The sequence below is a fragment of the Callorhinus ursinus genome, unplaced genomic scaffold (genome assembly GCF_003265705.2).
Source record: "Callorhinus ursinus isolate GAN/ISIS: 27379988/994484 unplaced genomic scaffold, GSC_fseal_2.0 scaffold3, whole genome shotgun sequence".
Taxonomy (NCBI): domain Eukaryota; kingdom Metazoa; phylum Chordata; class Mammalia; order Carnivora; family Otariidae; genus Callorhinus; species Callorhinus ursinus.
This window is the reverse complement of record NW_027397065.1, coordinates 63,596,178-63,667,062: the sequence shown is the minus strand read 5'-3', so window position 1 is coordinate 63,667,062 and position 70,885 is coordinate 63,596,178. Positions and strand designations below refer to the sequence as shown.

At 46.6% G+C, this 70,885-nt stretch overlaps 2 protein-coding genes and 1 long non-coding RNA gene across 9 annotated transcripts in view; 2 read left to right on the top strand and 1 right to left on the bottom strand.

Moving 5' to 3' along the window:
- WDR70 (WD repeat domain 70) overlaps positions 1-4,369 on the top strand; it is a 293,077-nt gene extending 288,708 nt beyond the window's left edge. For all 3 annotated transcript variants that reach the window (XM_025867371.2, XM_025867372.2, XM_073890980.1), the window contains one exon: positions 4,189-4,369. In XM_025867371.2, the coding sequence (XP_025723156.1) occupies positions 4,189-4,276 (88 nt within the window). In that variant the 3' untranslated portion in view covers positions 4,277-4,369. The remainder of the gene's footprint in view (positions 1-4,188) is intronic.
- Positions 4,370-17,033: 12,664 nt separating this feature from the next.
- Positions 17,034-31,600, top strand: LOC141372397 (uncharacterized). Of its 2 annotated transcripts, XR_012377602.1 has the most exons (4): positions 26,648-26,737; positions 28,636-29,018; positions 30,214-30,428; positions 30,601-31,600. It is a non-coding gene; the product is annotated as an uncharacterized lncRNA (long non-coding RNA). The 2 variants fall into 2 exon arrangements; XR_012377603.1 differs by lacking the exons at positions 26,648-26,737; positions 28,636-29,018 and adding an exon at positions 17,034-17,198.
- An 8,443-nt stretch (positions 31,601-40,043) lies between these two features.
- GDNF (glial cell derived neurotrophic factor) lies at positions 40,044-66,704 on the bottom strand. Of its 4 annotated transcripts, none has more exons than XM_025866659.2 (3): positions 66,555-66,704; positions 61,721-61,897; positions 40,044-43,190 (listed from the first exon to the last, which is right to left on the bottom strand). In XM_025866659.2, exons 2-3 carry the CDS (start codon positions 61,869-61,871, stop codon positions 42,706-42,708), a joined length of 636 nt encoding a protein of 211 aa, XP_025722444.1. In that variant the 5' UTR covers positions 61,872-61,897; positions 66,555-66,704; the 3' UTR covers positions 40,044-42,705. The 4 variants fall into 4 exon arrangements, with proteins under 4 accessions (XP_025722444.1, XP_073747077.1, XP_073747076.1 ...); XM_073890976.1 differs by having other exon boundaries at positions 61,799-61,897; XM_073890975.1 differs by lacking the exon at positions 66,555-66,704 and adding an exon at positions 62,082-62,827.
- Positions 66,705-70,885: the final 4,181 nt, after the last annotated feature.

Here is a 70,885-nt window from a genome sequence, read left to right as displayed (position 1 = left end):
TTGGCCAGAATTTCTTTCCTTTTTAAGGCAGAATAAGACTTCGTTGTACGTATCACCACATTTTATCTGTTCTTCTATCCACGATACTTAGGTTGCTTCTTCTACCTTCTGACTATTCTGAGTAATGTTGCATTGAACATGGGTGTACAAATATTTCTTTTAAGACCCCACTTTTGATTCTTTTGGGCATATTTCCTGAAGTGGAATTGCTAGGTCACATGGTAATTTTATTTTTAACTTTTTGAGGAACTACTGTGTTGTTTTCCATAGAGGCTGCACCATTTTACATTCCTACCATCACTGCTCAAGGGTTCAGTTTCTCCACATCCTTGTCAATACTTGTTATTTTGTTGGGTTTTGTTTGTTTGTTTTTGTTTGATAGTAGCCATCCTGGTGGGTGTGAGGTGTTATCTCATTGTGGTTTTGATCTGCATTTCCTTAATGCTTACCAATGTTGAACATCTTTTTATGTGCTTGTTAGTCTTTTGCTGTCTTCTTTGGAGAAATATCTATTGAAGCCCTTTGCCTTGTTTTTAACTGGTTGTTTGGGTTTTTTATTGTTTTTGTTGTTATTGTTGAGTTGTAGGAGTTCTTTATATATTCTAGGTATTAATCCCTTACAAAATAGATGATTAGCAAATATTTTCTCCCTTTTCATAGGTTGCCTTTTCAGTCTGTTGATTGTATCCACTGATACACAGGTTTTAAATTTGATGTAGTTTAGTTTACCTGGGTTTCTTTTGTGCTTATGCTTTTGGTGTCCTATCAAAGAAATCATTGCCATATCCAATGTCATAAAGCTTTTCCATGGTATTTTATAGTTTTTGCTCTAGGTTTAGGTCTTTGATCCATTTTGAGTTAATTTTTGCATATGGTATAAGGTAAGGGTCCAGTTTTATTTATTGCTTTTGGTACAATTTTGCCAGCACCATTTTTTGAAAGGAGCCTACTTCTTACACTCAGGTATTTCCTCGCTGGCCAATAAAATGAAAGACAAAGTGGTAAACAAGCACTGCTGGGAAAATTTGGACACTAGCTTCTCCTTGGGGGAAGGAGAGCCTGGCTGTTTGAAAGCTAAATGTCATGATTTCATGTTGCATATATATAAATATGGCTATTTTGCTGGCAACATTGTTATTAGTTCAAAAACTGAAATTTAAAATACTAAATTTTGTGGAGTTCCTCAAAAAGACCATTCTACCTTCCAAACAATCATATCCCCTAAGTTAAGATACCTGGAGAGGACAAAGGAAACTGTTGTGATCTGGTAATTCAGCCTGACGGTCTAAGTGATCCTGATGTAAAAGTTTACTCAGTGAATTTTTCTGAGTTTAGGGCTGGGGGAAAAGGTATCTCCTTTGAAAACTAATACATTTCCTTTGTCTTTGCCTTGGCTACTAGGAAATTGAGTGTTGTATTATTATGTGTACCCTTCTACTTACTCATTTTGATTTTCTTTATAAGTCCATTTTATTGAGGTATAATTTATGTATAATAAAATGCAAAATGCACCCATTTCAAGTCTTGACAAATGTATACACCTATGTAATCACTTCAGTCAAGATTATGGAACATTTCCATCCCCCCCAAAACATTCCCCATGCCTCCTCACAATCATTACTCCCTTTCTCCCCTCTGTGAAATACTTCCATTCATTCTGAGCCCTTCCAGTTAGCCACCAACTTGCAAAAAATACTTTTGGGAAGTAGGTAGAATATGACAGCAATTACTTAAATGAAATAGCCTTTTTAAGCTCTAGGTTCTGTTCTTCCTGTGATCTGTCATTTAATTTCTTTTTTTATATCCAAAAAAGTACCGTTAAAATTTCTTAGTACTTACGTCTCATTGCAACTAACATTAATGAACTGGTGTCTTTTTTTTTTTTTAATTTAATTTTATTATGTTATGTTAGTCACCATATAATACATCATTAGTTTTGTTTTTTGTTTTTGTTTTTGTTTTTGTTTTTTTTGATGTAGTGATCCACAGTTTGAGCTGGTGTCTTATGCATTGCCAGATATGGTAACAAGACCATGTTATTTTTTTCTCTTTAGAAATTAAACATCTAAGTCAAAGGATTTTTAAACCAAATTGTTCCCATATTGGTTTGTCCGTACCTCAGCGGTCCACGTATTTGCCAGAAGATGAAATATGTAATGAGCACCAGTTGCCCTACTGTTGCATGTTAGAGAGCTGGGGTCGGGGGAAGAGGGGCGGGGCTGCTTTCTAGTAACTCAGCAACTCATGACCTATGAAAATCTGCAGCTGTGTTTGGAAATGTTAGAGCTGTGACCTGTTTGTAGATGTCATAACAGTGTCTTGAAGTGACAAGAATTTCAACTGACTGGATTGTGTATGGGGACACCTTGGGCTGCAGGTAGGTGTGTGGGTCACTAGAGAGACAGGAGTTTTGACTAACCTATGCATGAGGAATTCCAGTACATGGCTTGCATCAGAGCACCATCAGGGTGAATATGGGTGGTTTATACTTCTTCCCAGGATAATAGAGAGACAGCAACAAGTAACATAAAGTTTTAACCCTGTTTTCACTTGTCAAAGAAAAGGAATGGTTGTTGTCATTATTTTAACATTCTGGAATTACCTTGATATAATGAATTGAATTCAAGATGAAGATGTGAGTTAAAATATATCTTTAGATATAGGGGTTTTAATATTTCCTTGTAATGTGTGCAGCCACTCTGGAAAACAGTAATGGAGGAGGTTCCTCAAAAAAGTTAAAAACAGAACTACCCTACAATCCAGCAATTGCACTACTAGGTATTTACCCAAAGGATACAAAAATACAGATTCGAAGGGACACATGCACCCTGATGCTCATAACAGCATTATCAATAATAGCCAAACTATGGAAAGAGCACAAATGTCCATCGACTGATGAATGGATAAAGATGTGGTGTGTATATATATATATATATATATATATATATATATATATATATATAATGGAATATTACTCAGCCATCAGAAAGAATGAAATCTTGCCATTTGCAATGACGTGGATGGAGCTAGAGAGTATTACGCTAAGTGACCTAAGTCAGTTAGAGAAAGACAGATACCATATGATTTCACTCATATGTGGAATTTAAGAAACAAAACAGATGAACCTATGAGAAAGGGGAAAAAAAGGAGAGGGCAAACCATAAGAGACTCTTAGTGATAGAGAACTATCGCTGAGGGTTAATGGAGGGGCGTAGGGGGATGGGCTCAATGGGGGATGGGCATTAAGGAGGGCACTTGTGATGAGCACTGGGTGTTATATGTAAGTGATGAATCACTGAATTCTCCTGAAACCAAAAAAATAAGAAAGCTTTCAAGAAATATTTCCTCGTAATGTGATAGAGCTGTTTTTAAAAGGGAATCAGCAGTAGCATAACCAAAAGGAGCATAAATTATAACCATTTCACATATTCTTGAAATTATTTTCTGTGTGAATGGTGTAAAAAGGAAAGTCATTGAACCAGGTATGTTTACAAAGCCCAGAACATCCTAACGCAAAGATTGCTTTTGAGGCACCGTGTGCCAATATTACAACAATGGTAGTCAGTGACGTATCCTAAAATGCTTGACATTTCCGTGCACTGAACTGGGTTTTGGGGTGGAGAGAATGTCCCATCTGTTTGCTCTGTTGTTTTATTTTTGCTGGCAGCGCTCAAGTTACTCTATACGTTATCTGTTATTTTAGACTCATTAAATAAGAAAGCGATTATCTCAAATTCTCCTGTTCCTGTGCATCATAATCACATGTATTTGGACTACTTTATTGTCTAGGAACAATGCAGAGAGCTGTGAATAAAGATCATGTGTGTTCTTGTGTGGTGACCATAACTTGAACTCCCAAACAGTCCCAGTTATCCTGAGTTTGAATAGAGGGTGGTTATGAATATGCAAGATTTTACCGAATTTGATGTATTTTCATTTTATTTAAGAAAAGGACAGCATACATAGTCTGCCACAGAAGGAAATCTGTAAGAGAATCTTTGGCTCTTTTGATGAACAAAATTAAATTTCTGTTATCCTTTTCTTTGCCAGAAGTTTAATGATTGATATTTAATAATTGAGATGTAGTTGATTCCCAGATGTGCTTCCACTTGATAAAAGTGGCAAAGTCTAATATCTAATAAACACTTGCTGACTAAATTTTTCCTCTTTTCATTAACTTTCTTTTAGGACTCAACCCAAAACCATGTTTGCCCAAGTTGAATCTGATGATGAGGAAGCAAAGAATGAGCCAGAATGGAAAAAGCGTAAAATTTGAAGACTCTCACATGAGAGCTGTTTGCATGAGGGGGAGTGATGTTGGACAGTTTTTTTTTTTTTTAATGAAATAAAAAATACATTTTTATGAACAGCTTTGTAGTTTGCATTATTGAACCTTTCAAAAGATTGGTAGCTACCCTTCACTAAAATTGTGCTTATATTTTCTTAACTACAACTATGAATCTGTATTATAAATAAATAAGAAACAGATTCTTAGCCTATTACCAAGTAGTTTAGGAACTTTATTCAACAATTATTGGTCTTGTACAGAGTCTTACAATGTTGAGGGAGGGAAATGTACATTGAAGTGGACATGTGTCTTGAGCAATTCTAGGAGTGTAATATGGAAATAGACATCAAAAGTTTCATATTTCTGTATAATTTCACAATAGTTGTTTACATGATTATAAATAATTAGTCTGAGTTCAGGCTAAAAGCATTGCCGTACTAGGAAAGAACATGTATCTGATTATCCTTAAAGAGCAGAATACAGTGTTTAGGATTTAGGAAGCAGGATTTGAAGTCAGACCCATGTGGGTTCAAACCTTGGCTCTGCTCTTTACTGTCTCGGTCACCTTGGGAGTTACTAAACTTCTGTCTTCTAGCCTCAGATGATGATAGCACCACCCTCATAGGTTTGTTACAGGATTAGATGAGATACTCCTTGCATAGCGTTTGGTGTAGTACCTGGCATGTGATAAATATACACCATTTCCTATTTTAAAATAGAGCTAATGATATCTACTTTGCCTGATTTTTATCACTGTTAAATTGGAAAAATATGGAAATGCTTTGTACCTATAATTAGAAGACATTAAAACATCATTCTAAAAGACCCTTGTGCTTTTGTGACTAGAAAACTAAAACAAAAGTTGGCAGTTTGCCCAAAGTAGTAATGAGTCAATAGAAATAAAATTCTGTGGACTGCTTTCACACAGACCTCGGGTAATAATACTGCATGTCAAATAGTCCCCACTAGAAAATTCAGGAATTTTTAATCCTCTTGCCTTTTTCCCTCCTGCTCTCATTTGTCCTGGTGAATTAAATAATTCTAAAAATGAATGATGACCCAAAATGTGTGTTGGAAAGTTGCAGTCCTCACATACCCACCCCCTCCCAAAAGATCTTTTTTACCAAGATCACAGGTACACAGCCTTCCTGCCCCTGCAGTTCTGGGGTGGGTGGCAGTGGGCATTCCTCTATAAATAAATCCTAAAATCCTTCATTCTTGTCATCTACTCTCTGTTCTTTTCCTCTTCCACCCCCATCTTCATTCTGTTCCCCTTCCCTCATTACCTATAAGCTAATAAGAACTAACTTTTGCTATGTGCCTACTTTCTGATGGCTTCTATTCTGAGTTCTTTACCTGCAATAGCTCATTTAATCTTCACAAAAGCCCCATGAGTAGGTAAAATTGCTATACCCATTTTACAGACAAAGGAGATTCAAGAAGTCAATCTATCTGAGATTATAGTTAGGGAGGGCTGTACGAAGACACCCAAGATTTCTAAGCATCAGTAATTAACAAACTGCCCCAAGTTTCCTATTCCTGTTGAAGTATACTTCATTCAAAATCAATTACAGACCAATATTTTGTTCCAAGTGCTTAGGACTCGTAAATTTACGGTTTCTTGGATAAAATTTACTGAAAGCATCTCTTACTTTTTTCCTGTCTTAACATAAACATTGCACCATATGGAAGTATTCGTCTTGCACAGCCAAAAGTTGTCGTGGAGGGTTGGAGGGAGGAATAAAAACTTGATCATAGTGGTCTTGGCAGAACCTGCTAGGATAGAAGGGAAGAGAAAGACAGATTTAGCACGAAGGTGATTTTCTCATTGTTACCCACAACACAAGTGGCCCTTTTCAGGCTTGAGATGATCTATCTCACTTGAGAATTTGATACAAAATTATTTTTCCACACAAGATTGGCAAAAGACATATAGGATTTCCGTATCAATTTTGGTGAAAAAGGACCTCAGAACCAGGACTGGACGAATAGTGGGTGCACATTGGACCTGTAGTCCCATCACCAGGGTAGAATCTCCAGTTGGTATTCCCCAGGCCCTCACACTCCCCACGCCCTTCGGGCCTCCTTATTTTACCCCATACAAAGTTACATTCCCTATCTCTGTCAACTGCGTTTCTATTTGCTCAAATAAGGGACCTGGAAGTCATAATAATGACTCCTCCCTTACCCCCCCCACCTCATGTAAACATTTGCCAGTTTCCATCCATGCCATCTGCTGACCATCTTCTATTTGACCTTCACCTCTTTCCCTGCTGCCCCTGCTAGAATTTAGTCCCTTTTATCCCTCACCAGGACCTCCCAGGAGCCTCCCTCCCAACTAATCTCCCTGTTTTTCATTTGGTCTTCATCAAATCCATCTTTTATTCTGCCAACAGACTTAGCTTTCTAAAACTAAAACCCATCATTTCATCCCTCTGTGTAGAGCCTTCCGGAGTGTCTGTGTCAGTAGTTTGAACCCATTTGTGTGGCGCTTAGGATGCCCACATTTGGCCTCTCCCCATCTTTCCAGCTTTAACTCCTGCTGATCTTGCACATGCTTCTCAGTTCCAGCACTCTGAACCTGGGAAGTACCATGTGCTTTGCACCTCAGTGCCTTTGCACACACTGTCCCTACTTCTTTCCTTGTCTGCCTATTTGTTTTTGAATATGAGGATCCGGGGCGCCTGGTGGCTCTGTCAGTTAAGTGTCTGCCTTCAGCTCAGGTCGTGATCCCGGACTCTTGGGATCAAGTCCAGCATCAGGCTCTCTGCTCAGCGGGGAGTCTGCTTCCCCCTCTCCTATTCCCCCTGCTCATGTTCTCTCTCTTTCACTCTCTCTCTCTCAAATAAATAAAATCTTTAAAAAAAATGAATATGAGGATCAATGTCACCTTTCCTGAGCAGCCTTCCGTGACCCACCCTGGCAGACAATTAGTTGCTCCCTCCTCTGCGCCTGTGGTTGCTTACATACCTCTATGCTATGGCCTTATATGTTCATTGTAAGTGTATGTGTGTGTGGCTTGTGGGCTTGAGTGTGTTTCTGCCACTGGAATGTAGGCTGTAAAAACTAAAGCACACTGGGTTCTGTGAATGTTCAATGAAATTGTTTAATGTGTAAAAGGAGCCATATTTTATTCACATTTGTATTCCTAGCCCTTAGTCCCAAGAAAGGGTTAAAAATTAAATATTTGGCAGAGGGAAAGAGAGAAACAGGGAAGGGTAAGGAAAGGATGGAAAGAGAATGAGGTGTGAAAAGGTGTTTCTGCCTCACCAGTGGGAAGGAAGATCATTAATACGGAAGCTCGGGCTATATCTGGGCCGCTTGGCCTTTCTCTGTTGGGGTTTATTGACTATTGTGATGGCTCAAGGAGGAAACAGGATTGTAAACAGTTGCCTGTGTTGTAGCTAGCATGGCCTAAAAGCCCTAAGCCATCATGACATCCTCAGGCACTCCCCTCCTATCCTGAATCACCAAAGATCTGAGATATCTCTAGCTTGGGGGTTCTTAACCTAAGCAGGGTGTCTGTGAATGCCCCAAAGTATGCAGTGCACTTTGCTTATGATCATGAGCATCTTTCCGTAGGGAGGATCCACAGCATTAATTAAAATTCTGGGTTATTGGGTGTTGCTAGCAGCTCTTTCATCTCCCAAGAGGACTGGGTAAATTGGACCATCCAGTTTTGAAAATCAGGATATAACTGTCACACACATTCACATACGCACAAAATACCAAACAGAACAAACTAAACCCAAACCGCTAACACACTGGCTCTTGTTTAGTCTTAGGCAGTTGATCTTGTTGCTTTGTAGTCAGACCTAAATTTTTGTTCTTTAAAGATGATTAGCCTTCTGTCCCATTAGCAGCTAAAGAGATGAGCTTTATGATTCCCTGAAGGCAGCATCCAAAGGTAAGTGCTTCTTTATGTGATCTAAGAGTGAATATTATGAGATTGGAGCCAATTTGAGAAAAGCTTTCAGGAATCGATATTACTGTTTCAGGCATCTGTGAGCCCTTCAGTGTTTAATAACCAATGAATCAGATTTCGTAGGAGATAAGGAGGGTAACCAGATGCCTGCTTAGATGTGTACATCTAACCTGGGTCACTGGTCCTTTAGAGGTGACATGCTTCATTCATTTATTTGTCTTCTTGTGTGTAAGGAGGTCAGGAAGTAGGGGAGGGCTGTTAAATGCCTTTTGAAACGTATCTATCTGGAATGGAGTATACCACAAGCTGCCATGACCATGACTCGAATTTACTCAACACCCTCATCAAAGAACTGACTGGGGGAGAAGCGCCTACAGACGGGAGATCTTGTGTGTATGTGTGTGTCTAGGGGTATATAGGTGGAGAAGGGGCTTTAAGAGCTAAGAGTAGAGAAATTTGCTACTTTAAGTAGTTTTATGAATTAACAGTTTGTATTAGGGGCCTTCAAAATTTTAAATAAAAGCATTTTAATGGTACTTCATCTGCCCCCACTTGTAATAATACTCTTTAAGTAAAGAGTATCTGGAAAATGTTGACATAAAATGGCAGATTATAGATGGCCGTAAGTTCCTCGAGACATTCCTCCCCAGGAAGAGACCCTGCCCTGAAATGTGAGCAGGCTCTGGAATGGCTTGACAAACAGAACATGGCTGAAGGGGCGCTGGGCTAGTAGCCCTGAGGCCCAGCCATTAAGAGACTTGCAGTTTCTACTTCCTTTCTCTCAGAGCACTTGTTCTTCAAGCTGGGCTGCCATGCTGTGAGGAAGCTTCAGCAGCCCCATGGAGAGTCCCACTTGGAGAAGGACCGAGGCCCCTGGCCAACCCCAGCTGAGCTCCCAGCTGACAGCCAGCACCCACTTGTTGAGCCATTTTGGGAAGCAGATCCTTCAGTCTCAGTTCAGTCACATCAGCTGTTGTCGCATGGAGCCCTGCCTCAATATCAGATTAAGGAGAACAATAAATGATTATTGTCATTCTAAGCAGGAAGTTATGGGCTTGTTTGTTATACAGAAATATAGAATTGGAACAACCTAAAAGGTAAGAAATCATTCATTTAAATACAGACAATGCTGGGTGTCATACACAACTAATGAATCGTTGAACACTACATCAAAAACTAATGATGTACACTGGCTGACTGAACATAATAAAAAATAAGTAAATACAGTGCTAATATTTTAATAAATCATTTTCCAATTTTTAAACTTTATGTACCATTTTGAGAATTATTTTGCTCCTCTTAAAACAATCATTATTTAAAATATGGTGTATTCTTCACTTGTTAAATAAACATGTAAATTTTCTATATTACTACAAGCCTCATATATAATTTTGGGGGCTACTTAGTAGTTTATTATACAGATGTATTTTCTGTACTTAGCCAGTCTTTTATTATTGGAAACATAGGTTGTTTTAAACTTGCTATCGTAAGCAATGCTGCTTTGCTTTACATCTATGCCTAAAGGTTCTTTATGTACGTAGGATTCTTAGAATTGGTTATGCAAATAGAATTATAGAAGGTCAAAAGGAATGACTCATTTTTGCTAGATACGATTATTGTAATCTTAGTAGTTACCTTATCAGTGAATACCCAACTGGAGAGGACAGAGACAATTCTGGAAAATATTCCTGGTATACTAGGTTGAATAGCGTCCCCCCAAAATTCATGCTCTCCTAGAACCTCAGAATGTGGCCTTATTTGGAAATAGGGTCTTTACAGATACAATTACATTAAGATGAGGTCATAGTGGATTAGAGTGGGCCCTAAATCTGATGGCTGGTGTCCTTATAAGAAGGTCATGTGAAGACACAGAGACAAAAAAAGTGTGTGAAATGGAGGCAGATATTGGAGTGATGTAGCTACAAGTCAGGGAACTCTAAGGATTGTCGGGCAACCACCAGAGGCTAGGGTGAGGCAAGGCAAGATTCTTCTCTAGAGCCCGCAGAGGGGCATGGCCCTGATGATACTCTGTTTTCAGACTTAGACTCCAGAACTGTGAGAAACTATATTTCTGTTGTTTTAAGCCATCCAGTCTGTGATAATTTAAGGCAACCCTAGGAAATGAATACACCTTGCAACAAGACATAAGGAACACTTGGATCCATGTGAATGCTTCAAGGCTGCATATCAGAATTCACTAAGCGCTCGGGCAAAGGGGGGAAAAACCACAAGACTTTCCAGATCCAACATCAAAGTTTCGAATCCTATTGTCCTCCACCTCCCTCCCCTGCTCCCCAGGTCCAACAATCAGCATGGACTTGAGTTATTATAGTTGTTGTTTTAAGCCACTAAATTTGGGAGTAATGTGTTACATAGCAAGTGACAACTAATACAATTTCTAATGCAGCTAATGCAGCTAATTCATCTTACATTTTGAGTATCTAGTCACTAGTTTCCAGAGAGACTTCCTGTTCAGTCTTCTCATTAAGAATTTGTCTTAAGGTGGTGAGGTCACTTGGTTTTTCTTGATGGGGTGAGGGTAAGGGGACAGATTTTACTCTCTAGGATGAGAAGACTGTCAGGAACCACTTGGGACAAACCCAGAGATCATAGCTAAAGGAAATAATTGTAACATTTTTTCCTCAGTTCCTTTGAGTCAGCAGAGTTGCTGCCCCTTCTGTGTAACCCCTCAAGTTGACTCGGCTGAAAGTGGTTCCCTGAGCTGCTGTGGTGCCATGGCTTCCACACTTGGTCTTATCCCTCCTCCTCGGCACACACAAGCAGGCATCCAGCGTTACAGCCTCCTATCCCAAGTATCCATGGCATTCTAAGCCTATGAGTAAGTCTTCCTCATAGCCTTTTTTATTCTGAGACATCTATGGCTTTGCTGTTTATAAGTCACTTTGAAGCGTGGGTGGCTGACAACCGGATTCTCTCCTCAGATCTGCCTGACAGAGCTGATGTGACCAGATGTCTGGTGCCGCTCTGAGATCTCTGAAGTTGATCAGCCATGGCAAAAGATAAACATATGAGAGAAGAGTATTTACTACATTAATCAGGACTCTTAATCAGTGGTAGGGCTGGTATCTTGGAAAGTAGCATGAAATATGGAGTCAGAAGTTTGGGGTTTAGTTAGTAATTTTGTGAGTTTAGGAAAGTCATATAAACAGTGAGCCTCAGTTTTTTCATCAGTAGAATGGCAATATCGATCACCCTCACTATATCCAGAGTTGTGTGTGTGTGTGTGTGTGTGTGTGTGTGCAAGAGCTTTGCAAATTATGAAATGCTAATATAGTTGGTCACTTGTGGTTATTTATTAGTAGTAACTCAGTAATGTACTCGAAGTACATATTCTCAGAAAACAAGCCCAAATCCGTATCAGCCCCATAATTAAGGATCACTGTGGTGGCAGATAGGATGCTCTATTCACAGGGAGAATTTGATTCTGTGTGTTTGAGAGGTTGTCATCTAATGTGAAAGTTATCCAAGATTTGGCTAAGATTTTCTTAGGTGGACTCTGGTCCTGGTTGACTCAGCTTCTCATGGAAGTAATTAGAACCCTGATCTACCTCCTCTTGGCCTTGCTGTTGGCCATGTTTGACACAGTGACCCTCATGGTGCTGGCAGTGATAGAATCGGAAACCTATCTAAATTTAGAAAAATGGGAATGCTCTCTTTTGCATATCTCATAGGCTATTTTGATGTTGCTTTTTTCTTATTTGCCATTGCTTCTCCCCAGCATTGAAAAAGATTGCATTCACTTCATTGGGTGCCATGTGGTCTTCCCTTTGACCTTACTGCATCTTGTTTATGAAAAATAGCAAGACAGCCATGACAAACAGCCAGAAGCAGTCTTGCCCCCTAAGTACAGAGTCATTTTTCTTTCCCTCATTTTCTTTTATTTATTTATTTTTATTTTTTTTAAAGATTTTATTTATTTATTTGACAGAAAGAGAGTTAGCAAGAACAGGAACACAAGCAGGGGGAGTGGGAGAGGATCAGGGAGCCCGATGCGGGGCTCGATCCCAGGACCCCGGGATCATGACCCAAGCCGATGGCAGATGCTTAACGACTGAGGCACCCAGGCGCCCCTCCCTTATTTTGTTTTTTTAAAATAAGAAAATTTATTTCCTTTGTGGAAAAAATCTTATTCAGAAATATATGGTGTAGAGAAAAGCTCTAGAGTCAGGAGACCTGGGTTCTAATGCCAGGTCAGGCAAGTTACATAAGCTTTTTGGAACCTTGGCGAATCTGGGATCTTAGAAGGATCAAAGTGTGAGAGCACTTTGCAAACAAGGACTACACAAATATTCTCATTACTGCTTCCATCTTCAGAGGCACCCTAGCAGGAGCAGACCAGCTTTTCAGAGATTCTTTTTTGAGCTATTTCTTGGAAATGCTGTATTATGGCATACGTGTATTTTGGCCTGAAACAAGCAAGCCTTGAAGAAAGTGTTGCAGATATATTTCTTTGCTTCAAAAATGCGCAACCCTAGTTTTGAAATCCAGGCCTTCTGTGTTCAATGCCCACCAACAGTTAGTTCTACCTGGCAGTTGGAGACTGGACTTTGACCCATCCCTTTAGCCTTTCTCCTATTGATCTGCCCCAGTGACCATGTTCTTTATTTCAGTGGCCCAAGGCTGGCTGAAGCCTGAAGTATCATGCATGTTGACCCTCTCTTTTGCCTGATTATGTGTGGCTTGGAGGTGAGGTTCATGAAGCCGCTCAGGGCCAGATGTGTAGTTCTAACTCCCGTGCCGGGATTTACTCACATCTTCCAAGATCTTTCTCACTATAAACAGTCAACATCATTCTTTTAGTTTATGTGTTGTTAGCTTCCAATATTTCCCCTTTACTGAAGATCCCAGGACTGTAAATAATGAGAAGACAGAACAACACAAGCAAATGTTACTGCTTTTATCTCTGTCGCTGTCTGACAAGCATTCCCTCCCCTTTGCCTCAGTGTGCCTCGGGAGCTGTGGCATAACGTGGGCTTCTGGCAAAGCTGACACTAGCCAGGCAGGCTGTATTTTTTTACATATAAAAACAGTGTTGTAATTTGGAGGCCAACAAGATCACGGATTAAGCATCCCATAAATTATAGTTATCACCAACTACGCATCCTAAAATCCAGAGAAAGCAGAGAACTGCTGGAATAATGTGCAAGTGAGGACCTGTAATCAGACATTCGCGCCCACCTCCTACTGAGCCCCATAGTTTACAGTTACGAAAACTAGAGCCCCCGGGGGTCAGCCATTTGTGCCAGGACACACCACTGGTTAACTGTAGAGTGGGGACTGTAACAAAGATCTCTGATAGCAGCTCAGTGTTTCTTCAGCTCCACTATTCTTAGAGGTCACTGACTGGAATGACACAGACCTAGGCTGGGATCCCAGCCCTGCCATGTATGGTGGCCTTGGGCAAGATATTTCACTTCTTTGAGCCTCAATGTCTCCATCTATAGAACTGAGAAATCAATATATGACTTGTGGAGTTGTCAAGATTAAATGAAATAATTAATATAAGAGAGAGACTTAACAGTAAATGCTCAGTAAGTGGCCATTATGGTTATACAGAGGGCCAATACACCATGAAGTATATATAAGTCACTCTACCGTGACATAAACTTGGCCTAACAAAAATGGATTTGCCAGCAATTCTAGACTAATCTCTCAGCTTGGTTTGCCTTCTATTGGCCTTTGGTTTCCAGAGCTAGATCTGGTTTCTTTACCCTTGTCTTTCAAATACAGTCCAGAGAAACTGAAATCCGTTTTTTCATTTTCTCTTGGTAACTCTCTGAGCCATCATTAGTCATATTGGAGTCTTTTCGAGACTTGTACTTAAAATTCAGATTGTTTTTTTGGAAAAGAGTCATTGGAGAATCCAAATAGAAGCCTCACAAAAGACTTTAGACTTGGAGGATTTTGAGGGTAGGTCACTTTCCAATCTAGTCTCCCTGATCTCTCTCTCTCTCTGCTCTTTTTAAAAGAAACACCAACAGTTCCAAGGCTGCTTTGAAAGGAGTAGAGGTGAAATGAAGAAACATCTCAGGACTGCCTGAGAGGGAAATGCGGAAGGCAGGAAGGAGGGGCTTACCAGTCAGCTGCCTTGGTGGCCGCGTACAGAGCCTCAGGTGGGTTCCAGCAGCATTGGCAGGGGCTGCCGTGGGCTCATGCACTGAGTGGGGAGGTAGGGCTGAGAAAATGGAGTGTGAAGGAGTGGAGCAGTGGAAGGCCAAGTACTGAAACGCCGGACGCCCTTGTGTAGGATTAGAAGGGGCAGCTGGCTTCCCTTCAGTTCTGTTCCCTGGATGTGCAGCTTGGCAAGACCCGAATGTGAGCCACAGCAGGTGGAATCCATTTTGATTTTCAGACAAGGATGGCACCTAAATCCCAGGGGCATCTGAATGTGGGCTGAGGCTTACTCCTCTGCACCACTCAGCTCTCTGCAAATCCTACCTCTTTCTCCAGTCAAGGTCCCTTAGAGGCAGGGTAGTGAGAGTTTCTGTTCTGCTTCTAAAGGAACCGAAGCACAGGGACTTAAATTAGACTTACAGTAGCAGGTATGACTGAGGTGACTCTGGGATCGAGAGTTTCTGTAGCCCCCAGGTGGCATTTTATGGGCACTGTTCATAAATATCCCATCAACCCTCAGATATAGGGAAAGTGATCTGGTCTTAGGAAATGTCAGACCAGAGATCCCACAAAAGTCAAACCCATGACTGGGGTGTAAGTCATGCACTTGGGCAGCATCTGTCTGGGCAGTACATAATTGTGGCCATGACTGCATTGCTAACCTCTCGCTCAGCCATTTGCTGAAGCAGTCATTCTTTGGGAAATGGGAGTTAGACCCTTCCCCCTTCTGAAATCCAAAATGCCCTCAGTGATGTCCTTGTCCATACCACCCTTTCTGACAGCTTGTGGTGCCTTACAAGTTGCTGAAAGAATGTTGCCTGGAGGGAGGCTTTCTGGGTTAAGACACGCTATGGATTCAGCCTTCCGGTGTATGGGCTCGACATAAAAGGGTGATCTAATATCAGCAGAACTGATTCTAATACATCAGGCTGCATCAGAGTCATCTGGGGACAATTACTAGAAATATCAAGTCTTGGGCCCCATTCCCAGTCATTAGGATTCAGTAAGACCCTGGGGCAGGGCCCATGATTCTGTGTTTGTGACAAGTGTCCCAAGTGACTCTGAAGCAAGAGGTCATGAACACTACTCCATGAAACACTTCTCATGACAACACAGAGTAGTCGTGTTCCTTCTGATTCTGAGCTCGAGGAGACCTGGGAAACTTGGTGCCTCAGGTGCCCTCAAGACCCCGAGGACGATATGGCTGAGTTGAGAGACTGGCTGCCTGATTGGGGCAGCTGCAAGCACTGTTTCTGTCTTGGCCCCACTACAACCTCTTGATTCTCCGTCTTTCTGCCCATAAAATGGAGCACCCATATTTTGAGTTAGGAGAAAAGGTACTATATGATAATAGAGGAAATGTGGATTAGAGGTGTTCTATCTTTTTTAAAAAAATTGTTTAATATACTTTTATTTTTAGAGCAGTTTTAGTTTCACAGCAAAACTGAGAGGAAGGTACAGAGATTTCCGGCATCTATCCCCTGCCACCTCTCCTCCCCACACACACATACAGCCTCCCTCATCATCAGCATCCTCCCCCAGAATGGCACATTCGTTATAAGGGATGAACCTAGATTGATCCATTATTATCGAAAAGTGTTCTGTCTTAAACTCTCAAACATTTACCCACAGCTTACACTACCTTCTGGTTTTCACAATACCCTCACTAGAGTTTTGCAATAAATCATTTCACTCATGAAATACAGAGGCATGGAGATGTGTTCTAGAGCCGACAGTGACATCCATCATTCCACCAACTAGACAAGTGAACTGAAGTCTGGGCCCTCAAGCTCCCACGGAACTAGACCCAAGACTATAACATGATCCAATCACCAGGGTGGGGGGCTTCCTGGCAGGCTCTCCTGCCTTTCTGCATAAAATCCCTGACTGGATATAGGTGTTGCCATCATTACCTTAATCCAGAGAGTTGCCAAAAAGACATTCAAAATGAACATGAAAGACTTTTAAAACTTTTATGTGATCATAGTCTGAAACTGGACCAGCTATAGCTTAATAGTCTTCTCCAATTCTCTTAGTAGAGGTATCTTGGACTTAACATAGATTATGGTGGGAGTCAGGAGACCTGAGTTCTGGTTCAAACTTGACCAGTAATTTGCTGTGAGCTTGGGAAATTTACCAGTTCTTGGGGTTTCCTATTTATAAAATGAGAGTTCTTGATTCTAAGCTCTCTTTTTGGTCTAATATCCTCCAATCTAACTCCCACCAATCCACTGGGAAAGCTTAGGTTGTATGGATAAGTGCCTTGCTCAGGAGCCAGCCTGAGAAGAAATCACTGCTACTTGGTGAATTTCCAGGGGTGCAGAAAGCAGAAGGCTCAGAGAAAACATGGCGGTGGGTTACGTTTACATTTTCTTGCCCACTGGGCATAAACAGATGCCTCCACCATTCATTTTGCCTTAAGCGTTTGTCCTGCTGCCTGGGGAAGTTCAGGACTTCTTGCAGTCAGAGCAGGATGGCAAGGAGGAAGCTCATGAGGAGATATTTGTGCTCCTAAAAGTGAATAAGGAAGTTGTGGGCATCTCTGACCTCATGACCAGGCATGTGAATGTTGCTAAAGATTGATGAATCGTGGTGAGGCTGGGCCTTAGCAGGCACCTACTTCATCTCCAAGTATATTGGCAGCACATTCGCTAGAATCTGAGTTTCGAGTAAGTGAAGGGCATAGACTATGCTTTAAGGATATCCTCAAAGCCTTGGTAGTAGGTCTCAGTAAATGCCTACTGAATGAATGAACACCCCTGAAGGATGGAATCATAACAACTAGAGGGAAACATTTTGCTCCTCGGTACAGCTGTTTCTAGGACTAGACTACGGGATGCCAGGACCAAGGTATGGGCTCTACCTCAATGGCTCTCCTTACACTTCTTTACCTTGTGTCGATGCCTGCTGTCTCTGTATTAAGGACCTCTTAGGAAGGAGAGTGGGCTGAGGACCATCTCGATTTTTTAAAATATATTTATTTAAAATATTACTGTACTGTAGCAAAAAGCACATAACATAAAATATAACATCTTAGCCATTTTTAAGTGTACATACAGTTCAGCTGGGTTAAGTATATTCACATTGTTGGGAAATGAGGACTTTCTCTTTTTTTAAAATTTATTTTTAAAGCTTTTTATTTATTTATTTATTTATTTGACAGAGAGAGACACAGCGAGAGAGGGAGCACAAGCAGGGGGAGTGGGAGAGGGAGAAGCAGGCTTCCCGCGGAGCAGGGAGCCCGATGCGGGGCTCCATCCCAGGACCCTGGGATCATGACCTGAGCCGAAGGCAGACGCTTAACAACTGAGCCATCCAGGCGTCCCAAGGACTTTCTCTTTTTAAGAGCAGCTCCTGAGACCTGAAAAATATATACATTTCAGGAATTAAATATTAGAGGAGAAATGGCTATAGACTACCTTTCTAAACTTTAAATTCAATTTTCTAAAAAATTATTAAGGAATTGGTGCTATGTTTTCATGATTAAAAAATCCTTCAGTAGTTGAATTTAAAAGAAAGAGTTCACATGGTGACCATGACTATTGCAGATGTCTTTGCTGCATCTTTCAATTTGGGGCTTTTTCTTATGATATAAAATATTTCAATGTCAAATTCTTATTTATTTCCTCTTTGGTTGGGTGAGCATCTTCCAAGTTAAGTAAAGCTGGGTTGTCATACCACATATCACCATTAGGTGCTACAGCTTGACATAGTAAATGGACTGGGGGTGCCTAGGTGGCTCAGTCGGGTAAGCTAATGACTCTGTGTTTCAGCTTAGGTTATGATCTCAGGGTCATGAGATTGAGCCCCACGTCAGGCTCTGTCAGCAGAGTCTGCTTGAGATTCTCTCCCTCCCTGTCCTGCCCTCCCCCAGCTCACATGCACGCATGCACACACACACACACTCTCTCTCTCTCTCTCTCTCAAATAAATAAATAAAACCTTTTAAAAAAATAGTAAAGGGACTGGAAATAGCAGAACAAAACTTCTTTCCTTCCTCTCTTCTTTCCCTTTCTGTGACTTTTGGGTGCCATACTGCATGCTAGGCCCTATAGACACAGCAACAAAAAGACAAAACCTCTGGGTGAGACAGACAAGTCGTTACAATAGGAGGTAGTAGGGTTTGTTTTGTTTTGGTTTGTTTTTTAAGAGAGAGAGCGCATGTGCAGGGGGTGGGGAGGTAAGGGCAGAGGGAGAGAGAGAATCTTAAGCAGGCTCGGCGCCCTTCACGGAGCCTGACCTGGAGTGCAATGCAGAGCCTCACATGGGGTCAAACTCACAACCCCGAGATTAGGACCCTAAGATCATGACCGGAGCCAAGGTCAAGAGCTGACGCTTAACTGACTGAGCCAGCCAAGCACCTTGGTTGTGGTAGGTTTAGGGGAGGGGAATGTCTGTGGTGCTGTGGGAAGACCAGTTCGGTCTGCTGTGGGAATGCATGTGAGGCATGAGGTGGGCTGAACCAGGGCAGGGGCTTCAGGGGTAGAGAGAGATTTTGGCTTTTGGAGCAACTTTGGTGGGTTCATGTTTCTGTGGAGGCCATGGGTGCAAGTGGGCCTGTTACCCTTGTCCACTGTCAATCACAGGTCACAAAATGGTGACTTGCTGACCTGTTTGGTTTGGCTCACGTGGCTTTATTTTTTTAATGTGTACTACTAACCGTAATGAAATACAGATTTTTAGCTTCTCGTGAGAAATCAGAAGGCCTAGCAGCAATTAGCAAGAACCAAGTCATGTCTGCCCCTTTGGGGCATCATCCCCTAGTCAGCTTATTCCCTCACTTAGGTTTTCGCCTGTCCCTTTGGGCAGGGCCAGTATTTAGTGGGTGTGTACGGTCCACATGAGTCACTTGCTAAATTGGTGAAATCTTCCTGTTCTATTGGTAAATAGCTCTCCTAAGCTTAGCACCCTTCTTGCTCAGGGGTACATTCTCCAACAGGGCGACTCCCCCAACTTCCTTTCCCCACTACTTGGCTATAAAGAGGTCCCATCTGATATCAAGGGTCTCTACTTCCCTGCTCCAGCGCTGTATCTTGCATCCATTTGCTGGTTAGTCCTTGCCCTGTGCCTCTGGGATGGCCATTCAGTAGTTTGAAGAATACTCCTGCCTTTAGGCGATGAAGTCTGTGGTCTCAGGGCTGAACCATGCAATCTTGCCTCCTGGAGCAGGGAATGTGTCCAATCACAAATTGCTTTGGAATTTTGGTTTTTGTGTCTTTTTTTAACTTTTAATTATAAAAACTCTTTTATTTCAGCAATGTTTATATTTCCATAGCATGGTGCTGAATATGACCAATATGGAGAGGATTAGGTAAATTTTTACAACCTAAGGGAGACAGGAAATTATTTTTTATTTTTGTAGCTCCGACACATTAAAATAGTGTGATTTCCACCCCCATCTATTGAATGCCATTCCAGAGACATATTTAAGTTCTTTGTAGTCAGTGTCAGGTGGCAAATACGGTTAAAATAATTGATTATAATAATAATACACCCATTTGGACTTTCTAAAACCAGCCTATTTACCTTCCCTTCGCAAACAGCACATCTGTGTGAGCCCTGAAGGCCAACCTTAGGGGAACCTGTTGTTTCTCCTCTAAGAACTTGGTCTGTGTCTAAAGAAACACTTGTTCCGTTTTAATTAGAAACTGGTGGGGCTCTGGGCTGGCTGGCTGGCTGCTTCATGCCACGCTGTAAACCGGAGGGCTGAGCGCGGGCCAGAGAGTCTGAGCATATCTTCGGGGTGAGATATTTGATTACACAAGGGAGGGGAGCTGATTGCCAGTCCTCCCAACTGGAGAAAAAATTCTGGGTGGCAGGAGCTAAGGATAGGGTGATAGAAAGTGATACACTAAGGAGAGTGGGGTGAGGTGAGGAGAAGAACCTGCCCGGGCCGGGTTGGTGTCAGCTGCAAGGTGGCCGGGTTTGCCTCTGCCCTGCGTCTATCCAGACTGGAACTCCACGGGACTAAGTCATTGTGGGGTTTGGTTGGCCACTGGTTCGCAACTCTCCCTTCTCCTCCTCACCTACATAAACCCATTTCTCCCGGCACCAGCAAATGAGCTAACTTCCTTGCACCTCCCTCTGGGTCTCGCTCAGATGATGAAATTGAGGAAAAGGCAGGCTCTTGACTACTTCTCCCTCTGGAGCTAAGGCAGCAGCTTCCTGTGCCTTTCTCCCCCATGGAGGGGATTTACCACTCCTGTGTTCTCTGCACACCTCATCTGACCCGGGGCTCCAGGCCCTCGGCCCCCTAGAATGTGAACTGCGTGATGCCAGTGACCATAGCGTCCATTTGTTTGCAGAGCCCAGCATCGAGCGGCGTATCTGGCACGAATCAATTCAGTAAGAGTAACACATGTTTATCAACTGAAGGAAGGCAAAATCCAGGCGAGAGGTGGGAAACGGCATTGGCATTATTAAGTGCATTTTCCAAAACTGTGCTGCTTTCAACGATCGAAAGTATAGCAAGACCTTGAAGTACTTGGGGAATCATGAATGAGTCATGCAGGGAGAGCAGAGCAAAGCCAAAACGACCAGTAAAATTTTAGCCATTGATTGGGAACTGCGTTGTTACTTTATGTTAAATAGCAGCTCAGATATATGTGTGATGCTCAAACGTCAGTCTCATTCTGAATAAATCAGAGTATACTATTTGTTTTTTTTTTTAAAGATTTTATTTATTTGAGAGAGAGAGAATGAGAGAGAGCACATGAGAGGGGGGAGGGTCAGAGGGAGAAGCAGACTCTCTGCTGAGCAGGGAGCCCGATGGGGGACTCGATCCCGAGACTCCAGGATCATGACCTGAGCCGAAGGCAGTCGCTTAACCAACTGAGCCACCCAGGCGCCCCAGAGTGTACTATTTGTATAATTTGTATTCACTTTAATTCTCTTTTGAAATGTCTCATGGACTCTATTGCCACTCTATTGGGATCGGTAGCGACCACTGTTGAGCTCTTGCCATGAGCCAAGCCCGTCGTGAGACACTTTCCAGGTATTTGTTGTCACTGCTGAGCTGTGAGGTAGAGACTGTCCTCATTGTGCACAAGGAACCCGAGGCTCACATTGGTTATGAGACAGCATGACCCTGAGCTTGGAGAGACTTGGTTTGCAAAGTCTGCCTCATTTGGGGACTTTAGGGGCGTTATTTAACTATAGTCATTAAAACCGGAACATTTGGAAAGAAGTCAATGTTTGCCTTGGCCAAACCACATTGGGTCAGTGCAGTTGGAGGGGCGGCGGTACGTGAATGCTGCCTTGCGTGTCGGATATACACTTATTTACGTAAACTGTTCCCTTTCATTGGGACGGGAGGAGAGGAGGCTTTAAGGTCAGGAAGACTTTTAACTCCAGAGTATGGAAGAGCCTTTTCACTCGCAAGCCGGACAGGCCTTTCTCTTGGACGTGAAAGATCCCACCACAAAAACCTCACTGAGCTTGTTACACATTATCTTCCAAATATCAACTCCAATTAAAAAGACCGTCTGGCCCACTGACAATTACCCATTGGCTTCCGCACAGTGTGTTATCCTACAGCGCTTCCTCAGGCACTATAATTAGGTGATTGTGTAAGGAGTCTGCAGTGCACGTTTGAGTAGCGACTCTATTTTTTTTAAATTTTTTATTGTTATGTGAATCACCATACATTACATCATTAGTTTTTGATGTAGTGTTCCATGATTCATTGTTTGTGCATAACACCCAGTGCTCCACGCAGAATGTGCCCTCTTTAATACCCATCACCAGGCTAACCCATCCCCCCACCCCCCTCCCCTCTAGAACCCTCAGTTTGTTTTTCAGAGTCCATCATCTCTCATGGTTCGTCTCCCCCTCCGACTTACTCCTCTTCATTCTTTCCCTCCTGCTATCTTCTTCTTTTTCTTTTTTCTTAACATATGTTGCATTATTTGTTTCGGAGGTACAGAGCTGTGATTCAACAGTCTTGCACAATTCACAGCACTCACCATAGCACATACCCTCCCCAATGTCTATCACCCAGGCACCCCATCCCTCCCACCCCCCCCCACTCCAGCCACCCTCAGTTTGTTTCCTGAGTTTAAGAATTCCTCATATCAGTGAGGTCATATGATACATGTCTTTCTCTGATTGACTTATTTCACTCAGCATAACACCCTCCAGTTCCATCCACGTCGTTGCAAATGGCAAGATCTCATTCCTTTTGATGGCTGCATAATATTCCATTGTGTATATATACCACTTCTTCTTTATCCATTCATCTGTCGATGGACATCTTGGCTCTTTCCACAGTTTGGCTATTGTGGACGTTGCTGCTATAAACATCGGGGTGCACGTACCCCTTCGGATCCCTACATTTGTATCTTTGGGGTAAATACCCAGTAGTGCAATTGCTGGATCGTATGGTAGCTCTATTTTCAACTGTTTGAGGAACCTCCATACTGTTTTCCAGAGTGGCTGCACCAGCTTGCATTCCCACCAACAGTGTAGGAGGGTTCCCCTTTCTCCACATCTCCGCCAACATCTGTCGTTTCCTGACTTGTTCATTTTAGCCATTCTGACTGGTGTGAGGTGGTATCTCATTGAGGTTTTGATTTGGATTTCCCTGATGCTGAGCGATGTTGAGCACTTTTTCACGTGTCTGTTGGCCATTTGGATGTCTTCTTTGGAAAAATGTCTGTTCATGTCGTCTGCCCATTTCTTGATTGGATTATTTGTTCTTTGGGTGTTGAGTTTGATAAGTTCTTTATAGATTTTGGATACTAGCCCTTTATCTGATATGTCATTTGCAAATATTTTCTCCCATTCTGTCGGTTGTCTTTTGGTTTTGTGGACTGTTTCTTTTGCTGTGAGTAGTGACTCTATTTGGCCCATGATGTCACTTCCTCACTCTGGTCCCTTCTCATCATATAGCTTTTGCCGTGGTGTGCTTGGCATGCAATACACATGAAATCAGACCTTCCTTGAGTTTTCTGTGAAGTAATGATAGCACCTAGAATGAGTCACTTGGGACAGGAGCCTTTACATACCTGAAATAATTATGATGTAAGAGCTGAGAGTTCTGGGAACCTGATTTTTCAGCTCCTCTATCTGGACAAGTCCCTCAGCCTCTCAGAGACTTTCTTTATCTGGAAATTGGGGGTCATGGTCCCCACAACCTCAATAGATTAGAATGCATAGCATATATAAATTACTTCCCTTTTTCTCCCCTGCTACCCCCAATCAGTGACTCTGCCCCGAGCGTTCCACCTCTTAAGTATCTCTCAACTCCTTCCACGTTTCTCTTATCTCCATGGCCACCATCCTGGTCTGAGCCATGGTCTGCTCTTGACTTTGACCACTGCACTAGCCTCTTGACTGTTTTGGGTGCATCCACTCGTACACCCCTCTAGTAAACTTGCTGCTGCCTCAGCGATCTTTCTGGACAATCACTTGGAACACATCCTCTAGCTTAAAACCTTCCAGTGGCATCTTTTTGCTCTTAGGATAAAGCTCAGATTCTTCATCTTGACCTATAAGACCCTGCATGATCAGTTCCTGTCTATATCTGGAACCTCATGTCATGCCACTCTCCCCGTCACTAGCATCACAGCCAAATCAACTTATTTTCAGCAACTTGGGTAGATCAAGAACTTTCTTCTATAAAAGACCTTGGCACTGGACATTCTTTCTGCCTGGAATATCCTCTAACCTCTTCTCAACCCCCTGCCCATGCCCCATCCAGATCCTTCTTCAAGAAATAACTGGAAATGCCACTTCTTTGGGAAATCCTTCTGAGACCCCCCTGCCCCATCATATAATATCCTGATCAACAGTCTTACTCTATGTCGTAGCATATGTCACGCCTCCAGCTAAATAATTATCTGGGAAGATAGTGGTTTAAAGTCTGTCTCCTGCTCTGGACCATTTCTTCCACCCAGTCTTCTTCCCAGCATACCATGTGGCACATAATGTTCACTGATAAATATTGTGGAGGGGATACTTTATTATTCCTCTCTGAATTTAATTCTGCCATTGTTTGCAGTCGAACATCCTCCAGCTTCCTCTTGGTTGAGAGGACACATGGCTCTGTGTGAGGGAACCCCACTCTGGGTTCTCCTAGTCACCAGGGGCTGGTTGGAAAGCAGGGTAAGAATCAGGAAGAGTCATAAATCTGCCCTGGGTCAGAGCTAGAAAGAAGCTTAGGGTTCAGTGAACCCCATGGCCATATTTTCCAGATAGGAAAACTGAGGCCAAGAGAAATTGAATGTTTATGTCCAAGAGCAGAGCAAAGGAATGGAACTCAATGACCCCAAAATGTTCTTTTATCAGGCAGAAATACATCAACATAAAAATATGCATTTATACATGGTTTGTAGAACATTTTGTAATTTTTACTTCCATCGCCTCATTGATCCTCACAGCAGCATTGAGACAAAGGGAGGGCAAGCATTGTTTATCCTCACTTGACAGAGGAAGAAACAAGAACAGAGCGTCTGGGTGATTTACACCTACTCAAGGTCCTGCCAGCTTCCAAGTGCAAACGCCTGAGTCCCTGAGCCTCTGGTTCTTGGGTGGATCTTTTTCCTACTGTACTACCCTGTATCTCTTACAAATAAATACTTGGGCAGCTCCATTTCTGGTAAGAAAAACACTGGCCAGAAATACCTTTGCTCACAGCTGTGAGCAAAGACAAGTTCTGCTTGTCTCTTCCTTGCTCAGTTGATGGTTGTGTCATCCGACAGCCACCTCTCCATCTGTCAGGTGAAGCTGCCTGATGTCACAGTGTGCTTGCTGTGGAGTCAGCCTCACCTGGGCTTCAACTCTGGCTCCGCTACTTAGCAACCGGGTGACCCTAACTAGATTAATAAGTACCTCTCTGAGCTTTGGCTGTTTGGCTGTAAAAAGCAGTTACTCATTGCCTCTTCCTAACTTTGTTCAGGATTGAATCAGGCAGTACCTTTAGGATGCAGAGGAAACAAAAGGCACTCCATTAACACTATTTGTCCTAATAGCAAAGGCAGGCTAGAGCGACAAAACTGAGAAGAACACTGTCAGAAAGGGCCAACCTTTGGGTAGAAGAAGTATAGGGAGTTGTCAGAAGGGCAAAATGGGCCCTGGGGGTGTGGTTAAAAGGGGAGCAGTTTCGCAGGCTGATGTGGATTATATTTTAGGGGTAGTCTTGTTGGCTGCCTCCTGGTTTCACGGGAGTCCCCATGTGCCATGCACATTATGCGCGTGCCTGCTTGCTCATGGGGGAGGGGGTGGAAGTGGACGGAAAGGCAAGGGCCTGCAGGGACCCAGCATCTCCCCTCCCCCCAGCAGCATGAACACAGTGCTGCACACACTATGTTCCCCATCTCTGCATTTGGATGGGGAAAGTTAAATAAATGGGAGAAAATATTTACAAGTTAGTCTGATTGCCAATCTGAAGATGGTTTCATTCTCAAAACCATTTGGGAGCTTTTGTTTTTCTAAACTGTGACTTCACAAAATGTATCCAGAAATGGTAATTTAAGGCAGTGAACTGAGCTGTGAACACTGTTATTTTATGAATATGCTTTCTCCCAGTCTGGAAGTCGAAGTCTAAAAACACCATCCCTAAAAAGTTAAACTAGAAAATAGAAATGGAGAATGGTTTTTTCGTTGTTAACATTTAGATTAAAATTTCATGGCAGACTCAGGAGCAAGGAGGAGCGGTTGCAGGAGGAGGTGACAGGTGATCAAAGGAGAGAGACCAAGTTAAAAAAAAAAAAAAAGACTAGAGCCCAGGTCCTTCCGGGGAGGGCTGTCTGCTCCGAAGTATCCTCTCAGGCAGGCAGGAGGCAGGGCCCTTGACCAGGTCCAGGGGCTGTGTCTCAGCCCTCGGGCTGGGGCACTGCATTTTGTCCGCAGATCGAGGGCGAGTCCAGGGGCGGACCGACATCCCCCCCCCCCGCCCTCCCGAGCTCCCACGATTGAGATGAAAGCGGGAGCTGGGACAGCTCGTGTCCCGCGCGAAATCCCCACAGCAAGGTTTGGAAGCCCACACTGGCATGGCCAGCTTGTCCCCTCCTGGAGGCAGGCAGACGCCGGGAGCCAAGTGGAGTCAGAGGAATCGAATGTCTAACTGGGGAGGGAGAGACGGTTCTCTCAGGACGAGAATCAGCCCTGCCACCAGGGCCCAAGGGCACCAAGTCCTGGGCCAAGGCTGCATTCCTCGCAAGGACACTGGCCGCGCGTGCATCTGTGTCAGTTCTGCTCTCACTGCCACCAAACTCCATTCTGAGGGGCAACATCCTTTCTTTTAAGGAAAAGACAAAGCTTTCTCTCCTCCACAACATTTTGTATTCCTATATCCCCCAGTGACTGAAAATGATGAATTCAAGTGAACAAGTGAAATAAGATGGCAAAGAAATTGAGGCACGCACATATTCCTTGAAATGGCTTCTGATGTGAGTACATGTGTGGGGGTGGGGGTGCAGAGGAAGGTGGTCTCTGGGCCGGAAAACGGAATTCTGGCCAGCTTAGGTTAGATCATTGTTGAGAACAAGGAGCCAAACCGGAAGTTTCTAAGTGGTAGAGGGGGGACGGCACAGTGGTAGTGGTAGGTCGGGGCCGTTTGCAGGGGGGTCTCTGTCTTCAGGCCCCTCTTTTCCTGCTTCTGCCCATATCCCTGGGATCTCACGCACCCAATGATGTCAGTGATGGTATGTGCCGACAACCTTTAATTCCCTATCCCCTTCCCTTCTCTCCTGAGCTTGGGATTCAACCGTCTACCGTTCACCCTCACGCCCCCCAGGCAGCCTAAATACCCCACAGCCAACGTGAAGAACGCACCACAATGCATCGGCACCTACTGTGCCCACCAGCACCAGCCCCTCTGTCGGTCCCATCGTCCATAAACCTGGAAATGAGTCACAATCCCACTTCCCCCTCTGCCCTGAAATCTAATCTGTTAGCCCAGCCGGCAGATTATCTTTTTCTTTCCATTTCCGTCAGGCTTGTCTTCTCTCCTTCCCATCCCATGCATGATTGCCTCGGTTCAGACCTTCCCCCACATCTTTCTCCTGGCCCTATTGCAACTGCCACCTAACTGGTCTCCCTGCTTCTACTCTGATCTAGCCCAAGCCATACTCCACACTGTTGCTGCAGCGGGCTTTCTGATGCGACCCTCAAAAGTCTTCACCTTACCCACAAGATAAAGTCCATACTCCTCACTAAAGCAGGCAAAGCTCCCCTTGCTCTGGACATTGTCCAGCTCTCCAGCTTTCCCTTTTACTTCCCTTTTCTAACGTCTTTCCCCAGAACATGGTATCGTGCAGCTGCGTGTGCCAGGCACCATATAGGAGATACAGTGGTAAACATGACCGTCACGTGCACCTTACATCCGTCTACACAGAGCCCGGTGCCTTTGCTCACCCGCTTCTCTCTGCTGCTCTGAGACTGCACGTCCTTCCCCCACATCTACTGACAGATGCACACTCCTCTTTCGGGACACAGCTTCGGGGCCCTTCCTCTGTGTCCCAACGGCTCCCTGTGCGTGGGGCCGGATTTGTACATTCTCCGTATTCCACGGCAGGCACCACCTCATCCTCCCTGGGTGATCTTGGGCAAGTCACTGTGTTAACAATTTCCCATGTATAAAATGAAGATGATGATGACATTGTAGGGAAGGTTAAACTTTACCTGTCTTAGGCTTCAGCTGTGATTCTTAAACTAAAAGATTAACGAGATAAATGACCAGTTTATTAACATGTGCAGCACACATCACCCAGGAGAAATCCGAACCAAAAGTAACTCAAAGCCGTGGCTTAGAAATGTGGCTTATCTATCGTGTTCAGCGCAGAACAGTTCATCTGTAGAGGAATGACAGGACAGAGGCGAGCCACACTAGGTGTCCCCGGGTGGCGGCAACCTGTGGGAAGGTGGATGTACTGGAGGGAACTAATGGTGTAAGATTTGTTTGCAGCTTCCTTGGGTGCCACCTCTGGGCTGATAAGAGCTTGTCTCCAGTAAAAGGAGAATTTATATCTTGCCTTGAGGCAGAAAAAGAGTTTTTTTCTGAGTTTGTTTCTTCCGAATTTGCCTTTAGCTCAAAATAATTTTTTTAAAGATTTTATTTATTTATTTGAGAAAGAAAGCGCACGTATGAGTGAGAGGGAGAAGCAGGCCCCCCGCCAAGCAGGGAGCCTGATGCGGGGCTCGATCCCAGGACCCTGAGACCATGACCTGAGCCAAAGGCAGACGCTTAACCCACTGAGCCACCCAGGTGCCCCAAATAATTTTTATATCAAAGAGATCTAAATGGGGGTGACATATTCTGCTTTCCTTCAATATCAACTTCATCCAGTTGTGTTGGAACCGGGTGTCTGCTCCATCGTGTGCCCAATAAATAGTAGCTGCGGTAATAACGGTCTCGGCATGCTAGCGATGGGGAGCGAGATGGTGCAGCTGCTGTGGAAATGGTTTGGTTGTTTCTCATGAAGTTCAGCATCGACCCCATGACCCAGTAATTCCACACCGACGTGCATGCCCATGAGAAACGAAAACAGAGCCACACTGAAACCTGCACCCAGATGTCGACAGCAGTATCATTCGCAATAAGCCCAAAGCAGAAACCACCCAAATGTCCATCAGCAGATGAATGGATTAAACAGATGATGGCATATACATACAAGGGACAATCATTCAGCCATAAGAAGGAATGGAATTCTGGTACCCGCTACAACGTGGGTGAGTCTCAAAAACATTATCTGTCAGATACCTGAGGGACGAGTTTGGGCTTATAGAAAACAACCATCTAACAAATGATCCCAAGCTGATGTCTGTGAACACAGCCTTAAAATACTAGGATTTGGTTGGAGAAGGGGGAAGATGTTCCCAAACAACAGCCAGTGTGAGAAGAGGACCAAGAAAATGCTGGGGAAGACGGTGGGTGGGTGGGATTCTTGTTCTCATTGCTCAGAGAGCGGGGAGATTGGGGTGGTGCCGTAGCTGCCAGGGTCTAGCTCTCAGTTCTCCAACCCCTGCTTTCCCCAGGGCATTACCTCTGGGTTCCTGCAGCCTTTGGCACCTGCTTCAGTTTTACCTTGACCTTCTTCTTTCCCAGTAGACTAGGAGCATCTTGAAGACAGAGGCTGTGTTTTGGTCACCACAGTGTGTGTAGGAAGCGCTCATTCTCTGCTCATTTGGTAGAATAGAATCCAATCATTTAGGGAAGAGGCCCACCTTCCAGATACCCACAGAAAATGAAAATGCCCTCCAGCCGATGGCTAGAAATAGTGTTCCTAACTTGCCTGGTGGGGAGAGGAGGTAGGACTGACTTCCACTCTCTAGAAGAGCAGTGGATGAGTCCCTAGGAGAGGTCAAAGGGTCTTTGCCTTTCCTCCCAGCTCCTGGATTTTTGCATATGGTGGTGCATTTTGGTGGGAAGGCTGGAAGGTCCTTTCTTGGGTAATGGGATGTTTGAGCTGGGAAGGGATGAGGGGATGTGAGGAGACTTGATATGTGATGACAGGAGAAGGGACGGGGAAGAGCTGGGCTTGCTGGACCTACTGCACAGCCAGGCCAAAGGCACTGGTGGCAGTAAAGTGGTCATCAGAGAGCCTTCACCTGGCCAGGTATCCACTGCCCCCGGGAGGCCCCGCGCCACCCATCTATGGGTTCAGGGCTGTGCTCAGTGGACTGATTGAAACAGTCGTGTTATAGATGCATTGTGGCTTCACCTCTGGATCCTATGTTCCCATAGGATCCTGCTCTTCACACTGGTGCTACTTGCCCAATAGGGCTTTTCATACAAGATTTTCAGCTTTCCATGTTAACTCTGCTCGTGACTATCCACACATGAAGACCAGGAAGGTATTCAGAACCAACACAGCCTTGTTGAACATATTCCCAGGTCACTGTTGTCTTCACTGTCTTTCCACAGCTCAAACATCTCCAATGGTCTGTATCGTTACTACCCAAAGCAAGATTTGTGGACCGGCAGCACTGGCATCACCTGGGAACTTGTTAGAAATGCAGAATCTCAGGCTCCATCCCAGACTACTGAGTCAGAATCTGCATTTTAACAACATCCCTGGGGGCTCCGTGTGCACATTGAAGTAGGAGGAGGTGTGGAAGTTTGGTTGACATGAGACTGAGGTAAGTACAACTCCTTAGCTAACTCCACATCTTTCATTGCTCCTCTAAAGAAATATTTGCTCTGCAATAGCCTGGTCTAAATCAGCTTGGTGCCCTTAAGAGCTCTCTAACATGTGTGCTCTGACTTTTAGTCTCAGATGTCATTCTGATTTTTGTGTCTTTTTGAATACAGAAATGAACCCAGCATGTATTCTTCCGTAACTAATTTCTCTGAAGATGCCACCTTTATTTCCCAAGTTTTCCGTGTCCCGCAGCCAATCCCATGCCCTTCCCACTCCGACACGGGCCTGGAATTCCAGAATGCTAGTTCCAGATCAGGGCCCAGAGTCCATTTCTTTGCCTGGGAAGAAGTTTGAGAAGCCTTCAGAACATGCCATGGGCATTCATTCACACTTTTTTGTCTTTGGCCCATGCTTTCAAAGTCTAGCAGAAGCCATGCAACTTGCCTGAAGCTAGAGACATCAAAAGTATCAAGGCCACACTGTATCCTCCTTTCTCTAGACTCTAAGATCACTTGTCTGTACATATGATTTGGACGCTAACCCTATAAATCTTTGCACTGTGGTGGCAACTGGTCTATAAGTGTACTAAGAACTAACACCATGGTTTTCTTATTTAACTTGAACTTTGAAATAATTTTAGACTGACAGAAAAGTTGTCAAAATAGTAAGAGGAGTGCTCCCTTATGCCCCTCACCCAGCTTCTCCTAATGCTAACATCTTCCTTAACCAGGTACATAATGATCAAACGTGGGAAATGAGCTTCAGTACAATATTCTTAACGAAACTCCAGACCTTCTGAAGAGAGATTTCCCCAGTTTTCCCACTTGTGTTCTTTTCTTGTTTGAGGATCCAATCTGAGGTCCCACCTCAATTTAGTTGTCAAGTCTCCTTCCTCTACTCCAGGCTGGGAAACATTCTTCCATCTTTCCTTCCCTCTCTTGTACTTGATACTTTTGAACATTGCTGGTCAGTTATTTTGTAGAAGGTTCTTCAATTTAAGTTTGATGTTTTCTCAAGGCTAGATAGAGGTTTTGCATTTTTGGCAAAAATAAAAGTAAAAGTGATGTTGTGTTCTTCTCATTTGTATCAGGGAACATGATATCAATATTTCTTATTACTGGTGATCTTAGCCCTGATCACCTCATTAAGATGGTGTCTGCTGAGTTTCTCCAATGTAAATTTACTGTTTTTCTCTTTGTAATTAATAAATATCTTGGGTGAGATACTTTGAGATAATGTCAGTATTTTTTTTCCCTTAACCTTATGCCCACTAATGTTAACATCCTTTGGTAGATATGCCTGCAAAAATTATTCCTGTGGCACACACCACATGCATATCCATAAACAATTGTGTGAGATAAGTAAGCTCCTATTTAAACCAGTGCAATAAGGTTTTCTATTAATTAAACCTTCTTTGAACTGTCTTTTTAATGGGGCCCATTATAACAGGATTTCTTTAAAAAGATTTATTTATTTATTTTTAGAGAGAGAGGGAGAGAGAGCAGGGGGAGGGGCAAAGGGAGAGGGAAAAGGAGAGGAAATCTCAAGCAGACTCCCCACTGGGAGCCCAATGTGGGGCTTGATCTCACGACCCTGAGATCATGCCCTGAGTGGAAATCAAGAGTCGCTTAACTGACTGAGCCACCCAGGTGCCCTTTAACATGGTTTTAATATGACAGTGGCACAATCAAATAAATAAAACTGTCCTTCCTTCCTTCCTTCTTTCCTTCCTTCCTTCCTTCCTTCCTTCCTTCCTTCCATCCTTCCTTCCATCTAACCACCCATTCCATATTCCTTTTTTTTGTAAAAAAAGTACCAATACTTGTATTTCTCCCAGTTATGTCTTAACTGATGCCCCCGACTCCCTGTTGTTCTGTTTGAATTTTTATATGAACTTGCTGTTATGGCCAAAAAAATAAGCCAAGATGGAAACTTTAATTTCTTTGAGCAGATGGTTGTCAAAATCAATCTGAGAAAAGAGGTGCCAAATTGTTTGTTGGAATGCGCTATCACAGAAAATGCCTGTCATGGACATCTGTTGTTTTTGGCTTCTCAGCATCCCTCATTCCTTCTTTAGGTCACAGCACCCATATCTCCTTCACAGCATCTGACCTCCCATGTTCTTAGCCCATAGAGTTTAGTCAGATTGGCCTACTGGCTGGCACCAAACATGAACACATGCCCTAGGCTGGGACAGAATTATCCATCCTCCTGGCCATAGCCATCGGTGGAGACATTGGCATCCGGCTCTGGTTGGTCAGTCAGAATCTCCTCCAAGGTCCTTAATGAAATTATTAAATAAGAAACTCGTTCTGTCTACTGGGTAGCTAAGAGAGTGGGACTTAAGCTTGTAACTTCCACTGGACATCTTTGCTACCAGGTTGGGGAAGGACAGTCTAAGAATGAGGTCAACACAATGGAAGACAGAGAAGTGGTTGACAGGGGCTCTTCCTCATGACGTTAATTGAACACCTGGATCTAACTTGTTCTGAACCAGATCCACTGCAGGACTTTCCAGGGGCATGAGCTAATCAATTCCCTTTCATTGTTTAAGGCAGCTTGAGTTGAGTTTTCTGCTCCAGGTGACAGCATGTGCTCAGGGCTCTTCAGGATTCAAAGATGAGCCAGATGTGGCCCATGCATTCAAGGAGCCCTCAGCCTAGCAGAGAACATAAGACCAGTGTACACATATCCACAAGAAAGCGTGATCCACACATGAGGAGCTTGGCTGCAGGACCACAGTGGAGTGGGTGATGGATACCAGCTGGGGAGAATCTGGAGCCCTGAAGAGAAGAAGGACCTTATTCCGAGCAGAGGGAAAGACTTGGGCAAGGGTCCAGCCATGGAAAGTGTAGAAAGCTCAGTGTGTATTTTGAGGTTCTGTAGGTCATCCATAGCGACTGAAGGGTAGAGGTTAGGTTAAACAGGAAGATTTGGGGGACATAAACACAACAACTAGAGAAAAGATTTGTTTGAAACAAATTGTGGAGGCTCTGATTGGCAGTCTGAGGGATTTGACTGGCTGCAGGAAGATAGAGAGGAGTTTTGAATAGGAGGGGGAGGTATGGAAGATTAATTTGGCAGCCATGAGTGCAGTTGGAGGCGAAGGGTTGGAAGGCGGGGGACCTGTGAGGAGGCCAATGCAATTGTCCGGCTGGACCTCAGTGCAGGGCTGGGAAGGACCAGATGGAAAAAGAGGGCTGGAGGCGAATGGAATCCCAGCCTCTGAGAACATTCTGCAGAGCGGCTCTGGCCATATTTGCTCAAGAATCTTCCTTGTGGTATCATTTGAAAGCCATACTTTTTATTTCATGCTAAACATTGTCAGAGGGAGCAGTGGCAGATTCATCCTGACCATGAGCCAACTGGCCTGGCATGCACACGTTTAATGGCATTCCAGACCTCAGGGCCTGGCAGACTCCCTCAGAGCCCGGCCCCTGCCCTGGCTCCTGCCTTACCCAGAGTTAGATGTCAGGACGGAGCATCTCTCTTCTTCCTTGGTGACCTTCCCAGCAGAAAAGCTCCACAATGAGACCCCAATGAGGTCCCCTGAGTGAGACCTGTGCAGCTTGGCCTTCTTAGAGATGCCACTGCTTTGGCTTCACACTCGGTACCATTCTGATCACACCTTTACTCCTGCTCTCCCGGCCCGTCCCTCCCAGACCTTGAGCAAGTCCTGTTGGCACCACCATTGCTGATGCTCATCCAGGTCCCCACCATCACCTGTGTGCATTAGTGCAGGGGCCTCGCTGGTCTCCTCCACAGTCTATATTCCACAAAGCAGCTAGAAGAGTCCTTTAACATCACAGACCAGATCCTGTCTGTCACCTGTCTTCCTAAAACCTCCTGATGGCTTCCTGTCTGATTCAGAATAAAATCCTAAATCCTACAATGCCCCAAAGACTCCACATGACCCGGCCCTTGATTACCTCTCCCACTTTATCTCCTACCACTCCCCCATCCCTTTGAGCCTTTACATTTACCGCTCTTCCCACCTCTGCTGACTGTTCTCTTTGTCTTCATGGCCCACAATATGCCTCATCAGAATAAAAACTTGCCTCTGTCAGGATAGACTAAGATATGCTGCAGTAACAAACAACCTCCACGTCTCGGTGGCTCAGATTACAATGGGCCCTTTCTCTTTTACCACGCATGTCTGTCGTGGGTTGGCAGAGTGGCTCCATTCATCATAGTCACTCCAAGTTGACAGAACAGCCACCATCTTGAATGTTTCTGGTTGCCATCCTATAGGAAAAGAAAGAGACTCTCAAGAGTCTCATAATGGCAATTAAATGTCAGGCTTAGAAGAAACACAAGCCACTTCTGCTCACGCTCTTTGGTCAGTCACTGGCCTCAGTCAACTGCAAGGGAACCCAAACGTGTAACCTTACAATGTAGCCAGGAGTGGAAAGGATCTATGATTATTTGGTGAATAACACTCATGAAGACCACGATGGCTGATTTTTTATGTGTGTAGCATGAATGAGACCCCCTTGGAGTATCTTCCAGCCCAGCAATTCTGAGCTATGGCAGGGTTGGCCAGATGGGGTTAGGACTGAGAGTGGGTGGAGAGTGAGGACAGGGGAGGAGGACTGGTTACCTCAGCTCAAGCTCAGGGAGAAATGAGACCATGGCTGAGTTTGGTCGCTTACTGGGTCAGTCCAACTGATGCACATAAGAAAGTGTGGTGGCCAGTTTTCAGGTCCTTTAGGCCAAAGGTGCCTCTACTGATGGTGGGCTGGAAAGATCCCCTGCACAGACGGAACTTAATCTGCCATCAGCAATTCTTCCATTAGAGAGTCATTCCTTTGGTTGACTCTTTGGTTGACCCTTTGGCCATTCCTTTTGGTAGCATTGCATTTCCCAAGTTGTGTCTAGCAGAACACTTCTATTAGAGATGTCCCCAAATGCTCCTTGGTCAAATAAGGTTGTGAGCTGCTGGGTTAAACAAAATGACACAGGTTTTCCTCCACAGGCCTTCTCAGGGCCTTGTTTAATACGCTAACATGTACTATGTCTTTCTGAGATGGAACCAAAATATGCAGCATTTCCCTAATTTTTAAAATCAAGAAACCCTTGCATCTATGAATGACTCCCTAGAGTTCAACTGGGCAGTTTGGGGAAGTGTTGGTCTGGAAGCCTTTTGGTGCTCTTGAGTCTCCTGTGGAAGGTAGCTGTCTCTGGAGGGCTTTTCATGGGAGACTGAAAGCAGTGCACACAAGGCCTTGAGAAAATAGGACTCAGACAGGGGCTTGGGGAGGCAGAGGGTCTGAAAGGACGAAGTCAGGCGTGAAGGTCAGAAGTGATCCTTTCCCGAGTGTGGATGCAGAGCTGGAGCCCAGGAGAGGAAGAGCTCTCTATTCCCCCGCCCCTCACTGCCCCCAGCCTCACTGCTTCCTTCCCTCTCCTGCCCAATAAAGCTCATTAGTCCTGCTTTCCAAAGCTCTGGCCTTGACTGGTCTCCACCCTTCCAAGCCAAAAGTACACCAGGCTCTTTCTACTCTTGTTGGCTTAGCTCTCAAGTCCCTTCTGTGTGGAATGCCCTCTCTTCCCCCAACGTCAGTCTGGAAAATTCCCACTCATCCTATAATAGTACATTCAGGCAGCCACCTCCAGGAAACTGTCCCTGATACCCCGCCTCAGCTGGATTTATGGTTCATCCTTGAATCTCCCATGACACTGTGTTGTCTTTATCACTGTCCTCATCATGTATTTTATACTGTTTCTGTCCCTCTGATCTGGGGGCCCCTTGAGGGCTTTATCTTTATATGCTTTTATCTTTATATCCTTCCCCAGTAGGAGATAGATGCTAAATAATTAGTTGAATGAATGAAACCCAGGCACAGAGCCGGAAGTGGGTTAAAATTCCTTACATATACCATTTTAAAGAATTTCCCTAGTTAAAATAATCTCTTGTGTGTGTTTGGAAACCTCATCCTTATTTGTCATGGCTCACTTGTGCTGGTTCTCTGATTTCTCGGAGCCTTAACTCCTCTCTACCTTTCTTGCCCTCTGTCTGACCACTTCTTCCCTCTGTCGCTGTCCCCTTGACTGCCAGTATGCTCCGGGCCGCCTGCCTTACGGGTCTCCTCAAAGGGGGTGAAGGAATCTTGGAATGTGGATGGCCTACCCTCAGGGGTGTTTCCCTAAGCGGGGTGCGGGTGCAGATATCTTGAGAAGACACCCAAACTTGAAGGGTGGGAAGAGGGTTTGTGGTGGTGGTGGTGGTGTGAAGATTTAATGAGATAATATATGTAACAAGTTCTTCCCGAGTGTTAATCACAATGTTCATGATGAGGCTGGCTTGCGTGATTGGGCAAGCCTGCAAGGAAACTGCAGGTAGAGAGTCTGGCAAGGCTGTTATTCTCCCCACACCCAGGGCTGCATTACTTTTGCCTTTGTGGGCCCCTCTCTGTAAAATATTAAAAATTATATGACCACATGGCTTTATAAAGGGGGATATAATCCAGACTGGATTTCATATGATATAGTCAATATTGTTCTATTCAATTTTTCTTCTGATTTAAAAAATTATCAAAATTGATATTTAATTAAAAGGACCTCTAAAAATCTTGTGGCTCCTAGCCAAATGTCTCCTGGGCCTAATGGCTAAGTCAGCCCTGAGCCCACTGCTCTGCTCACTGCTCCCGGAACGCACAGGGCTCTTCCGTCCTTCTGGGTCGCACTGTTCCTTCAGCCTGGAACGTCTGTCCCTCATCCCACCCCCACCCTTTGCCCTTGTCCACCTGACAGATTCCTGCTCATCCCCAAGGCTCAGCTCAAATGTCACTTTCTCTTGCCAGTGTTAGCAAATTAAAATAGAGGGCGCCCAGCTGCATTTCAGATAAACAACAAGTGGTCGTTTTAATGTAACTATGTCCCAAATATCGCATGTCCCAAATCTTGCACAAGACATAGTGATACTGAGAAGCTGTGGTATGCTTATCTGAAATTCCGATGGTCTGGCAACCCAGCACTGTGGCTGTCCCTGGCTTGTTTCCCTCTCAGGTCTTCTTCTCACCTGCTGCTGGCCAGGGCATTCCCGCACTCTGTGCACCTGTCAGCACGCATGGTCCGCCCCGGTCTGCATCCTCCTCGTTGCTCCCCTCACCTGCCCCCGGGCCAGGATGTGGCAGTCTGTTCCTTGTCACCCATGAGTAAATGGGCGTTTTCCCTTTATCTCCCCCACCTACCTATTTATTTTCAGGGACGACTGGGCAGTATTTGGTTTTAATTTCATTCAGGATGTGATGAGACCAAAGTTAACTATTGCATGGGATCACAGTCAACAGTTCTGTCACCAAAGATGTGTCCCAAGAAGACACTCTGGATTGAGACATTTCATTACCTGATGGAAGAAAGCCCCAAAGCCCATGGCTGAGAGCCTACGTCCTCTCCCTGCCATTGTGCTCTGAGGTGGACAGTGTGAGGTCGTGGGTTCCCTCCTCCCTGGGACTCTGGGGTCAGATAGCAAATCAGCCGTGACCCAAGCAGGACTTTGCATGTCGAGGGGGGCAGTGCTTTTGGTTTTTGAGACTTAGGTTCAGGAAATTCTGATTTTCTGCCTTTACCTCAAGAGTGGATTAATTCTTTAAAGAGTTCTTTTAAACCTTTGCTTCGCTCAGCCCTGGCCACAGAGGAGAAAACTGGCCTGGGCTGATCTCATGGGCACAAGCCACCGGAGACGGTCAGAGCCTGGTGATGGGGCTCCTCATCCAGTGCTCCCACCGTTCTCGGCAGCAAGAATTCGGAACCTGAAGCTCCATAGAAGCAGCATTCCCTTTGAGGACCACTGCAAGGGGGCATCAATCCCTCAAGCCTGCACTCGTGATTCAAAATGATTCGAGCCTGGTGAGGATTTTCAGTAAGCATGGTGAAAGTTCTCTTTTTTATTGCTAGGAATTTCCCAGCTTTCAACACATTCTCCCTTACGTGAAAGAAATTCAAAGAAATTCATTTGCACATTCTCCCTTTGGAAAGGAAATTTCCAAAGCTGACCGCTGGTTAATCATGCTGAGCAAGAAACCACAGTACCTGTGTGTGTGTGTGTGTGTGTGTGTGTGTGTGTGTGTGTGTGTAGGGGTGTGTGTGTGTGTGGGGGGGCTGTCCTTCCCGTGGGAGCTGCCCGGCAGTTTCTGCCTCTCTACTGATCTCTAGCCCCCTCTCTGCTCATCCTGATGCTTACAGGAGCAGGCAACACCGCCCAAGGTAGTTTCAAGGGACAGTCAGCAGGTGTAATGAGCAAGAGAACAATGCAGCAGGCGGTTCCCTGGCCCCACCCACCTGGGGAGCCTCCCCCCCACGCCCCTCCTGGAGGGTCGCAGTCCTTGTTGGTCTAATCAAGGTTCTGGTAAGTTCTGCGCTTCTCTTTTTAACTTTAAAAAATTGTTTGATGTTATTTAACTCAAGGTTTTCCGAACTTATTTGATTAGAAAACGACCCCATCCTTTTGTTTTTGCGGAGCATCTCACCCAGTTAACGATCCTGGGAGCCTACTTTGGGGAAACGGCTCTAAAAAGGGAGCAGAAGGTAGCAGGAGCTAACAATCTTTGCATTCCCTCGGCATGTCACTAATTTTGTACCAGAATTTGGCTGACAGAAACCTCAGCTGGCCCCAGCACAGCCCTGGCAGAAGGACTCCAAATGCTGGAGCACATAGTGGGGCCCCGAGACACTGGGGACTCTCAGTGCAGGGGGCCAGGAGCGTCAGGAAGGAAAGGGCATTTCGGGCAGAGCCTGGCACTGCTCTGGATGCTGTCTGTTGGAAAACCTCAGCTGGCAGACACTTAGCATGAGTATTAAGAGTGTCAGAGTTTTGTTTTGGGTTTAAAACACTACACAAGGCTACCTTTTCATAGTCACAAGGCTGCCTGTGACATAACACAGGCTGTGTGTCATCCGAGGAGGAAGCATGCTCTCCTTCCCAACCCAGGGCACTGGCATTTCCTCTCTTTGGTGTGTTTTTCTTGCCACCAGAATGCACTCGGCTCAAGGCCACCATTTGCGCCAACTCCAAGGATTGTCATACAGAACAGAAGTGAATGGTGTCCCCCAAAGTTGTGCAAGGCGGTGGCTCCATCCAAGTGTTTGCCTGGTTCAGGGCAGAAGCCAAGATGCTCCTTATATGTTGGTACTCTCTGTTTCTTAAATCCTGCCTCAGTGTCACCTCTAATTAAAGCAGGCCCCATTTTTTTTCCTATTACAAAATAGCCCGTTTGTATTCTTCATAGCATTTATCATTGCCTGGATCACTACATATTTTTACTTTTTTGAATACCGCCTGTCCACTAAAATAAAATACCAACTACACGAGGGCAAAGATTTTTGGTTTTGGCCACTTTTGGATGACTGGTGCCTTGAATATTACCTGGCAGAGGGTAGGAACTCCATAAATATTGGTGTGACTGGTTGTGGAGAGCCGACGGGCAAGGCCATTGACCAAACTGTGGGTGGTGTGGTGGTGAAGGGGGGGGGGCCTTCTGGTCCAGGGCCCAACTGATCATAAATGCTTGGGCTGGCCGCCGGGGCTAGCTGTGGTCCACGGGCAAGGGAGGAAGGACAGAAGGACAGGGAGCAATAGAAATGAGTTTTTATTTGTAAAAAGTTACAAAATGATATTGTACAAAAATAAAGTCTGTAGAGAACTTTGGTTGTGTAACACAAATGACTGAGACAGATCAGAGACGTCAGAACTTCCAAAGAAGTGCACTCCTTACCAGATCAGGTGGTAATCGCAATGATACAGAAAAATCACAAACTTTACCCTTTTTGTGGATTTGGTGGAGTGATTTGCTCCGGTTAAAACTTGCTTGTGGTGTGTAGGCGGTGCTGGGAACGAGCTGTCCACATCCACGTGTCATAGAGCCCCTGCGAGCAGGGGCTCTCCATGGGAATCGGGGGCATAACTGAGGCTGACACCGGGGGACACCAGCCGCCAAATGTGCCAGGATTCTCTGAACCGGACAGATGATCCTGGGGTTACATCACACTGTGCTTCACGAATGACCAGACGGCTGGGTCTGTCACTGTTTGAAGCAGGCTGCTCTTCAGCGGGGCCCCCACTCTGGCCCCAGGAGAGGGTGGGGGGGGGTTCCTTTTCCTTTATTTCCAAATTGTGCAAGGGGAGCGGAAAAGACAGAGAGGGGCAGAATGATGGCGAACTCGAGTCTTTTGGGGCTTGGGGGAAGGGATGTCTGGTAAATGCTGCCTCTTGGCTACTTTGCAAAATTCACATGAGTGTTTGAGGGAGGCCAGTAGGTCGTTTAATTGCTAAATCTGTCATACTTTCGGGACATTAGCCACTCAGGTAGTGATAGATGATTTCCTTGATAAAAATCTCTTTTATGAAACATGCAACAAACTCTAACATAGGGCCCAGCGCCTTGAGCCTGAGTCAGCTGCCAGTCAAACCCACCTCTGGGACTCGTGCGAGGAGCTGGGTTTTCCCGTCCTACACCCCTGCCCCTCCAAAGGCTTCCATCGTACAGGTAGGGCATTCTGTGGGCAGGAGACTTGGTGTGTGCATGCGGCTAGGCCGGACATGTCTTCCTTGTCCTCCCTTCTGGGCCACCTTCTTCTGACAGGGACAGTGACTGTTGTCCCAGGGCGACAGCCAAGGGGCTCTATGGCACCCAGGTAGATCCCATTTCTGGAAGGCTGGCAACATGCTCCCTGACTGCACTGGGCGTGAGCATGTTTCTCTAGAAGATGGTGGGTGGATGGAAGGATGGAGGAAGAGTCTCCACAAGTCAGAGCAGAACCATGGCTAGCTGACAGGATTTTGATCGTACTTTTAGGTCAGCACTGAATCCGGGACTACTTACTAAAAGGGATTTACCCTTTCATATACACGGTTATGCATCTCGTGGATAGATCTGTGTGGTCGGGAGTAAGAGCTTACACGCAACGTAAAGGGAAGCGTGTGGTGAATCTGTTCGGCGGTGGAACAGCGAGCACGGGTCTTTGTGCGCCGCTCCCGAGAAGGGGGCCTGTCAGAAGCGCTCCTTCTGACGCATTCCTTTTTTCAAAAATTAAAATAGGGAAGAGGTTGAAATGGGTGGGTGGGGGGAGGGAGATTAAGGAGGGCTTTTCTTAAAAAGGTAAAGTAAGTGATTTTTGCCTAGCGAAAAACTTTAATACTTTGAAAAGCATGGACCCTTGTTCCCAATCAAAATTTCCTTTGTCACTTTTCTTTGCATTTTGCGAGCACATATACTTTGGCACCTTTGAAAAGAAACTTTAATAAATAAGGGAAAAGAAGAGCAACTCATTAGCGAACGGTAATAAATAACAATAACTTAAATCTCAATAAATATCTTCTCTATATTTCTGTATTCTGAAACAGATGCATTGCATCGAGTAGCTTCTCTGGTCACTGGTGACCATGCATAAACGGAGCTGGGGGGTATGTAACATCTGTCTCTCTGTAAACCGACAGGCCCAGCGGGTCCGCCTGCCCTGGGGGCGGCTGGGGGCCTTCCCCACTCGCTCTCCTGCAAGAATGCTGCCGAAAACCACGACTGGTTTCCTATTTCCAAGGACATCAAGGAAATACCTTCAGGTTTGTTTTTAGTCATGAGGACAGCCTTTTTGGTTCCTAGCCAGCTTCTTCCCACCCCACACACCAGGTTCCTAATCAATCACTGGCCGACCGTTCGCAAAACATGCTGGCTTTAGCAAACCTCAGCCCTCAACTTTCAAATTCAAGGGTAACGATCTCTTGTGTCTTTGCTTTTTGTGTTGTGTTGTGTTGTGTTGTTTCATTTTCTTCCTCCTTTCTGGGGTATGTCTCCGCTGAGTGACAGAAAAATAAACCTTTCTCGCTTTCTGCGGTAAAACGTCATGACAAGGAACGACACCAGGATGACCCCTTCCCGGGTGTCTCCAGACATGTGAAAATAAACCACAGGAGATACACTGGTTTGGTTTCAAGTGCATCCGCAACTTTGCCCGGGACCGGCCATGGTGGGCTGTGTCAGATGGCAGGAAACACCCAGCCAGGGACCCCAGCCCTGAGCTTCTGGTGACGTCGGCTGCCGGCCGGGAGAGTCCAGATGGCTGTTTTCTCTCCCGTCCAGTTCTCTGTAGCTGGATCTCCCTCTACCAGGCTCCCCCAACGGCTGCCTTCCTCCTCCTCCTCCTTCCTCCTCCTCCTTCCTCCTCCTCCGCCTCCTTGGTCCTCATCTTCCGATCGGGGCTAACATTCCCTGGGAACCTTGGTCCCTTCCTATGCACCGTAGTAGGAATGCAAAACATGGCAGTCTCCGGAGCCCGAGTCAGATACACGCACACCTTTTGGCGGAATGCTTCCTTAGAATGTGGTAAACCAGGTTGTCATCCAGAAACGACAGGTCGTCATCGTAGGCGATGGGTCTGCAGCAAGCCTGCCCTACTTTGTCACTCACCAGCCTCCTGGTTTTGGATAAGTTTTTTAATATCTTGTCGTACATTGTCTCGGCCGCGTCGCAGGAACCACTGCAGTACCGAAAAATCAGTTCCTCCTTGGTTTCGTAGCCCAAACCCAGGTCAGTGACGTTTAAATGTATTGCCGTTAAGACACAACCCCGGTTTCTGCCCCGCTGGCCTCGCCGCCCTTTGGCCCTGGAACTCTCCGGGCTGCCGGCTGCGGCCTGGCGATTCCGCTCCCTCCGGGGTGGCATGGCCACCTGCTTCTCAGGCGACCTTCTCAGTCTTCGGATGGTGGCTTGAATGAAATCCATGACGTCATCAAACCGATCAGAATAATCCTCTGGTGTGTTTGCTGTTCAACGAGAAAACAGAAAAGGTCACATGAGACCACAAGGACCGTCTCAGGCAGGCTTCTACTGGAAGGCGCCTCCAAAGTCAGCCTAGCGGGGACCCCCGGCGGAACCAGCAGCCTATCGACCACTGCGCTCCCCTCCCCCCCCCCCCCCCCCGGACCCCGGGGAGCAGAGGCGAAAATGCACCTACAGAAGGGAAAGTATCCAATTCAAAGAGGAGACTAGTCTGCCAGGTGACAAGACACGCTTCCTTGCAGAGAACAAGTCCTCAGAAGCGCATCCTTCGTTTGAGTACCATCTGCCATTTTTAAGTAAGTCTGTGTTGCGGTTGCTGGGAGCAGGCGGCTCCCAGATGTGAGTGTGAGTGAGAGGGTGCTGGGAGGCTCGCGGAAATACAGATTCCTGGCCCTACCCTTAGTGGGAGGTACGGGGAGCGGCCAGAGATTGTCCATTTTTAATGAATTCTGACATGACCTTGAGAAACCCTGGGTTAGAGGGTGAGAAAAGGATGATCTTGGATCGGGAAGTCTTCCAACACTGCTATTGATAGTCATCTGGACTATCGAGGTCTCTTCCCTGGAATCTCTCCCTGACTCCACACCTCTGCGCCATTGAATGGGGCCAGAAATGCTCTGGTAGAACGAATGAAAAGCTCATGACTTCATCTATATGTTAAAATTTCCTTAAAAACTCCCTGAAAAACAGCCTACTTTTCACTAACAGACGACCGCTTCCTTGGAACAGCATGACTTAAAAAAATATGGTAAACTGTAAGAAGACATTTATATGGATCAGCAAAAAATGGGATGAGATGCTGTTTGTGGAGAGAGGCCCAGCCTCTGCAGCAGGCAGCCACATGACTCCCATGGCTTTTGGCTGGCCAGAGGACGAGACATGGGCACTTTAGGGAGATCACACGGAGGAACATGGAGGCGATGCTTCTCCGAGGTTTGAGACCTTTGGGTTAGAGCAAGAAATCCCAATCCCCTGGTGTTTTCTGCTCTGTTGTAGAATTTGCTTTGGCTGATCAAGTAAGAGGTGAGGAGCTGCTTGAACAAGGTAATGCATTTCTAAAAGAAGAAAGCCATTCAAACCCCTCATGATTAGGTCCTAGGCCTTTTATGCTCCCCTCATCCCCATTTCAGGTAATTTAGCAGGTTTAGGGTTATAAGTGGCTCAGAAAAAGACACCTCAAAATAGTTGTTGGCAAGAGTGAACATGTTTTGCCAAGACTGTGGTAAAGCAGAGAGGGATTACTTTGGGCCTGACTCCTGTCGAATTGTTTTGTCATGGACTGATTGTTAAAACAAATGTCAGGTATCCTGTTGTGTAAAACAAAATCCAGCTAAGGCGACTTAACTCTATCAGCCAATCAATCTATCAATCAGTTGATAGGTCTATTGATCGACACTGATCTATCTATCTAGATTATACAGAATATATATAATATAGGATACACAGTCATGAAAAGAGTGCAGATTGTGTGGAACCCCCAGAACGCCTGATTGTCCGGTATCTAGGATTTGGCATTGCATAGTCCCGGGGCCTGGAAGTCGCGAAGCTGCTCCCACCCTGGTCTGAGCCCCATGGTCTCTGTCTGGGTTACCACAGCAGCCTCGACCCCCCTCATTCCAGCCTTACCCTCCTTCAGTCTCCTTTCCACTCAGCAGCCAGAGCGACACTCTTCAAACTGTTAATGCAGGTCATGTCCCTCTCCGCTCCAGACCCTCCAATGGCTCCCCATTTCTCTTGGAGTAACAGCCGAAGTCCACACTGGCCTAAGGCCCTACCTGACCTAGCCACCCCTTCTCCTCCAGCCTTTGTCACCTCTGGCCCTCTCTTCTACTTCCCTTCTCCCTTACTGCCTTTCCTCCAGCTTTCCGGGCCTCCTTACCTCTTCTCACACTCAGGGTTTCTCAACCTTAGCCCTACTGACATTTGGGGCAGGATCATTCTTTGCCATGGGAGGCTGTCCTCCCACACTGCAGGACGCTGAGCGGCATCCCTGGCCTCGAGCCAGGAGATGCCAGGAGTATCCCCCCAACCCTTCCCTAGACAGTGCCCAATGTCCCTGGGGGCAAAATCATCTTGGGTTGAGAACCACAGATCAGACACAATCAGGAGCTCAGGGCCTTGGTGCTGTCTGTTCCTTCTCTGCATATAATACTGTTCCTGCACAGCACCCAGTTGGCTTACTCCCACATCCCCTTCAAGTCTTCACTCAAAGGTCACCACCCCCAAGTCCTACCCTGACCTCCCCGTTTAAAATGTAATCTGTCCCCAAGCCCAAATCCAGACCCCTCTGCCTTGCTTCCCCACCCTCCACCATAATACTTCCTTCCAACATCATACTATATAACTGATTTCTTGTGCTTTTTATTTACTGTCTTCTCAACTCCAGGAGGCGCGACCTTTGCTTGGCTTGTTCACCCATGGATCCCAAGTGCTTAAAATAGGATCTGGTCCCTGGAAGCCCTTGATAAGTTTTGAATGAAATAGGGCACTTTAAAAGGGGAGAAGGAGGAGTCCTTAATTTTTCAAGGGGACACTTGGATTTCGGTTGAGAACCACACAATAATGAAATAAGCGGCTCCCAGGTAAACAGCCCACGTCGCGGGGGAAGCGGCCGTGCCCTAAGTGGCACCGTCATTTTCCAGCTGAGAGTGAAATACCCATCTTGCCAGTCTCCTGCAGCAGGCAAGAGCTCTCTCTCAATGTCCGCCTCCCTCGGGGTCTCGGAAGGGGCTCCCTCGGGGAGGACTGCTGTGGGAGGAACTCTGAGTCATTTCCTCAGAACCACTTTCTAACTGGTTCCTAACTGGACTTCCTTAAGAAATTTTCTTTTCTTCTTAAAACGCAAAAACCTTTAAATCACTCTGTTTAAAGAAATGAATGGCTTATTTTGAGGAATGAGCTGCTTATGCTATTTGTGATTTTTTTCAATAATAAGCCCTGAAGAGGAATTAGGTGTGCTCAGTTTCAAAAAACCGTGTCTTTTATAGAAATCTGAACTTCTAAAATTGATATATTAGGGGTGATTAATCAAAATACCAAAAAAGTCTTCATGTTCCCGCAAAAGACCCTTTGTGTTACGAAAGAACTCACATGAGGGGATTTCCCCCCCAACACTCTATTCAAGAATTCCTGAATAGATCAGTAACTTAAGAACCTGGGGACATAGAAAATTAAAATCAATTAAGAATCAACTGAAGATTACTCAGAAATTTTACTAAAGAGAAACATTACTAAAATTTTAACATAAACTCATGGGAAAACATTCAAGTTGTAAAAGTTCAACTTACACTGGTTTAGAGACTCTTTAATTTATGCAACAATAAATTACATACTTTTATATTACTGGAGTTATAATAACAATTTGAGTCAGTATATATGATGTTCTTATTTATTGCCTGATCCTTTCAAAGTTCCCAAAAACCGTTTTCCCTCCTTTTTATGACATTTTGACTGTGTGGCTCTGTCCATTGGTTTTGCTTGCCAGATAAAATACAGAACACCTTGTTAAAGTTGAATTTCAGATAAAATGCAAATAAATTTTTAGTCTAAGCAGTCCTAAAGGATGTTTGCGACATACTTATACTTTGTTATGAGAACGTTTAGTTCCTTTATTTTAAATTCCATTTGGCTTTTTCAGGGTGATGAGTATAGCAGTGTGAATGCACCAACCACTTATGCTTTTGGATAAGGTGGTAAGCAGATTATTAATCCTGAAATAAAAGGCTTCCAGGAACCTGGGGGGCAGTCAATAAATGCTCGATGTTAAACCAAAGGATATAGCTAATAAGTACTTTTCCTTTTGGTGGGAAAATCTGCCTCATACCTTATTGGTGATGTGGAAATATTTATCGAAGCCCCAGTTTTAGGCCCCAGGTGATTCTTAGTGAGCCCAAAGCTTTTTTTCCCCTTCCCCCTTTCCTTTTTTCTCCTTCTTGAAAAATAGAGCAAAATAATAAATATTTATTTTGCAAGTTTTACATGGATATGAATTTTGGAAACCAGAAAAGGGTAACATTATATTTTCCAAACCACAGAGCAAATAGGCCTGTCTCTTCCAACTAAATTCCTAATTCCAGGCCTTTTGATGCTGAGTTCCCTTAATTTATCAACATGAGGCATTTCGGGGCCATGAGGAGCCATTCACTTCACTGTGCTTGTTCTTAGAAATTCTGCAGAGGCCTGGAACCCGGGCCCTGGCAAACCCATAGCTGCCTGTATCTACCAAGAATTCACGGAGCTGAGGGGAAAGAAGGGGGTTAGGGTTTGGATTAGTTCCCTAAATTAAAACTTAATGGCGTATCACTTTCTTCCTCATCTTATAAAGGGCTTGGCAGAATGTCAGCTATCCAAACAGCCCTCGTGAGTACTAACTTTGATAGTAAAATACTCGCAAACCACAGAAGAGGAGCATCATTTTTAAAAAATAGGTCAGACACTTGCTCGTTTCCCAGACCCCACTTGGAGGATATGTCTTAGAAAAACATGTCCATCTAAAAGCTAAAGTTTTTGAAAAATCAAAATGTTCAAATGCATTTAAGTGATCCTTCAGGGTGCAACCAAATATTTTGGCATTATTCTCTTTAAGATATTTCAACTTTGATGTGTCCTTTGTATAAACAGTGCTATTCAAGCAAATGAAACCTTGCACTGGGGAAAAACCATTCACAGCAGAGACCTTGCCTCCCTTGATTATGGGGGGAAGACAGTAAAGTCACCTCAGGAACAAAAAACTGGGATATTGACCATTTTGTAAAGGTAACTGAGTTTTTATAGGAACAATGGTAAGGACTCAGAGTACTTGTAATAGCCCAAGTAAAAAGTACATAATTCAAACCATTCCATGCACAAAACAGTCTCCTAAATGTTAGATTTCTCTTAAGAACAGCAGAGTTTAACTCCATTTTAATCAAAGGAGTAGTATTAGGGTGTCCCCCTCCTTGCCCCAGCCAGGCTGGGGGCCTAAGCCAGCCTTCAGCCTGTCTTCAACCCAGGGCCCAAAAGGGAGGCAGCACAAGGAGAGCCCACTCCAGAGTGCAAGTGGGCTCTGAGCACAGAGGGAAGGTCTCTGAGGCTCTGAGAATTCCAGAAAAAAAAGTGTGTTGGGGGGGGGGCTGGATCCTAGTACCCACAGTAGCCCCTCTTAGAGGAAAGGTCTTCCAGGCCAGAGTCAGCCTCAAGGATGCAGGGGCCCCAGAGAAAAGGCCCGACTATTTCTTGCTCTGGGGAGCAGTAGCCGCTGTACCCCACCGGAAAGCATCCGGCTGCTTTGTACTGGGGTGAAGGGCAAGGGTTAATACACGGAGGTCCATGGGGTGAGCTACTGTGCAAGCCAAGGCCACGCAAGTGAGAGGTGCATCTGGACCCAGTGCCCAGATGGCCTTACTCCAAGTAATGCCCTATCCAGGGTGGACTACACCCTGGGGAGGGGGGCAGTGTAAGGCCATGGAAGGCTATGCTGCAGGGTGCTGAGGAGCTGGGCAGCCTGTTTTGAACCTGATATTCTTTACCTGCCTGTACCCCAGGGAAAATACAGACTACTCTGTAGACCAAGTTTGCATATGAAAAACACAAGTGCTATCTACCCACACACATGGATATGTACATACATGTGTGCACACACGTGCGCACATACATGTTTACATGAGAAGAATCAGCCTGCTTGATTGTTAGAGCTTCTCAAGAAAATTCCCGACTCATGTCATTCTTTGGAATACATTATTTTTACTTTTCAGTAAGATACAAACATGATTTTTCTTCACTAATACTGAAATATTGTAAGTATTAAAAAACTTAAAAATTCCTATTACAAAACTAAATCATTCTATGTTTAAAATAACAGCTTCCTTGAGGCACATAAAATATTACCAATATAAAGGGGGGATGGATACCTCCTTTCCTACAGCATCGAATTTAAGCCCCACAACATCCTTGCAAGGTTAACGTAGGGACTGCGTATTATCTGGACTTCACAGATCGGGAAACTGAGGCTCAGAGGAGAAGAAAAGAAAGGCCACGTGACTCATAAATGTGGACTCTGTTGGTTTCTTTTTTTATGTTGAAAAGTTTTTTTAATTAATTAATTATTTTTATTATTATGTTCAATTAGCCAGCATATAGTACATCATTAGTTTTTGATGTAGTGTTCAATGATTCATTATCTGTTGGTTTAGTTTTAAAGTTCAAACTTATTCTAGGCCTCCATGCCACCTATTTGTTTTTATTAAGTAAAAAAAAAAAAAAAAAAAAGCTTACTCCTAGGCAGCTTTTTAAGTCTCCAGGTGTGTGGTAATTTACTCAGGAACAAGTTCAAGATATGCTGATTTCACCTGTACACATTTACCAAATCCAGTGAGAAATATACTTTCTGTTGGAAAATTCAGCGTGAACTGAGTTACGTGAACTAGATTCTAAAATCAGGCTGCCTCGGGCCACAGAATACAGTAAGTTGTCTCTGGAAAGGGAAAAGCCAGGCCGTTCAGGGGCACCTCCCATGCCCTGGGTCTTGCATATCACTCTAAGGCAGATCTGGCACTTTCCCAGTTAAAACCGGAAAACCAGCAGCCAAGGGCGGTGGCAGATTCCGACAGAGAGGCCGCATCTCCGGAAGCTCCTCAAACTCACTCTGGCACCAAATGATGAGGCTCTCGCTGCAGAGCTGGAGAGAACACAGCCTAGAATTCCAGTCTGGGGTGTCTCGTGACCTTGGGCTAGTCACTTAGTGCTCCTGAGGTTGGCTGGACCTTCCCTGGGGCCCTCCCCAGTGCTAATGCCCTAAGAGGCAGGCGGGGGGGGGGGGCGGGGAGTGCTGAAAACATTCATTTTCAGTGACCTCTGTCAGGGAGAGGCCGCCTCTGGCTGATGTCTTGGCAGCATTCTGCTCAGGGCCCCATGAAACCCCACGGGAGGTATTTTAGGGCCTAGCAGTTCTCGACCTTTTCAGTTTACCTCTTGGCTCAGCGCGTTGGTTACATTTGAAATCATCACCATGGAGTGTCTCTCAACTCATCATCTTCCTCTCCCCTGTGCAGGAGAGGTGAAAAGATGTGTAGAAAGGGTGCTGAGCCTCAAAACACCCTAGGTTCTAGGGGGTTCTAGGGGGAGGCATCCTTACACCTCAGTCTCCATCTGTAAAGGAAGGGATGGCGCCCATGGCCTCTGAGAGGACATATTACACCAACATGCTGTCAGCCTTCTGTTTCCATCACCCGGAAGTTGAACGCTAAACCTGCCATTTTCTTAAAAATCTCTATTTTATCCATTTCTGTTTTCGCTGTTTCAATCATGTTTGGGTCATACCCGGCTTATGAATCCAAGGCTAGAATCACCCACTGCGACTGCTACCAAATGGATCACGGATCCAGCCCACCTTGCAAGCTGCTGACTTTTGTTCTTATTTGACCTTCAGTGACCTCCGAAATGTGTGGTGTTATTCCACAAGAAGGTTCCAGTTCTCTGAAAAATTCTAGAGTTTTGTCATATGCTACTACTTATGTGTTAATTTTGCCAATGATTTGAATTAATTAAAAATAAAAAGCCTGTAGCTCACTAAGCACCAGAATGCTGGTAGTGTCACATTATGTAACGATCATCCTTGCTTTCCTATTTTAGAGTATTCACCCAGTGTTAGACCAGCCTAGTCACTGGGTACTCTTGGGTTAACTTCAAGAGGGGTCTATGGCATCTTATCTCCTTAAGAGTAATCACCAGTTGAGGCGATTTACTAAGTCATTGTGACCACTGCCGGAGCTACCAGCTCAGTCTCCTCATGACCTGTGGTTTGTTGACAGTAAGGCATGACACGGGTTTATTTGACAAGTATTTGCATCGTAAAAACACCTGTGTTTTGTTGTTTAAAAAAAGCATTTCTGGATCCTCTCAAGGCAGAAGAAAAAGACCAACCAGGATGCACACCATTTCAGAATATAGAAAAAGGAGCCTTGGGTATACTTTCAAAAGCCACTTTACTCATCAAAATGCCATTTTATTTACCATCTCCACCTGCTTTGACCAACATCGCACACAAGTATTAGTTATACTATCTTGAATTTTTATCCTACAACTTAACTAAGAAAACCTGTCATGAGTATAATCATGAAATTATTCCAGGAAGACAAACAGCCCCAAAACCTCACTGAGGAAGAGACAGACAGTATACTCACATCAGCTTCTGATTGCCTGGCTCTGATTTCTACCTATGTGGTCCAGGCTTTCATTATAGTTATGTTAATAATTTTACGGTGATACTGCACAGCTCCCCTGGAGGGAAAAATGTCCATCCTCCTGCTTTTAAGTCACAAACACACCCCACAGGGTGTCCATTTGTTAACTAATCCACGAACACCTGGTGTGAGCTAAAAGCACTCCACGGTCAGCCGTAAAGGGCCCATGCTAACGAGCACGCACCATGAGCTTAGCTGATGCCTTTATGAAAACCTTACAGGAAGGATGAGATAGTTACCCAGTAAAATTAAGCACAAAAAGCCGCTTGGGAAAAGAATCCCTTGCGGTGTTATCAGAGGCAGGTGGGTTTTGAGGGGAAACTCCAAAAGAACCTGGAAGCAAAGGAACCTTTGCTTCTTCCCTCCCACAAAGCCCGGCCTGAGGCCGGAGGCCCCAGAATGCTCCGGGGTTCTGCCTTCTCATTCCCTCAGGCCTTCCCAGGGGCCCACTGAGCAGTGGCTGATCTGAGGGACTTGGGCAAGAAGAGGAAGGGCCAAGAGAAGATGAAAGGAAAATAAAGGGGGTAAAAGAAAGGTGTTCTCTATCATTTGAACCAGCTTCCTGTGGTCAAATGTGAGGAGGGACTTGCTACACACCCCTCCTCCCCCGGGGGAATGAATTTACTGGCATCTCAAAGACTCTTCATGGAATCGGCTACACAGACCATTCAAAAATGACTGCATTTACAAAATCCCAATGCCTGACTTTCCCTTCCTGACTTTCTGACACAGCTAGAAGAGTTTTGTAGGAGTGTCTTGGGTGGGGAGGAAGTGACCTGGTGGTGTGGTCACAAGCGTCAGTGCTGCGTGATGTGATGAGCACCGGGCGTTATACGCAATTGATAAATTATTGAACACTACATCTGAAACTAATCATGTACTATATGTGGGCTAACTGAATTCAAAACAAAACAAAACAGAGTGAGTGCTGGACTCAGGTTGCCCTTGGTCCAGAGGCTGCTGAGTTGCTTAACACTGTGAAGTCCCAATAGCCCCCTAAAATGGGGATAGTCACACATTTATCACAGTGGAAGCAAGTTTTCAGCTCAGTTGATATGGTTGTCTGTGATCATTCTTCAGGGACATCTACACGGGGGGCAGCAGTTGTGGAGGTCAACTCTGCCGGCTCTAGACAAAGCAAGAGTTCCCCAAAGGAGATGCAGACCCTGGTCCCTTGTTAGTCTAGTGTGTCCTACAGAGGAGAGGGCCGGGAGCCCCTGGTACAGCGGTCTATGGTCTGTGGGCAGAAGGAGCAGGCCTGTCTTGGGAGTTTCTGCTGCCTTGTCTGTGCGCCCTCGAAATGCCCCCAAATTAACCACACAAGCATCCACTGAGTCCACAGCCCATGAATGGTGTTTTTGGGTCCGCTATGGGTGTGGGTCGGTGTCTCCAAACTGAGCCATGTGTCCCAGCTGAAGGCATGTGAAAACTTTCTACAGGGCCTGTGGCAGGTTAGGAGACTTGGTTTCCACATGTGCTGCACCCTGAAATTGGTCAGCCTGCAAACGCACCTTTTCCCAACTCCTGGCTTACGCTCAGCCTTCCACCTCATGAGAGAGGCATGCTTGTTGCCCATCTCACTCATTTTACTGGGAGGCACTGTCCGGGGGGCAAAACCTGCAGGGGCCACGCTGGGACAACCCAGGCATGCATGGCTCTCGGGGGAAAACTGATGTCGGGGGCTCCTGACATAAGGACACGTCATCAGGAACTTCTATTCTGAGGATGTTTACCTGAATCTCATAAATGGAAGCAGTCGCACAAATCCAAATTGAAGGGCAGTCTGCAAAACAGCAGGCAAAACATCCTGAACTTTGACAACTGTCAATGTCATGGGAAGAAAAGGCTTGGCAGCTATTTTCAAGGAAAATAAAGAAACATGATCAATGGGGCGCCTGGGTGGCTCAGGTGTTAAGCGTCTGCCTTCGGCTCAGGTCATGATCCCGGGGTCCTGGGATCGAGCCCCGTGTCGGGCTCCCTGCTCTACGGGGAGTCTGCTTCTTCCTCTCCCTCTCCTCCCTGCTGGTGCTCTCTCTCACTATCTCTGTCTCTCTCTCTCAAATAAATAAATAAAATCCTTAAAAAAACCACATGATCATCAAATACAATTTGCAATTCTTGATTAAGGAAAAAAAAAACCCTATAAAACAGGACATGATTGCCACAGTTGGGAAAATCTGAATATGGATTATCTGTTGGATAACAGGATTGTTAAACTTCCTGAGACTGATAATTGAACTGTGGTTATATAAGGTAATATCCTTGTTCTTAGAAGGTACGTGCTGAAGTATTTGATGTTACGTTTGCAACTAATTCTCAAGTGGTTCGGGGGAAAAAAATGAAGCAAAATGCTAACACGAGGTCAGTCTTGGTGAAGGATACATGGGTGTTCATTGTACTATGAACTGTGTACTATGAAGTCCCATATGAATAAACCAAGATATACTGAAGTGGGTGGTTCCACATTTCATTCTGGCTGGACACTCAACGGCAAGCCTCTGTGCTTATCTGTCTGCCTGTCCATCTACCCATCCATCTATTCATCATGTAATTAGGATCCGGAAGTATGGTGGTTGTCATGGATGTATATTAACAGGTGTCTTTGAACTGGAAATGAAGTCAGATCTTTTCTGACCAAAAAGTCAATTTAGCTGCGCTGATTAGTTTGATAGTTTCCCCTGAACTGAATAAGCTAAATTTGCAGCTCCAAGATTTCACCAAAAATGTATGTGAGGCACACATACAGTTCCCCAATGGTCTGGAAATTACATCTGGTACGACTGACTATGCAACTTGTGATTCAAACATTTTAGGTATCGTCTTAGAAGTGTGCAATAAGAAGTTTTTCAACATTCTTTTGGCAGGTTCACAAACAAAAAACTTTGAAGACTTTTAAAACCATGACTTTCCACCTCCATTACCTTATTAAAGTCATGCAAAAAGTGGGTTTGCCTTCTCCTGAGCTAACTGGTAGATTCCCAATGGTGAGCCCAGCTCTGTCTGGGCAAACCCACTCCTGTCCCCACCGTGGGGGTCACTCTGGCCCGTGTGCAGTCACCCTGGGTTTCCTATGTCAATGTCCCCTTTCCTGGGGCTGAACGCGAGTGATCTGAGCACAAGTATCTCCCAGAAGGTCTCCCAAATGCTGTCAGCCTACCAAACGTATGAGCAGACCTCACCTTGTCCCCAAATGTTAGGAAGCCTCCTCCCACTGCAACAGGCATCGCTGGTATCAGTACAGAAATTTACGTTTCCCTCCTTAAAAGCTTCTGATCTGGGCTTCAAAGAAGCCACTAATAATAGGAGCCTAGGCCCACTGCCACCCAAATGGAAATGAAAAAAGGCCTGAGGGGCACCTGGGTGGCTCAGTCGTTAAGTGTCTGCCTTCGGCTCAGGTCATGATCCCAGGGTCCTGGGATTGAGCCCCACATCGGGCTCCCTGCTGAGCGGGGAGCCTGCTTCTCCCTCTCCCACTGCCAGCCGCTCCCCCTGCTTGTGCTCTCTCTCTCTGTCAAATAAATAAATAAAATCTTTTTTTTTAAAGGGGCTTAAAAATTTAATATTCCCGGGGCGCCTGGGTGGCTCAGTCGTTAAGCGTCTGCCCTCGGCTCAGGTCATGATCCCGGGGTCCTGGGATCGAGCCCCGCATCGGGCTCCCTGCTCAGCGGGAAGCCTGCTTCTCCCTCTCGCACTCCCCCTGCTTGTGTTCCCTCTCTCGCTGTCTCTCTGTCAAATAAATAAATAAAATCTTAAAAAAAAATTTAATATTCCCTACTCCTATTAGCTTGCTCTTTTGATTTTCTTGAAAATCTGCACTTCAGGGTTAGTGAATGTATTTTTAGCAAGCCAATGTTCGTGTTTTCTTAATCTACTAATATGGGAGCACACTCTGTGTAAAGCCAAGAAAGCTGTGAGGCCAGAAGTCTGAGGTCTGAACTCTGGTTTCACCACTTACTACATTTGTGACCTTGAACAATTCTCTGGGTCCCATTTCTTCATCTGTAAAATGGGGATACAAGTATTTCCTCCTGTCTAGTAGAGCTCAAACTTATTCAATTTTCAGACAAGATACAAAACTTATTCGTTAAAAACTGATTCAACCGTGTGGATAGCCAAGAGGGGCTACAACACTAATTTTAATATTGTTTTTATTTGTACTTATTCACTTCCTGGAGGATTAATAGGTTGATTCAACTGTGCCTATGTATGCCTAGAAACTTTTTAAAAACGAGGGCACAATACCTCAAAGTGAAAAATATGCCTAATGCTACGGATTCCACTCCCGAGCAGCCTGTGTCCCTGAGTAACTTCTGTGGCAAGACCGCTTTGCAGCAGGATCCCACCCACAGCCACCTGCCGGCTCGAGATTCTCCCGTGGGGCTCTACTGCCATCAAAAACAGCAAACCCCTCCTTGTCCTGGACTTTATAGCATCTCATCATCTAGGTATCACCTACGAAGATCTCCTAAATTTCACACCACTTCCCGCCACCTGTTCTCAGCACTTGGTGACCAGTCTGGCCTCCTCCTGGGATTCACCACCTGCCCCTTCCCCATATCATGGGCATAAATTTGCCCAGGCTTCTCCCTAGTCTGGAATGTGCCTTTTCCTCGTTCCCTTCCCTTCCTAATACCCATTTTTCAAGTACCAGCTCAAATCCTCACTCCTCCCTGAATCCTTTCCTGCTATGATCTCCAAATCCCAGTGACCTCATTGCTAGGAATTCTTACCATGACCTCAGCTAATATAAGCCCCTTGGTAGACATATCAATCTGCCCACCCGCCTGTCTGCCTCTCCATAGTTTACAACTAGACCATAAGCTGCTTAGTTCACGATTTTGTCTGTTTGATGCCACACAGCACCTAGCACATGAAAGATATTTAACACTTGCTTCTTGATTGAGCTCAAGTGATTAATTAAAGAATAAGTGTTTTAATTGAATGAAGGTGCTATGGACCATTAAATGCTAAACAAACAAAGATGAAAGGGATGTTGGTGGGGGGGAGGCCAGATAGCTTTTATTTTTGTATCAGTGAAAGTAGAATCTTTTAAGCATAATTCTTAAGCTGTCAGATCAGCCGAAGGTCCTAAGATCAGCCAATCCAAATTAAGCCTGAAATAGCCTCCAGACTGGGGCCAGAGTGAAATGTTGGTCTCAGATCTGAAGTGAGGAATTTATGCCTCCTGAAAGGGCCTGACATGAAATTTATTGATTTCAAGAGCCTCATCCCAAAGGGCAGAGGCCCTTTCCAAAAGCTTACATAGTTACTTTATTATAGTACTGCTCATTCACATAGTCAGTAAAGTAAGAAGAAGCAATGGGTAGAACCATCTACCTTATTTATTCCAAATTCTATATCCCATAACATTAGATTGGAAAGCTTAACATTGAACCAGCTTCTAGAAGCTTCCTTTGTTGATTAACAATGGGCTGAACATTTACTAAAGTTCACCGAAAGGGTTTTTGCTGGGTTTCTGAAACATCTCAAATTAAATTAAGCATCTTAAATATGCAGCAGGGATCACTTAAAAATACTCAATACAGGTGTCCTCCAAATCGCACCTCCCTTATCACTTACACAGAAGGGTCTGCCTACCTTAGCTCCCTTCTCCCCAGTGGGGGAAGAGGGTCTCCCTAACGTGTGCATGGGAAGCTGGTGGGAAAAATTCCACAGGAACTCTGTGGGCTCAAGAAAATGGGGAAGGGAAGGAGCTGTGGAACCTGGGAAGAGCCAGGGGGCCTGACCCGGGGAGCAGAATCCCAGGCAAGGCTGGCCTGACCAAGTGCTGACCAAATGACAGACTTGGGGGCCCAGAATAGCCTCCCCGTAAGGCCTGCATTTCTTTCACTGTCCATACTGTGTTGTGCTGCTTGAAATCCCACCATTTAGAGCAACGTCTTGGCAGAGGCTGAAGTGAAGAGGTGAGGGTGGGAAAAAGGCTCTCATCGGGCGTTGCAAGGAGGAAGATGGCCCCTCACACCTGCAGTATTTACTTATGGCGCACGGACTTTACAAAACATTATCTTATTTAGCCCCAGAGCCACCCCAGGAGACCGTTGTAATAGCGTCCCGCTTTTCCGCACGAGGAAACTGAGGTTTGAGAGATGAAGTAACAGCTTGGTTGTGTGCCAAGGCTGGGATCCAAACCCTAGTCTGATCCGATGGTGTGAACTGAACTCTTGCTTGTCAGGACTCCCTGATTTCCTGCTCTGTGCCCTCTTTCTGCAACTTGTGGGGCCTGGCACCCCAGGAAGAGGCTCTAGCCTAATGATACCATGAATTATATTTCAGTTATATTATGGTTTACACCAAGATTTGTTGTGAGCCAGCCTGGGAACCGGATAGCTTGATTTATAAGATTGTTTCCATAGGAAATTTTGTGACTTGCTACCAAACTGGGGAAATATAGTCCCATCGTATTACAATAAGTTGTGTATTACCTGTAATTATAATTTAACAAGGCTCAGTCTTTCTTCCAGCTGGCCTCTGGTCACACAAAAAGTCAGCCCAAGGCTGTTCATGATCAGTTCTGGTTTCCAGCGCTACCGAATTGTACCACACTGTACGTCTGCTAGAGGGTGTGTTCCATGCAGACAGAGACTTTTGCCTATTGTGTGTACCAAGGATTTCCCAGCACCGAGGACAGTGCCTGGCCCCTGTAGGCACACCCGAACTGTTTGTTGAATGAATACATGCTTTTAGATTGCAAATTTTAAAACCACATGCACTTTACGCTTTTGCTTGTGAAACACATTTAGAGCTGTCATCCACGGCCGAGATCTGACATATGACTACGATGAACTAACCTTTAATAAATTCAGACAGCCTTGTGCAACAGGGTCTTAGTGGCTAGTTGAAGACCTTCCTCCCATACGAAGTGTTTTCTCCTACGTAGCAAAACCAAATGCTCTGCTCTGCGCCTCAATGGTCTGGGAAACTCTGGTCCCAGTTTCAGCCGACCTGCCTGCCACAGCGGAGCTCTTGCCCTCTGGACAAGCTGCTTTACCATGAGGAGCGGAAGGGGTTAACTGCCGGTTCTACAGTGCTATGACATCTGCTAATTTCACCTTCTAGATTCCTCCTGCCTGCTCTAATCACCCTTTGGAGACGATACTGATAAAAAGCAAACTAAAAGGACGTCCTTGGATGCCCCAAAGGGAAAATCACCGGTCCTGGGGTTTAGACAAGTTCACAGTTGCCACGGGAGGCATCCACAGCCCATTCCCTTTATGGCCAGCCTGTAGGCATGCAAGCAAGCCAGTTACCCGTTCTATTTGGGCAGTTCATCCTGAAATGTGAAAATGCTAGGAAAAGAATTCTGGCCATTTCATTTACATTGGAAGCAGCAGGACACATGCCACCTCAAGGGTGAGGGTGTGCAGGCTAGCCCCCCCTGAACGGCACGGAGTGGTTAAGAGGGCAGGAAAGCGCCTTTGCTCAATCACTGAGTCACAAGCATTTGAAAAGCAGAGGGACTATTTTCAAATGCAACTTGTGACTTAATGTTTTTCTCCATAAGCTTTAACCAGTCGCCTGGTGTACGGTGCGCAAGATATAAATGTCAGCACCGTGATAGGAGCATGCTGACCCTGGTTGAGTGTTCGAAGTCTGCACACTGTCATTATTCTATCTTCCCTGTACTAACAGCTTGCTACCGAACTGAACATACCTGGAAAGAAGTCAACTTGGCTTAGAATGCCGCTCAGTTTCTCTTTGGAAATGTTTCTGTTTCAAGTGTCCTCTAGGATCTATTGGGTCTTCCCGTAGATAAAACAGAATTGGGTGTGTTCTGCTGGTTCAAATGTAAATAGAGTAGTAGGAATCTTGTCCATTGACAACTTAGCATCAGTTCTGGAAAAGGGAAGTAATCTCCCTTCTCCTACCTGTCCTTTGCACACCTTCCCCCTGCCCGAATCAGTAGGATTAATGCTACCTTGCTTGCTTTGCCACTGTTGTATCGTACATGGGGCACAGATTTTCTTGGGGTATTATCGAATCATAATGATTCAACCTTTGCACATTAGAGTTACCTGGGGACATCTAAATCTCCAAATGCCCAAGCCACACCCAAAACCCATTAAATTGGAATCTCTCAGGGTGAGGCCCAGCATCGGTATTCCATTAAAGATCCCTGGGTGATTCCAGTGAGCAGGGGGGTCTCTCCTTCTGAGTCTTTTCCCAGAGGACAGTGAGGGCAAGAACATGAAGACCAGGGGACAAAATCTCATAGCCACTGGTGTTTTGAAGTAGAAAGGCCTCCCCTTACTGCATGGTTGTAAACTGTTCACTGAGTTCTAAAGTAAGTAAGTAAGTTGTGCAAAGTCCAAATTAGTTGAAAGTGGAGCCAGAACCAGGGGCACCTGGGTGGTTCAGTTGGTTAAGCATGTGCCTGGCTCAGGTCATGATCTCAGGATCAAGCCCCGGGTTGGGCTCCTCCCTGAGTAGGGAGTCTGCTTATCCCTCTCCCTCTGCCCCTAGCCCTCTCCCCTGCTCATGCTCTCTCTCTCATAAATAAATTAAATCTTAAAAAAAAAAAAGTGGAGCCAGAACCCAGAGCCAGCATTAAATAAGCCTAGGTAGATAGGATACTAATATGCTAATTAAGTTTCCATGAATTAATCAGCTTCATAATCAGGCACAGTCATATTTCTCCTGAAGATCCTGATTAGAGAAGTACTGTCTAACACTGTGTTCCTGTTCCTCTGGCCTAGGCTGTTTGAATCAACAAAAAGTCACTTACTCAGCTCTCATGGGTACTATTCTGAAGACACTGACACTAAGGGGCATTTTAAATTTAAGTTTCTATTGAAGAAACATTTATATACACTTAGGTGGAAATTCGTGGCTGAAACCAAAGCCTTTAAAAATAAGTTTATATAGGGGCGCCTGGGTGGTTCTGTCGTTAAGTGTCTGCCTTTGGCTCAGGTCATGATCCTGGGGTCCTGGGATGGAGCCCCGCATCAGGCTCCCTGCTCAGTGGGGAAGCCTGCTTTTCCCTCTCCCACTCCCCCTGCTTGTGTTCCCTGGCTGTCTCTCTCTCTGTCAAATAAATAAATAAAATCTTAAAAAAAATAAGCTTATATAACTAATTGACAGAAACTCTTGGAACAGTTACTTTAAATTTCAAGGCATCAACCATGTTCTTTTTCTAACCTTAAGTCACTCTTGAAGTCTTAATTTGCTTAGAAAATGCACTTTTTCCTCTTTCTTGGGACTTCTGGAAGATGCTTTTATTGTTGTAATTAAGTATAGAATAAGCACATCACATTTCCTGCACTGTTTTCAGCTCAAGGCCACTAGGTTTGGGGGGCTCTTAGCAGACAGCTGACTTTCAGGACTGCTTCTGCCATGCATCTGACTTCAGTTTGTTTTAAGTGCAAAACAGCTCGAGGGAAAATGGAAGGTGGGAGTAGCTAGGGTGACATCCTGGCTACAGCTCACTACTGCTTTATTTTGGGGCTGTGTCCAATTTTCTAGTGCTACCTCTGTTACCTACATACTTCCCCAATAACCTCTAACTTGTAATGTGTGCAAATACCCTGCTCTATGCAACAGATAAACTTCTGAAGGGCCTAGGGCACATTATATCAAATCATAGTTGACATGCCCTAATAGAGTGCTATCTAAAACATTTTTGAGAGGTAAATCACAGATTTTTATTTATTTATTTATATGGTCTTTTCTTAAAAGTTAGTATTGTCAAGTGTGGAGCGAACTACAGCTTTTTTGCCTAGTCCTAGCTAGCACTTTTTCCCTTAAGTCTTTCTAGAACCGGAACTTTTCTGAACAGATTTGACACTACCCAGATGCTTGTTCTGCAAATCGAGGCCCTTCTGTGTTTTCTCTGACTCTGGCTTGGTTTTGGAAAACCTCGGCCTCTTCCCTTGCAAGGGCAGTTTAGGATGGAAATGCAATTGTTTTCAGAATTAAGCATAGCCAGGCACACCCAAACAGATAAAGGGCTTTGGAAGAACGAAAACAAGGGAGTGCGCGTCTACGATAGGAAGCAGAGAAAAGGGGACAACTGTGTGTTTTCCTACGGTGCTGGTAGTGGTGGGGAAAGTGTCTGTTCCCCGGAAAGCTAAACGGACAGCAAAAAATCTGATACCCTCTGGGCAACCAGCACGTGTCCTAGACGGACCGGGGGTCAGGGCCTGGGAGGGGGGCTTCCGCGCGGGCGTGGGAGGCCGCACCGCCGTCCCGGCTGGCTTGGGGTGCGTGCGAGCGGCGCGTAGGGGTGCGTGGGGGTCCGCCGGCGGCCCCCCACCCCGCGGGGAGGGAACGGTTCTTACAGTCACGGCTCAGCGCGAAGGGCGCGCGGCGGCGGCCGAGGGAGCGGTCTTCGGCGGGCGCCTCGGGAGGCCTCTTACCGGCGGGCAGCGGGAAGGCGGACGCGGTGTGGAGCAGCACCAGGCAGACAGCCACGACATCCCATAACTTCATCTTAGAGTCCCGTCCGGCGGCGGCACCTGCACGGGCGGGGGGGAGAGGGCCGGAGGAGGCGCGTTAGGCCGGGACGCCCAGGGCGCGGCATCCCCGCGGGTCCCGGTGCCCCCCCCCCCCCGTCACACTCGTCACCGCCCTCCTCCGGGACGGCTGCAGCCCAGCGGTTCCCTGGGCATCCCGCGCCCCCCTTCCAAGTCCCCGGCTCACTCCCCGGTCCCGGCGGCGTCCCAGGCGCGGCTGGCTCTCCGCCTCCAACCTCCAACTGCCCTTCACTTCTGCTACCGGATCCCAGGGGTCAGATTTTCCAGCGGGGCCGCTGCCCCGGCAGGTACCGACACGGCGACACCACGATACCTGGCCAACACGACGAAACCGGGACTGGCGCCCCCACCGCCCCATTCCCCGGGGGGACGAGGAGGCAGCCGTCAGCCTACATCCTCCGCCCGGGTCAGAGACCTCCCCACCTTCCGGCAGCTCCCGGACGTCCCGTGAGCCAGCCTTCCACCCAAGCAAGCGGTCAGCTTTTCATTTTACGAATACAATCAAGGACCCTTTATCCGGGGTCCCGTAGGCTGGCTGGGGCAGGCTTGGTGGCACCCCTCACCCCGCCCGCGCGCTTCATTCCTCCCACTTATTTATAGAAGTATTCTGTCGCTGAACGAGAAGTTAGTAGGGACTTGGGGACTTTGGGCCTGTGTGGGAATACCTGCGTTACGTTACTTCCCAAAGCATCAGCTCCGTTTAAAATATTACTTCCACCTCTTAAGGTTATGAACATTAAATAATGTATCAAAGACCTAGGGGAGCATAGAGTAAGCGCTTTAGCATTGCTGTTAAGTAGGGTTTGATTTGTCTTGCAAATTTTAATCCGTCATGGTATACCCGAACACCCTCTGTTTTACTTTTGCAGTTTTGCGAGATTCTGGCCCCAAATCCCTTCCCCCTTCAGAGGAGTCTCGAGCTCCCCGGGCGGGGTATCCAGGAGGATGGTACCCCGCCGCGGACGCTGCGGAGGCGCACGGGCAGGGGAGGGCTCAGACCACGAAAGGGTGCGGAGTTGGGGCTCAGTTCTCTCAGCGAGGGGGTTCCGTTTGGCTTCTCAGTCCTCAAAACCCCTAGAAAGGCGGACGACACCAGAGCAGTCGGGGGCGGGCGAGAGAAAGGCACTGTCAACTCAGGGCCAAGCCCCACCCAGTTCGCGGGTGGAGGAGACCCAGGCACTTCGGGGTGTGGGGTTTCCCAGTGTCTTCCCAATGCCCGTGTTCCAGTTTCCGAGGGAATTCTTAAGTGGAAACTACGGGATTCATGCAGTTAATTATCCCCCCTCCTCCAGATACGATTCTAAGGAAAACCTCCTTGAACTTTTTCCATGGGAGAGAGTAAGACAGGTAAACGCAAAAACTTGGGCTCGGCATCTTTTACAAGCCGAGCCCATCTTTCCCAGGTTTACCCGCCTCCCGTCCAGCAGCCCTACCCCCATCTCCACCCAGAACTCCCGCCCAGATTCCCCTGCAGGCCACCCGGGGAAGCCTTTAATTCGGCCGCCGCCTCCCATCCTTGCGGAGACGAATGCGTTTTCCAAACCTCGGGCGTCAGTTGGCTATGCCACTGTGCGCCTCGGGGTGTTTGTAGGGACTGGGAACTCCCGGCAACCTGCAGCTCCCGGCACCTCATGCCGCGCGGGCTGCTTTACAAACTCGCTAAAAAGCAAAGGCTCTAGGTTCTGGCGCCTGGGCCCAGGCAACACTGCACCCAGGCCGTGCTAAAGGAGCGCACAGGAGAGGTCTTGGGGAACGCAAGGCCCCCCCCGCCCCTTCCCCCGTTGCCAGCTCCAGGGGTGCGTGCGAAACGGCTGGCGGTCCCGCCGCGGGGTTAACGCGCCCTTCCAAATCGCCGTGCCCGCCAGCAGGAAGCGACGGAGGCACCAGATTTCCCTTCCGCATTAAGAGGGTTTTTCCTTTTTTCCCCGCTTGGCCGACGGAGAGCTTTTTAAATTGGACGTGGAGATCCTCAATTAGAAGTGTGTAGAAGCTGGCAAAAGAGGAAACAGCGAAAAAGTCGCCGCTTCGCCAGAGGGGGCTCCCAGCTCTCATTCCCGCCCGCGGCCGGGTGCACTGCAGGCCCGGAAAGCGCTCTCCCACCTCCCCCGCGACAGGGAGGGCGCATTCTTCCCTCGGAGCACCGCCGGGCCGGCCCCACTCCGACGGCTTAGTTCCCGGTATTTGCTGGGCGGAGGAAGAGGAGGTTATGGGGTGGGGGGGGGGGCTGAGCGCACACAGTGGTTGACTAGGAAGCTTTTCTCAGGGCCCATCTGGAACCTCCCCCCCCCCCCCCCCCCCCCCCCCCCCCCCACGTTTCCCGGTTTCTCTTTATCGCTTTCTCAAAGCACAGCTGCGGGACGTGTTTCTGTGCAACCCGCCGCCTTTGCTACGCGCTCGAATTGCTTAAGGCGCTGCCACGTGCGGTAAGCACGCTCTCCTCCAGAAGTCGGCTCCGCCAGGTGCCCCCGCACCCATGCTTGTACCCCACAGCCTGCTCCCCCTCTGCGCCCGCGACCAGCGCGCCCCGCAGAGCAAAAGGGGCGTGTCGCGGGCGCCCGCACCCGGCAGTCCCCAGGCCCGCCCGGGAAAGGGCGCTCTGGAGGGCCCCATTGCCCACAGAAGCCGCCGCTCGCGGTGGGGCGCTTCTGGGTTCCCAGCACCAGGGGGCACCAGAAACCATCCGAGTCCCGTAGTGCCCACGCGAACGAGACGCTGCGTCATTTTAAGTATCAAATCCGTGAACAAGCACCCCCGATCCCCCCACAATCCTCCCCCAATCCAAAATACCCCCCGAAACTTCCGGATGTGCTCACCAGCATGCCTGATTTTCAGGTTCCTACCCTCCATCCTCTCTCCCCAGTTTTTCCCTTCCCACCTCACCTGATCTGGTTTCTGGTAACCTGCTTTTAGATTCCCCCTCCCCCCAATTCCCCGCGTCACCATGACAGCTTCCCCCGGGGTGAGCGCCCCCGCCGCCAGTGCCCCCGCACCTTCCTCTGTCTGGCAGGCTGGGAGGTTTGTTTGGGCTTTGCCTTCAAGATCCAGGTCTCGGAGAGAAAAGGGAGGCGGCGTGGTGGGGACCGTGCTGTAACTCGGGGGGTTTTCTTTTGGGATAGAGAGAAGTTGCTGAAAGATGTATTGCTTTTCTTAAGTGTGCCTCGTGTCCTAGCCTGGGGGAGGCTAACTGTTGGGCCCAAGACCAGGGGAAAGAAAAAGAATGAGGGACGTTTTCTGCATGCAGTTCTGGGAAGAGGTCTCTCTGGTCAGGGGCCCGAGACCAGGTTCCAGGTCCGGGGGGCACCCGAACCCCTTGCGAGAGTGGGCTGGGGAGGGACGCTGCGGGCTCCCTGGGCACCTGACACTTGTTGAAAAGGCGGCACTGTCCCCCTACCCCGCCAAAGCGAATGTGTGGCTAAACAGTGAGGGTGAGAATTGGCCCCGGCCGGGCAGAAGCCCAGAGGCTCCCATTTAGAGGGCTTTGCAGGAAGAGGTGCGTGCGTGAAGTTGGAAGTTGCGTTTCTTCCTCGGAATACTTAAGTGTATATTCAAAATACCGTGGAAGAGTCGAGTACGCTCTAGCACACCGGCGGCAGGGGCCGGAAGAGTTGTGTTTGTCCCCGCCAATGAGCAAAAATGTTGGGAACACGGGGTTGGGCAGCCCCTACCCCCGCCCGGGGCGCGCAAGTCGGCTCTGCCGGCGGGTTTGCCATAGCCAAAACTAGGGAGGCGCCAGGAGGCTGGGGGTTCCGGTGAAAGTCCATTCCCCTCCCCAGTGAGGGTTCGTTTTCACCGGGTGGGGCTGGTAAATCAATCCACGGCGCAGTCAGGCCAGAGGTGGTGCAAGGCAGTGGTGGAGGGTGTTATTGGTGAGGTGGCACAGAGTTGCAGGAGAGAAGAGGTCATTAACGTAATCACTTCGATGGCCTAGCGGAGACATTGAAGAGTTTCAAGAACCTGCTCGAGGCGGAGACCCAAGTCCTGGACTGTCCAGGCAGCCCCTCTCCTAACCTCGACGGGCACGGTTAGTTGGGGTTGCAGGCATTAGGAAAGTGCAAGCAACCGGGTTCCGAAAAGGGTGAGGAATGTAGCTTTGCAAGACGGCGCCCGGAGGAGGCGAGCCCAGTATTTTTAGGTTCCCAGCACCTTTGCATCAGTCCCTCGCATGGTGTGCACCTTCCCTCGGAACAGACCCAATCTCAACAGTAAGTTACATGCCCGGCAATGGTATCTCTGCAGCTGTACGTCCAGAGAGGGCACTTTCTGGTCGCGGTGGGTTCAAAGATGACCCCAAACCCGCCCCGTCCCGGGACTTGACAGAAGAGCGCCCCGCCGAGCCGGGGAGGGAAACTGACCCTCTCGGACATTCCGGGGTCCACCGGCATCGGGGCACCAGGGATCCTTGCCCACGTGGAAAGGCAACCGGCGTCTCTGCAAGGCCAGCCCCTCTCGCGTCCAACTTCTCTCTCTCCTTTACCCTCCCGGTGCCTCGGTTCCATCTAGTCTTTCCTCTTTCCAATCTCACCGCCTGCCCTGGGGTCCAGCCGCGCCCCCTCTGGCTCCCGCACCCGGCAGGCCGCCGCGGCCGCCCGCGATTCAGGCGCCATCCGCCCCTTCCACCCCGGCCCGCTCTCCCACTTACCTCGGATCCGGTCTCCGCAGACCCCCGGTTGGACATTAACTCCAGGAGCCCTGAGTCCCAGCCAGGAGCCCCATCCGAGGGCCGAGGGCAGGAGCGCAGAGCCCCGCCCAACAGGTCAGGGGCACGAATTCGCAATCCTGGGGCAGCGAGGGTGCGCAGGAGGCGGTGGCCAAGACTCCAGCCGCCGCCGCCTCGAGAAGGGCGAGGGATGCCGACAGCTCCCCCGCTGATGCCCTGCACCCCCAGAAACCGAGGTCCGAGCAGCCGCCGCTGCCTTGGGTGGGGGGGCGTGACACGGCTGCGCGCGCCGCGCTCTTGGCTGGGGCTGCGCGGGCCCGGGGCGCCGCGGGCGGCTCAGCTGCGGCGGCCGCGCTCTGCGCCTTCTCCGGGCGCAGCGCCTGGGAGCACGAGATGGGCCGGACTGATGCTGCCGCCGGAGCTGAGGTCTGGCCTGGAAATCCGATCGAGACACCACGTCAACCGGCGCGGGGAGTCCCGTGAAGACATGAGGGCGCCAGGAGCGCAGGCTGGTCCTTGAGAGCCCGGGCCGGGGGGCCGGGGTGGGGGAGGGGAGGCGCGGGGCCCCGAAAGGGGAGGGGTCGGGAGGCGGTTGTGAAGGAGGGAAAGGAGAGCAGCGAGGAGGCGCCCGCGCTCCCGAGGAGGGGGCTTGGGGTGCGAGTGGGTGACGCGAGGCGCTCCTCCCCGGGGTGCAGGGAGAGCGCTCAGCGCGTGGAGACGCTGCCGGGCTTGCGTCTCCTTCTTGCCGGGTAGATCCGGAGGAATGTGTGGAGCTCCGCGCAGACCAACCGAAGGGGGCAATCTGAACTTGACCGCGGTCACCGCGCCAGGCTTTGCCCCCTCGCCCCGCGCTGTGAGGGAGGGCGCTCCGTCTGGTGGAGGGCTACACTGGGCTTTCCTCACGCCTGTCGAAGGCTTTCCTTCCTTCCCAGGTGTCTAGCCCTCTCGCGTTTCTGCAGGGCAGAAGGCAGTGGGGGAGGAGAGGAGCTGCTTGCCGGAGTCCTCCTAGCACTCCGAAGGAGAGATGTGGAGCGGCCCAGTGAGGGAGGCAGAGTGTTTGCCAGGGGACGCTGAGAGTGGGGATGAATTTATAGGACTCTCACTCTGTGACGTGCCCTCCAGTGGCTTTTCTGATTCGCTTTCTGACCTAAACACACATTAGTTTAGTCCCCATGCTAGGGCCAACACGGTCTCCAAATACCTGCTGGCTGAAGTCAGAGGCTTTGCATATCATGTATTACATGGCAGGCAATGAAGAAGGCTTCTGAGGCTGGCCGGCTCCTCAGTCCTAGGCTCCATTTTCATGCTGTTGTAATATAATATCAGATGTGGGGTAGGCACATACATTCAAAATCCCAATTCCAGAGGGGTAAGATCATTTTATCAGGAACAGGTCAAGGGAGGTGGGGCTAAACCTGCTTTTATCCCGATTTTGGAAAATGCAGATGGGAAACCTAAGCAAGCACTTTCTTGGGTGCTGAGTTTCCAGTGAGCAGGGACCCAGCTCCCATTCCTGATCTCTGTGAGACCTTTGAGGCATTCCTTTTGTTGGTTAGCTTACCACCAGAAGCAGCCAGAGCCTTCTTTTGTAGAGGACATGAGGAGGGCAAGTCCTTACACACACCCTGCGCATGACTCTCCCCATAAATACATTTCATTCACACAGCGCATGACATTAGCTCTGCCTTTAAAATAATATACTAAATAAGGTATGTCTTTGCTCAGCTGAAGTCTGCTTTCCGGAAGCCATTGGGACCTGAATTCAGTGGGACCTCTTTTATTTTATGAGCTGGGGCCAGGGAAAGGGTAAACAGGCTCAGTTTACATCCATGTACCTCTAATTCTGTGATTCATCCGGTTGTTGGGGAGTATGTGTTCTTCAGGTAGCTGATACAGACAATAGACAGGGGAAATGTGTGTGGCAATGTGGGGAGAAGATCACGTATTATTAAACTTCTTGAAAGTCAAAGATCAGCTACCTTTGGAGGTTTGTCAGTGAAGCTAGTGTGGGAGGAAAATTGTTCTTACTAATGTTACCATGATTTAAGATGAAGCGGAATGAAAATCAAGTCATCCAAACATACCTTAGCTGAAGTTAGGATGCTCACTGTAGTTCTGCAGAATGTGACGTTTCCTTTTTTGTTGGATTTATGGTAGAAATGTAGATGGATTTGGAAATGGGAGGGGAGAATAAGCTTAACATATTTATCATAGTTTAGCATTGTTTTGGGAATTCGAAGGCAACCCTAGTGAGTGTTCCTACCATGAATGATTTCTTCATTTTCAGAAGGTTTTTCACTGGGGATGGTCATGCCGTCCAAGCACCTGCAAAGATTTAGTACTTGTTATGTGCTAGACCCCAGAATTGTGCTGACTGGGCTTTTTGTGGTTGCAGAGAACAGACACCGCTGCGTTCACCCCAAGTAATGGGAGTTTACTGTGGAAGGAAGGCTGACCGGAATCTCCACCGCTCAGCCACGTGTCTCTGAAAAGCCTTCCGGAAAGGCCACCCAGCCAGGCCTCACGAAAACTGGATTGAAGTTCAGGAACTGGAAGGTCATTCAGGATACGGCTCTGTGGCTGGGTTATCTCGCTGCCCCCTGAGCAGCAAGCATCTGGGATCCCTACTAGCAGGCTTAGCCGCCAAGGTGATTCAGCTACTCTCTCTCTCTCTCTCTCTTTCTTTGATTGTCTCTTGGCTTCTGATCCTGCTACCAACTGCTCAGCTCTCTGTTGATCTCATATTTTAACTCCTTTAGTGAAAGAATCTAACTGGCTGCACTGGGCACTAACCAGATGCTAGAGTTGGACTCAGTGTTTATATCAGGCCTCCATTTGGTTGCTGGACAGCCTGTAGATCAGCAGACCTTGGTCAGGTGCTTACTCCCGGGCTAGTCACCTATGGCCATGCTGTTGGGGTCACATGGTATCAAGCCTGGCCACCTTTGCTTAAGAAACTGCCCAGGGTTTGTCCTTGCTTTCTTTCCACAGGATTTGTGCCCCCAGAAAGAACTGTGTTAATGGTAGGCTCTTGGAGTTTAACAAACCTCTACTACAAGACTCAAAGATGAATAAGATACATCTCCTGGTCTCCATGCACTTACCATCTGTAAGAGAGGGAGACATGCCCTCAAGTAGTCACAGTGTAGAGTGATAAATGCTCATACGCACACAGAGGTATGTAGGAGGTGCTCATGTCTGATCTTCACATGGCCAGTCAAACCCTGGAAAGATTATGAAAACATACTCATGCCTTGGGCCTATTCTTGGGCAATTCAATGAGACTCTCTGGAGCAGTGGAGCCCAGAAGTTGGTATTTTTTTAAATGTTCCCCAAGTTGTTCTAAGTACGCCTGGGGTTGAGGTATCAATTAACACTATTTTTTTCAATGATTATAATCATTTTATGATTCTTTCTGAGAACAAAACTAAGAGATTCATCTACTTTGATAGTCCTAGAACCTCCTAGGACTAAGACGCTTCCAAAATATTAAATTTCTTTTGGAATACTACTGATTATCTTGAAATTGTAATGTAAAGGAAAATGTAAAATTGAATTTAGAGTTAAAGCAAATACTTCTAGTTTTGAAAGAACATTTATTTGCATGATTACAACATTCAGATGGCTGCAGAAAAAGGGAAAAGGTCTGAAGTGGTCAAAATCTCCTGGTACAAAGCCCAACATTTAGATGTACTGTAATTGGTATTGACAAAAATCTCCTCAGTCTCGGGCCTTGACAGACAAAGAAAAACAGTTTCTTCTAAAGTGACTGCCGTGAAGGTGGCTCCGTGGCGCAATGGATAGCGCATTGGACTTCTAAAGTGACTACCGTGAAGGTGGCTCCGTGGCGCAATGGATAGCACATTGGACTTGTAAAGTGACTACCGTGAAGCAAGCATTTGATGTCTTAGGGACAAGAGGATGGCCTGATGTCACAATCTCAAAGCCCCCAGCTGCTGTAAGTAGGGACCCCTCCATAGCTCCATCTATTCCTTTTTCTTTCTTTCTTTTTTTAAAAATTTATTTATTTATTTATTTATTTATTTATTTATTTATTTATTTATTTAAGTGAGAGAGAGAGAGAGAAAGAGAGGGCGGGGGGAGGGGAGCATGAGCGGGCGGGGGGCGGGCAGAGGGAGAGGGAGACAAGCAGACTCCTGCTGAGCAGAGAGCCTGATGCGGGGCTCAATCGCAGGAACCTGAGATCATGACTGGAGCTGAAATCAAGAGTTGGATGCTTAACAGACTGAGCCACCCAGGTGCCCCCCTATCTTCTCCTTTTTTCTAGGAAACAAAGCTAAGTTCGATATGAA

What these genes read in the sequence shown, in the direction of transcription:
- GDNF (XM_025866659.2), bottom strand. Translation starts at nt 61,871, where the DNA reads ATGAAGTTATGGGATGTCGTGGCTGTCTGCCTGGTGCTGCTCCACACC. An exon ending in CTTCGCGCTGAGCCGTGACT is followed by an intron (nt 43,191 to 61,720) that starts GTAAGAACCGTT and finishes CTCGTTGAACAG; the next exon opens with CAAACACACCAGAGGATTAT.